We start from the raw sequence: 72,089 nt of genomic DNA on the forward strand, positions 1-72,089 counted from the left end.
TTGTTCTAGATATGGCTACTTATCTAGGGCATTAGTATTTATCCATAGATACCAAATTCTCCAAAACAAATTAGTGACTCCACTGGGGATCGAACCCAGAATTCACCTCGACCAACTTTCACTATTCCTCCTCCTCCACAATCAAGTAAGGACTCTCATGTCGGCAACGGTGTGATCGGTTCTTCGAGCACACAAATGGCAGGTAGACCATCTGGTCAAACACTTGTCATTTCCAATCAAACTACCAATGCATCAGAAAACACTCTTGCTTCCGAAGTCAATGTTGTGTCATTTGACAAAGGCAAAAATCAAAAGCAACCAGGAGGTAAGAAGAAGGGGAAAAATAAGAAGAAATAAGATAATCCCCCTCGTGAGAAATCATTTGATTCCTCTACTTCGGCAATGAAACCTCGTTATCCATGTCTAATCTGTAATGACGAGCATTTCTCAAGAGATTGTCCACACCGCTCAGAAGTCTCTAAGCTTCTAAAGACTTTTAACACATTTGCATTGTTGACTGATCCGTTTCCAAACCCGGAGACACATTTGGTTACGACAGACCATGCTTCCACATCTCAAGTACTTATGTTATCCATTACAAAGCCTCAAAACGAAGTTTTGGTGTCAATGAGAAATAAAGATTATGTAAATCCACCATTTTCATCGAATAATCAGGCCACTAATCAACCTAAACCTTCGACTTTGACTTCATCTAAAAATATTCCATGACCTATTGCACTGGAATTGACAATAAAACCACCAAAGGGAGTTGTGCATAAATCAACATTTAACCCTCGAGCTCGAGCAACTCAGAACTATAACATAGTAGAAGATCTTGCTCAATCACCTTCTGTTATGTCGACACTTGAGGTGTTACAAAATTCTCCCTCCCAGAAGCAGGCTTTACTGTCAGCAATTGGTGGAATAGACCCTACGGATTCCAATCTTGTGGTTTTCAACCATGTAGGATATACACCACCGACATAACTAGCTTTCCTAATTCAAGAAAAAGCTCTCAACAAGAATGTTCACCGAACTATTATTGACGATGGGGAATCTACTTGCACTATGTCAATGAGCTGCATGAAAGCACTTGGTTGACCATCGTTGTCACGATCACCAACCACGTTAAAAGCTTTCAACGAACGAACATATATGCCTTGTGGGATTTTGAGTAACCTGCAAATTGAACTAGGGGGCAAAATAGTTACTGTTGAAGTTGAGGTAGTTGATGGATCTCTCGACTACAACATTTTACTGGGAAGGCCATGGGTATATGTTATGGATGTTGTAGTTTCCACGTACTTTTGTATAATTTCATTCCCTCATAAGGGTGGAATCACAATTATCGATCAACTTGCCTTCTTTGCATCTAGTTCTTAGGCTACGGGAAGCATTCCATTGGTACACGGACCCCTGCTGTCACTTCAAAGTGTTGGTGTAGGTCTCTTTAAATATCCTTCCCTAATGGGTACTTTTACGCTACCGTCACCATCTGATTTGGCGGAAGTGGCAAGAGTAGAGACTTGCAACATGATTTCCTCCACCTCATCTGATTTAAGGAGGATTACCAACGATTCTGAAGTTGATAGTAATACTAAAGTTATGTCGCTAAGCCCCATTGAGCTTGCATAGCAATCAATTTTTTTGGCTTGTGCGGAAAACCCAAATCCACTTTCACCAATTGTATGGGTAGACCGTTCATTAGAATATGGTACTTCTTCAGATCCTTTTTCACATATATTTTCTACGGATGAAGGAATCGTCCAATCAATGATGATAGGAGAAGAACCTTGGGAAGACTATCATCATTGTTCCCATTTTCCAAATGACAGCGAAGATTATTCAAATGAACGTAACCACCCTTCAGTTGTTGATTTCCTTTCGAATTTTGTTTTCATAGACACAATAGATTCTGAGCGAAACCTGTCAAATATTGAAGAAACGATTTCTATTAATATTTCGACCAAACCTAATGTTGTAGAAAACATTCATGTCAGAAAATATTGTTCTCCATCAGAACTTGATAGTTACCATACTCTCTTTCGTGAATTTCGAGATATATTTGCATGGTCATACGAGGAGATGCCAGGCATTAACTCTAGTATTGTTGAACATGAAATCAAAATGTATCTTGATGTCAAACCAGTACGACAGCGGCTTCAACTTGTTCATCCAAAGAAAGCCGTTGCCATTAAATCAGAAGTTGAAAAGCTTTTGCGTGCTGGCTTCATTTACCCTATACCTCTTACTGAATGGGTTTCCAACATTGTTCTTGTCATGAAAAAACAAGGGACAATTTGAGTGTGCGTTGATTATAGGGATGTAAATCAGGCATGTCCAAAAGATAATTATCCTACTCCTTTTATAGACCATATTATCGATGAATGTGCCAGATGCGAAATATTCTCATTTATGGATGGATTTTCCAACTATAATCAAATCAATATCTGCCCACACGACCAATCTAAAACAACTTTTATTTGTCCATGCGGCACATTCGCGTATAGGAAACTCCCATTTGGTTTGAAAAGTGCAGGGGCCACATTTTAGAGGGCAATGAATTATGCCTTCCATGACATCAAGCACACTGTTCAACCTTACCTTGACAATTTACCTGCTCATTCACAAAATCGGATTGATCACCCGTAACATTTTAGAGCAATATTTTTACGGTGCCGACACTACAAGATACGACTCAATCCGCACAAATGTGTGTTTTTTGTTGGTTCTGGTCGATTGCTTGGATTTGACGTGTCTAGAGATGGAATTCGACTCGATCCATTAAAGGTTTAGGCAATTCTTGATTTTCCTCCACCTTCAAATCTTTTACAGTTACAGAGACTCCAAGGGAAGGCTAACTTTCCGAGGAGGTTCATTCCCAATTACGCTGAAATGGCTAAAGGTTTTACATGTATTTTGAAAAAGGGGATACCCTTCCATTGGGATCCGGTTGCGCAAGCTTCCTTCGATGCTCTTAAATATACCTTGATTATAAAATCATTAATGTATTCTTGGAATTTTCAAAACGACTATTACTTGTATCTCACCGCTGCAGATACTACCCTTGGCATGGTTTTAGTCCAAGAGGAAAGTGGGATTGAACATTCGATATATTATTTGAGTCACAATCTCAATGATACATAAAGTAAGTACTCTTATGTCGAGAAACTAACTTTGGCAGCTGTGCAAGCTGTTCAGAGATTTCGCCACTACATCCTGCTTCGGAAGACCACTGTCATTTCAGATTGCAACCCTATGACATACATTTTATCACGTCAATTGCTGCGGGGAAAATACTCAAAATGGATAGTAATTTTGTAGGAGTTTGATCTGGAATTCATCAAGTCCAAATCAAAGAAAACTCTTGTTTTCGCCGAGCTGCTTTGTGACCTTCCCTTGACCTCCATTGATTCAACATTTGAACCATCTTTTGGATGAATCTTTGTTTCTGATATCGTCATCTGACCCGCGGTATGGAGATATACTGATCTATCTCCAAACCCAAACTTTTCGACGTGATACCTCTCGCTCGCAACAACGACGTATACGATACCAAGCCAAATATTATCTGATCATTGGAGACACTCTTTACCGTCATGGTATCGATACGATTTTACGGAGGTGCCTCACACATGAGGAAGACGAAAACAAATTGAATGATTTCCATTCAGGTGCTTGTGGTGGACACTTATCTGGATATGCAACCGCACAAAGAATACTTTGTGCAGGTTACTTTTGGCCAACTATATTCAAAGATTGTATTATTTCCGTAAGAAGTTGTCACGCATGCTAGATCTATGACCACAAAACTAGATTACCACCTGCACCACTGCATCCAGTGGTTGTTGTTGGACCATTCGCCAAATGGGGCATTGACTTCATGACATGTAACCCCACCTCGGCTGGGGGGCATGGGTATATTAAAGTCACCGTTGACTATATTACCAAATGGGCCGAGCTGATGCCAACATTAAACAACAGTGGCGAAATGATTGCGCTTTTATTTTTTAACCATGTGGTTGCCCAGTTTGGTGTACCACAAGCCATAGTTACAGATCATGGGTCGCATTTTCGCAATCACATGATGGCTGAGTTGACTGCTAAGTTAGGACTGTCACATGATAATTCTACCCCTTATTACCCGCAAGCGAATGGACAAGTTGAGGCCATCAACAAAGTCCTAAAGCGAATGTTGCAAAGAATGATAGGGGTTCATAAACGAAACTAGCATTTAATCCTGTACTTTGCCTTGTGGGCATATTGAACCTTGGTGAGAAATGCAACTGGATTCACACCCTTTCAGTTGGTGTATGGTTTGGAAGCAATCTTACTGATACAATGTGAAATTTCATCTCTCAAACTCGCGATTGACCTGTTACCCAACACTTCTGAAGAAGAAGCACGTTTCTTGGAATTAATCCATCTCGATGAAACCTGTCGCGATGTTGCATTGGCTAACGCAACGCATAAGAAATGAATCACGGTGTAATATGATAGAAATGTCAAGCCTTGTATCTTCTCGCAAGGAGACCCGGTCTTGCTTTATGATCAAGAAGCTGATAAACTTGGAGCAGGGAAATTTGAACCGATGTGGATGGGTCCTTATATTGTCAAGTGTGTTTTAGCAAAAGGTGCCTACGAGTTAGTGGATTATGATGGGATTCCATTGTCGCAGCCCCGAAACGGGTTGTACCTCAAACGTTACTATGCTTAATTGAGTGTAGTAAAACTCATTGTATATATGCTTTCATTACATGTGTGTGTGTGTCGGTGTGTGTCTTTTAGAGTTTTTATTTGGTTAGTAATCCGCTTTGCATTTGTTGCAGATGTCAGAATCTTCGGAACCATTTGTTGGTTACGTCGATGGTGCTAGTCGTAGTACGCAGAACCTATCTTCTGTAGCATGGGCTATTTTTGCTCCAAGTGGTGAGTTAGTGAGTTTTAAAGGGATTTGTATCGATCAATCGACGAACAACACTACTGAGTATAGCACGTTGATCGAACTTGTCTCTGATGCCATTTCAATTGGCATTCGCCGAATCATCATTAGGCTGGATTCATAACTCGTTGTACTACAACTTACAAGTGTGTATACCATCTGAAACCCAACAATTCTTCGTATGTTCCTTAAAGTTCATATTTTGGGAAGGGATTTTGAATACATCCAATATCAACATATTTCCAGAAACTTTAACACATTAACTAATTCTCTAGCAAATTATGTGTTAAATAGACATTTGCGACACATGTAAAAGTAGCATTTTCAGTTCACATCATTAGTTGAATAGGATTGCACATAACCATAGAAAACTCTGAAAGTAAAATAGATAGGTGTTTTAAAAGTTTTTACAAAATTTGTGTCCAAGACACGTTTGGTCATCTGACCCAAAAACTCAAAATGCATGCAAAAAAATCCTAAGTAGACCTAGTGATGCTCATGATAACAGGTCATAACATGTGCTATCATGTGCAAAAGCCTCATCTAGCAGCTAGGAACACCAATAGTGTGGCGTTGCAGCCTCATAGGTAACTCCTTGATCCGAACATCCAAAATACCAAGGGTTAATCCCTCTATGTGATCCTGCAACTCTGCCAAGGTCTCGGCCAAATCCAAGTCCTGGAGAACTGCTCTCCCAATGTTTCTCCGCGCTGGCCCACCTACACCCTGTTGGTGTCCCACAAGTCGAATAGTACCCACATCTGCATGCATGAGAATGATTTTAGTTTAGTCTTGGAAACATTAAAAACACAAAAACATGTAGAAACTTGAAAAATCAAAAAACACTTTGGTCAAACAATTTACCTATAGCACCCCATTGTGCTCCAACTGGTAGAATCAAATCTAGATCTCCACGGAAATCCATCCCTGAGTATGGATGCTCCTCGATGACAAGATGTTGTCGATCGAGCCAACTGAAGAATGCAGTGGAAAAAATGATTGTTGACTGACCCGCATGTCGAGCCATCAATTCAACCCACCTCTGCATACGTGGATATTTAGGACCAGCTACACCCAATGACACGTGTTGTGGTTACATCAATGGGATTCTCTCTAAGGTAAAAGCGATTAAGATCGAACCATAACAGAAATTCTTCGTCTTACCACTTTTTACCTTGGTTAGTTGTTCTTTCAGTGAAAAAAGCATGGCCTCACACTAGTTGAATATTTTGGCTCTAGAGACTCAAGTGCATACTGCATATATGATTTGTTCGCCAAATGTAGTGTCACACTGCCAGCCAACTTTGCGATTGTGAAGAGGATCGTTCTCAAAGGCAAATCACCTACATCCTTAATGTTTATTTTCCCATCCTTGCTAGGCTGTGTACCTGGCCGACAAAACTGTCGAATGTAATCTCTCATCGATTCACCTCCACAAGCAAATCCAGAAAGTGAGATGGGGGCACCTTGCCTCGACAGTCCGGTAAGAAAGTAAATATCATTAATGGTAATAGGGACCATCTTGTCCCTTATGTGAAAAGTCTGATCTGTCGGATCCCATGCATGAACAAGGAACTGCAATAGTTCTATTTGTTGCCTCATTCTGGACAACTTGAAGTATTTGAGTAACCCACAGTTTTTGAGGGCCTCAACTGTATATTGTTTAGGGAAACCATGTCTTGTTCTTCATGCTCTCTTTCTCGCCATGTAATCGACATTCTGATCCGATGAAAGCCTGAAATATAATCATAAGCTTAGTTAGGATCCTTTCCATGCAAAAAATAGGACAAATTTTGGAGCAAACAACTAAAACAAATTGGGGAAACTCGCCCAGCGCAACCCAGGCACAGAGACAGTGCATTGCAGAGTAGGCAACCTTCTATCAGGGTGCTCTTCAACGTAGTTTTTGATGTGAAAGCTTGCACTGATCCTAGGGCGAAAAAATCAAACCCCAAAGGCCCCAAAAAACCCTAAAACTTGCATGAAATAGCAAAAGAATGACCTGAAAAGAAAGAGGAGGGGTAGATCTCCTACCTAGTCCGGACGGCACGAGAAATGGTCCACAGAATCTCTTGCAATCAGCTGATGAAGTTCGAGGTAAAAAACTAGCCCAGAGCACAAAACTAAATGGTAAGTCTCAAATGGTAAAAATGTCATGGTAAAAACTTGTTTTATGTTTATTTCATGTTCATTAATCGAGTAAACATTAGTATTTGCCTATTTTTACCTATGAAACAGGTATTTTTAATCCATTTGGTGGTGTTTTGAGCAGGTTTTACAACTGACTTACAGAATTTGACGTGCTCGATTGTAAATTGTACCTTTGACCACAGAGCATACTTTTATCTCTTTTTCGAGCTCTGTTAAAATAATGAAAAAAGAACCCCCTTGGAGTCCTCTTTAAGCTTTTTTCAGACTCTCTAAACATGAAAAGATTGCCTAGCGCTTGTCCTTTTTAGCTCGTTAATGGATTGGAAACGACATCTACTCAATATAAGTTTAACCCTTTTTTGTGCTGAGATAGATTAACTATGAAAAAGGAATACGTTGATCGAACATGGTCAATAGATTCTCTCTCGTATTATTTTACGTTTTTTCAGGCTTGAGAGACAAATCTACGAAAAAGAACTTGTGGAGTTTTCTTTTTGTCACTTTTCAAACTCTCTAAACATGAAAAGGACCGAATTATCTTTGTCGTTAAACTTGTTAAAACATCAAATAGTGACAAACTTGTCCATCTAGACAAGACCAAGTTTCACCTTTGGCAGACTCGTTAAAACATCACATAGCGATGGAGTAAATATAAAAAAAGTTTTATCTATTTATCATACCTCTAGTTTATTTATATTTTTATTTATTTACCATACATATTTTTTTGAGTGTACGTAAACCTCTTTATATTTTAAATTTATATTGTGTTTATACATACTAATAATTAGATTGATTTTTAAATAGGGCCAATATTAAATTAAAAATGCACATTTATGTTTTTATGTAAGATCTACCCAATCCTGAGTTATAGAGCCCCTCTTGAGGCAACAACTAAAAATGTGGAAATCTTACATCCTTTAAGTTCATATAATAATACAACCCATATTCCATCTTCTATGACTTCGAAATAACTATGGACCAAAAAAACACATTTGAATCTAAATCCCCTTCCAATTTTTTTTTATACATTTACCTTTTTTTTATCAAAAACATCATAAAATTTCACACCTACAACCTAGAATAACATTCTCTTTCCTTTTATAAATATATGATATCGTCCCTATCAAATTTCCTCATAAATCTATGCTATTATCTGCATGAATACATAAAAATAATTATCAATTTATTGTTATGTATAGAGATTAGAAACAAAGTAAATTTTGAAATCACATTAAATATTAATAAGTACCAAAAATTATCAACTTAACCATGGACAGAAAGAAACATATTTGAATCTAAATCCTCTTTCCCAAAAAAATAAAAAAATATGCATTTACCTTTTTTTATCAAAATTATCGCAAAATTTCACACCTACTAAAGTAACATTGTCTTTCCTTTTATAAATATATGATATCCTCCATGTCTACCTTCCTCTCATAAATCTATGGTATTATCTATATAAATATATAAAAATAAATTTCAATTATGGTAAAAACTAAAAACAAAATAAATTTTGAAATGACATTAAATATTAATAATTACCAAAAATTATCAACTTAATCACAAACAAAGAAAAGAAAATATAACACAAAATTTTACACCTACAAATTAGCACACGCACACACTAGAGTAACATTTTTTTTCTTTTTATAAATCTCTGGTCCAACATTCTTTTTCCTTTTATAAATCTCACATTAAAATAACATTCTTTTCCGTTTTATAAATTTCTTGTCCACTTTCCTCTCATAAATCTATGATATCATCTACACGAATAAATCATAAAAAAATAAATTCTCAAAATCATCACTTTCCTCTCATAAATCTATGATAGCATCTACATGAATACATAAAAATAATTCCCAATTTGAGGTACAAAAAAATCATCACCTTGGTCACACGCAAGTGAGAGATGATATAACGTTAGGAGGGCCTTGTGGCTCTTCTATGCTACAGTGTAACCAAGTGAGCTAATGCAGCTCCAATGCTTTGGCAGTAACGTGAAAATTGATACTCAAATTGTGCGGCCGCCATGCGAGTCTCCCATTTCCCTTACGCAACTTACCGTTACTATTGATACACCCTTTTCAAAATATGAATCTGCTTCGAGGAAAGCTATTTTCCGTTGCCGGGATTTGAACCCGGGTCGCCTGGGTGAAAACCAGGTATCCTAAAAGCTTATCTTCATCATTTATTCCTGCAATGGTTCAGACGAATTTCAACCCAGCCTGGCGGGCGCATGAACCATTAAACCCAAAATGGGAATCGCCAATGATATTCCTTAGATCAGATGTGAAGTCAATAAATCTATGTCATGTTTGCAAACAGAGAATGAGAGTTTATATTCTATGGCGGGAAAGATATTTGATGCAATGATTTCTTTTGGGTGGGAAGTCTTTACATTAATTTGTGGCGAAAATTTGGGAGGGGGCGGACAGAAAACGAGTATTCAACTATAATAGGTTAGTTTTTTTTTTTTCATGAATATAATATATATGTCTATATATAATTGATATTTAATTAGCAATTGCACTAAATGTTTATTTAATTATAATAGGTTTTTTGCGAGTTTTATTGCCGGTATCTCGCAAAACCTCAACGCAACACTGTTATGCCAACGCCTTTCTCCATAATGATGGCGGTCTAGAATCTTCACCCACTACATGAAGCCGGCAGAAATATCCCCAAATTTGTTGCAAATTCCTGTAATCCCTGAACAAAACGTTACCCACTTCCATGCCTGGTTGAGATGGATGGTGCAATCTTCTTGGGAATAAAACTCCATGAGAATCTCCAGATTGAAATGACGAAGACAAGGGTCATCATTGTGCAGCAGCCAAAGAATGTGGCCAAATAAGATTGCATCACAGTCCAAGAAAATGAATTCGTTCCATGATTTTTTTCTGCCATTGCCCTTCCTGAAAATCCTACCAACAGTGGCTTTCTCCATTAATGGTTGAAACAATCCACAGTCCAGAATATGAGGCTCCACCTTGAAGATCTCCCTCTCTTTTCCCACCAGAACGGTCACTGCATTTCTTCTTCTTTTCAGTTTCTTCGCTGAAGAAGAAGGGGCGCGGTTGAACTCCTCGTACCCCATCGACCGCTTTCTCCATTTCCTGAGGATTTTTAGGAGACAGACTCTGTACATTGTGATCGCTCCTGATCTCCAACAGAGCTTCAAAGGATGAAAATTATGCAGAAAGGGGACAGGCGGAAGAGCTGCTTATTCAGTGACGAATTTTGCAGAGGAATGGCGGACTATGAACAACGGCCGGTTTGATATTCAAGCTGCAGAGCCAATTCCGTTAAGTTGCAGAGGCAAATACTGAAAATGATCTCATGGGTAACATTGGTAAAGTAAGAAAATTGAACCACCCGACCCGAGGAGCCCAAGCAAAGAATAACCTAGATAGATAAATTATATTTTCCAACATGTAATAAAAGAATAAAAGTCTCTGATATATTTTCCCATAAAATCATTTTTGCCATATTTGACTATAGAGTAACGTATCTGATTTTGAAGCAAATGTTTTCTTAATTTTAAAGCAATGTTTCCTTCAAATTGGTTGCCAATCCCATTGTTTTGGAAGCTTTTTCTGGGACAGGGATTGAGGTGGCTGTGAGTATGAAGTATGAGCAAACGAAGGACATTGGAAAATCGAAGTCACGAGCAGCATTATGGCTGAAGAAAAACGTCATGGGTTTCATGCCTGATACCCTCATAACCAGTATCATTGTTAACCATCAAGGGATATCAGAAGAAGCAGTATCGACATTGGTATCTACTATGAAAGCCATTTATTCTGCTCTTGTGGATGCAAATCTAGATAAGCGTATCAAGGTCACAACCATACTTTCATCCACTTTGATTCAAGATGCATCTAGTGTGCCTCCATCCTCTTCCACCAAGGATTTGAGGTGGGTTCTTCACCCTCTGCTGGCGTTTGTCTCAAAGACAGGTTCTTTTCTGATACTGAACACTGACTTTAACAGAGATTTTGCACATAGTGAAGAAGACCTCATTAACTCTGTAGTCGTTGCTGCCAGAAATGCTATGGCATTTCTTCACTATCCTGATATTCCCATAGTTATTAATGATCAAGGTCTGCTTTCCGAAACAATGAAGACCTTTTTAATGACCAAAAATCTCAGGGATCAAGTTCTTGCCCAAAGCATGAATAGGGCTCGGATATGGACAATAATAGTGAAAATGAGTTCTTTGGACGTTTCTATGCTGAAGGAGTTGAGCAGAGAAGGGGAAGAACTGTTCCGCTCAAACTCTAGGGAGCTTTTGGACAATAAAGCTAACTCTAGGGAGCTTTTGGACTAAGGAACCGCATTCCTCCTCCTATCTTTTGTTCATTTTTCTGTTCTACAATAAGTACTTTTTCAAGTTTTCAGTCCGGCATCTATTTGTTTCTTGAACAGACATGTCATGCTTTCAAGGGTTGTTCTTCTTCCCTGAGGCTGCTTCGTTATTCTTTCACAATTTCTGTATCTATCATATTGATGCACCTGGACATGAGGTTCGTATTGGTATTTTATTTGTTTTTCAGGTCAACGAATGTACTTTTTTCTCTGTTTATGGTTGCAGTCTATCCAAATGTATGATGTTTTTCTGATATTTGAACTAGATTTAGTAATTGCACTCTTAAAAGGCAATAGTATGCTCACATCATGTTATTTTTCTGCCTTGTTTTAAGAGTTCTTGCAGTTAGGAGCTGCTGCAATTTCGTCTGATATTGCTATACCTACTGTGGACGATCTTGCGGAGCAGGTTGCTGAAGTGCTTGATTACTTTGGGTAATCTTGGAATTCAGCCATATCTATTTTATTCCATGTATTTGTATCAGTAAGTTATAGCAAAATTGTGTTGTTTTGTTTTTCTAATTGTTTTGTCTTGACAGTCTTGGAGGAGTTATATGCATGGGTGTGACTGCAGGGGCCTACATTCTCACTCTTTTTGCGGTGAGTGAAACCCTTGAAGCTAACTTGTCTCTAGCTCATGCTTTTATTTATGGACTATGCAATTGGGCTATATCGACTGCCATTTCTTTAATTTTTTATTCCCTTGCTGTTTCTTCTTATGCTTTCTATCTGTTAGTGGTTTGAGGTCACTTACGTTTTGTGTGGTTCCTGATTCCCTATAATGCAGTTGAAATACAGAGAACGAGTTCTTGGTCTCATTCTCATCTCTCCTCTTTGTCAAGCACCTTCTTGGACTGAGTGGTTCTATAACAAGGTTTGCTTCCTACAAATCTTTTATTTTGTGCAGATTCTACTGTACTGGATTCTGTTTTCGAATGTTTGTTCTAATAGATATTAGCCTCATGCTGATCGTGTTTTTGCAGGTGATGATGAATTTGCTTTACTTTTATGGCATGTGTGGAATTGTCAAAGAAAGTTTACTTCAACGGTATTTTAGCCAGGTAATTTAAATAATCCACTGCTTTTGTTTCTTTTTCCATGGGGTTTCCAACCCTGTTTTCATTCTGATTATTCTGTTTACACTGTTGGAACCATTGTGGGTATGGCAGGAAGTGCGCTGCAATATACAAGGCTTGGAGTCTGATATTGTGCAGGCTTGCAGAAGGGTAAGCATCCTTTGCACTGAAATATGTACTTTATGGAATTGGGGTTCAAGGTCTCTGACGGTGTGGATTTCATCTTATTTACCCTTTGTTGTGGAATACTTTCTAAATTCCGATGGTGTTGTGTACACAGCTGCTGGATGAGAGGCAGAGCAGTAATGTTATGCGCTTTATGCAAGTGATGAGTCGATAAGTTTCAAATTTGTGAAATAATTTCTTATGTTTTGAGAAGCAGTTTTAGGTTTGAAATTCCTGATCGAATTCCCATTAGAGATTTCTCCATATTCTACCAACTTCCTGTAGAAGAGGCTTGAGAATTTTCTGTCAATTCATTGATGGTTTGCCTTCAGTGAAGTCTAGGTGTCCCTGTGAATAACGTGTGTTTTGTTTTTTCATTTCTCTTCTAAGAAAACTGATACTTTTTTTGCCTTAGAAGAAAATCATCTACTTTTTCATATTGAAAATAAAAAAATATACATTACTTATATTTCACCTGAAGTTTATAACAAAACAACATCATATAAGCTGTCCATTTGACTGAATAAGACTAGTAAAAGATATGTCTCCAAGGTAGCACCTTCCATCAAAAAGTTGATACCATGAGCTCCCTTGCCCATCACACCTCTTTTTTGATAGACAATCTGCAACTTGGTTCTAATCCCTCATCGCAAACTGGGAGGAGCAAGACTGAAAGTGAGTCTCGAGGCCCAAAACTTACTGAAACACGTCCTACAAACCTAGTCTTCCATGCTCCATTTTGCCCTCAAGGCTCATATGACTAAATTTGAATCACCAAATATGTAAAGGCTCCTTGTATCCATCTCCAAAACCGAAGACATAAGAATTAATGGTGCCTTCGGTTTAACATCATTTTTAGAGCTTCTACCAACCCAAATTGTGATTCAAAGATGGGGAGTGTTCCTCCAGTCCCAAGTAAGATACTTTTACAAGCATGTAGGGCAACGGCATGAGATCAAGCTTCTGCATTCAACGTATTACATTCTTTTTAAAGGATTACTATATTGTTTTATTTCCTTTTCTTGCATCCTAATCTTTTACTCTAACAATTATGGTAGGATACCAAAGGGGAATAAATTACATGTGTTCCATTAGTTACCCTGTTGTGCTGGAGGGGAAGGATGGTATTATACCTAACCTAGAGTGTCATGTTCTGAATAATTCAATGGTGTCTGCTACTGGTAAAATACAATGTGAGATCAGATATTACTTAGTGAAGGTTAACACAAGAGAGATAAAACAAAGTGGTGGTTTGTTACTCATTTCAATTTGTGTGAAATGATGATAAGCAATGTATGCATCTCCAATTGCTTTTCGGAAATGGGGGAGATTTTGACACGGGGCTGCATCTAGATTAATGTTGCCTGTAGGAGATATGATCTGACAGAAGGGTTGAAGAAATTGCAGTGTAGGACACTCATATCTGTAGGAGAAAACTCTCCATTTCATTCAGAAGCTCTTCACATGTGTGCCAAAATGGACAAAAAATTCAATGCATTGGTTGAGGTGATAACATTTCACTTTCTCAAAGTTGATCTTTAAGATACTAAAACTTTCCTGTAGAGGCAAACTGACATCAACATGGCTGACATAATTGTTATTAATGCATGACAGGTCCAAGCTTGTGGATCACTTGTGACAGAGGAACAACCCCATGCAATGTTAATCCCAATTGAATACTTTCTGATGGGATATGGCTTTTACAGGCCTCCTCCCCAGTTATTTTGCAGCTATGGGACTAGCCCCAGTCCAACCAGTCCTTTAAGTCCGTCTTGCATCTCAGCTGAATTGCTGTCTCCTGAAAGTTTAGGTCTGAAGTTAAAACCGATCAAAACACGTGTTGCAGCTATGGATGATTAAGGTGGACACTTCTTGCCGTAGCAACAAAGGCCAACATTACCTGCATGGTTTCCAGTTGTGTCATGCACACTTCCTAACAAATCCAACAGCTTTTCTTTGGAATCTGCAGAATCAGACCAGATGCTTTCAATTGGGACAATATGCGTTTGCTCTCCTGGATTTGCTTTACCAGAAACAGTGACTCGTGATCCTTATTCAATCACCACACTCTCCTAGGAGATCAAAAGCACTAATATTCATGCTTCTAAGTTCTAACACAAGATAAAATAAAACTGACATCTCCTACAATATGAGCCAACTTCAAGGTTCATCTTTGTTGAAGTGGGTTTTGGAAGCGAATCCAAATGCCCTTAATGTATGTAGGATATTATTAAGAAAACCTTGGTACTATTTGCCTTGCAGACATGTAAAGGACAGACTCAGTATTGCATTTCTAAATTTGCACCTTCTGTTCTATTTAGGTTTGAAGCTATTTTGCGTAGACACTGCCTTCTTAAATGAAATTCAAGGAGGAGCACTCTCACACATGTAGTGGCAATTTAACTAAGTACCTTGAAACATTTTGCATGTAATGCTCTGTATCGGTGAGGGTATGTTTTCACTTGTGCAATAAGTAATGTGTGGAGCTGATTTGGAGGACTCTGTGTCTCACTAGGACCAACAAAACAATACCCATGGTGCCTTGACTGCCAATGTATATGCCTGCAGCCATGCTATAACTTTTACTTTGACATCGAGTTGATGTAATTCCATGTTTATTAGGCACCGATATGTTCTCACCATGGCTTGGGAGGTCTGTACTAGCTGCTTAAATTTTTTTGAAATTTGTTCAGAGGCATATTTTTCTGTTTTTCCAGGACACAATTGGGGCTAGAATTTGGGCACCTAATAAATATGATGTATATGCTTTTGAAACCTAAAAGTCTCCAAATCAAAAGCCTACAAGCATGAGTAAGATATATATTCATAATCCTTTCTGATACATTTTTTATTTTCACTTTTTTATTTTCACAGCTTCAACTGAGTAAATTATTAACCAAGTTGACCTGTATGACATTTTCTTTTCAGTCCACTAATGCCTTTACTGCTCTGCAATTTATGCCATACGAAGCTTCTTGGCAGTGTTATCAGACTCTTCGCAGTCCAAGTGGAGTCGGGAGTTTGACTATGTTTTAAGAGGAAACAGAGTCTAATCAGCAGAATCTGAATCAATCCCGATACTCCACCAACTATCCATTACTAGGACCCTACATCCACTAGAAAAACATCAACTCAAGAAGATGAACAAACTTCCCTGCAACCTATCACTGATCTTCTTGACATTGAAATACATGTCAACATACATTGAATATTAGTTTGATATATATGTTAAACATGGTAATAAAAGGATGCACACCTTCAATTAGTTGGTTGAACTGTGCTTTAACTTTAAACCTAGATGAATCTATTTCGGTATGAACTAAATCCATATTCAATTGACTCTCAAACTAATTGTGTATAAACTTTACTTGAGATTGTTGAACCTGCCATATGACATTCATGTGCATAGTAAACCATCAAATGACACACCAGTGGGTAGCACAAGAGGATTAAGTACATTGAATGGAAATGGATAACTAGGTTTCATATTTATGTAATTATCTGCCCTTATCATTCATCAGCATCATGTCACCTCACTGTTTGTCATATGACATTCATATGAATAGTAAACCAACTGGTTGCCATATGACATTCATATGAATAGTAAACCACACCAGTGAGTGGCATGAGGATTAAGTACATTAAATAGAACTGGATAACAAGGTTTGATATTTTTTCCAGGATTTATACTCACTGCAGACTACTTTTAATTTCATATCATTGAATGACTGCCCATAAGGATTTGTCTATTAAACTGAGAGACCTTCATCCGTTAGGAACCTTGCAAGCGTATATACATAGAAGTTATGCACATTACATAATGTACTTTTTCTTCTCCTTGTGAGGGATTTTTGTCTTGCTACCAATGTACCATTCTTCGTCTGTTTTTTCTTTGCTGTTCTATCATATCCAAGAATGTACTCTTTCTTAAAATTGCAAGTAATTTATATCTTACCAAGATTAAAATTGTACTCTATTATTCTCATCTACCAGTCGCGTCTGTTTATTGATTTTTTATTAGGAGTGATAAAAATTGTCATTGCCCATTGCTAAATCATAGAACAATCTTCTGCTCTTTCTTCTCTCTGTTGTTCGCTTCATGTATATCTTATATCTCACCTACTCTTTCTTATCATATTTACCCTACTTCCATTCAAGGGTTTGGACTTCAAAGAATACAATCTAAGGTCCGAATTCATCCTTCTACACAAAGATATCCATTTGCACAAGACTACTTTTTGGTTCATCTATAGACAAGGCGACAACGCAAAGTTTCCTTGCAAATTGTTGAGGTTGATATGAGGCTATCGTGGGTTTATATAAGGCTAAATAAGTAATAAATATATTAATTTTAAAATCAATTACTTATTAAAAAAAATATCTTATATACAAGTTGGTTATACTAGCAATTGCATTCCTTATTTTAAGAAGATTTCCCAAAATACTTTGAAAATTTAAAATCAGTTTCAAAATTTTAATAATCTTAATGTTTTAGTTGTAGTGTCAACCAGTAATGTAAGTGATTTGTTTTAATATTTGCAAATCACAAATTTCTCCGCTTTTCATTTACCATGTACAACGTTGTAATTTACTTTTTATTAAAAAAAAAAACGTGTTGCCAATAATCTATTGAATCTATTGAGCTTTAAGTATGAATGCATTCTACACTTACTATATTGATATGAATGGTTTGGTTTTGGTTTTGTTCTTTTAATATCAAATGTACTGGTACAGGATGGTCAACGTGGTTATTGCCTTCGTCACTACTGAGCTTTATATATGCTTGACTATCTATACAATTTTCTTCCTTTTACTAATCCTATCGGCCTCTCTTTGTACCTTTTGGGACAATTGCTAGTATATATGTCTATATATAATTGATATTTAATTAGCAATTGCACTAAATGTTTATTTAATTATAATAGGTTTTTTTTTTAAGTTTCATGAAAATATTATATATATATATATATTTAATTGGCAATTGCACTAAATGTTGTAAATGAAATAAGGCAGTAGCATATAGAAGAAGAACATAGATAAAGAGAGATGTGATATGTTATGCAATCTAGATGTTGTCTAGTTTGGAACTATTTCCTTTGCAACATAAATTACTACCTCTAATAACACGAAATAAATTAATTTAACCATAGAAATCTCTATTCTTCTCAACAGAAAAGCTTGATACAAGATGTTTTGGGGAAATGAATAATTGAGCTAGTAATGGAGCTAGTAAATCCAATGCCGAAACCAATTGTACTTAAAAATGTTTTGAATAGGTCCCATTGTTGCAATGACAACATCCTGTAGGTGCAAAAAAATAAAGTCATGAAATGCAAGTCCTGAAGTGCAAAAACTGTAAGTAAGCATATTTGAGCATGCAAACTCATAGGTTCACTTTGAAGAAAAGGAAACCACTAAGGCATCATGTAGTACAAGATGACTACTAATAAGTATATTGGACCCTACTTCTATGACATAAGTTTCATGCTTGGAGACCATTTTGAAAATGTATATGAGAAATGTGCGTAGTGATTGTTGGTTTCTATGCATTTTTTGGAGAGAAATTTGTGGGAGGGTTCAAGGAAAACATGTTATTTTTCTTGGGTAATGAGTGCAAAGATGACTTGGTTAGCACAGATTGCAGCATGAAAGATGTAGAGAACTTTGCAAGTGAAATTCCATCTCATGGAACTTAAGATGGTCATTTTATATTTGAAGAATGTGAACACAAGGTGGAGCACCAACCTGAATATCTATGTCCCGCCTTAGCTAATCAAATGGATATAAAATTAGGAGAGGATAAGGAGGAGAAAAATTGGAGAAGTAGCTGAGGGGAGAATATATTTACGGATGGAGACTTTAATCCCCTGGAGGTTTGAACCGATAGCACAGGATTACATCTAAGCACCAGTCTTGGTCTTTCAAATGAGACTCCATATTCAAGCAAGTATGAAAATAACAAATATTCGAGTTCATTTCAACATAAGACTAATATGGATCAGTTGAAGGATGATGTAAAATTGGGCACTATGACTCTGAGATAATTGCTTGCAAGACCAAAGAGGGTGGTGGATTGGTTGGAATGCCTGCACATATTTTTGAAAATTATAGAGACCATAGACCTTGCACATTCTGAAAGACTAGTTTTACAAAGTATAAGACCCTCGTTTGAGAATTTCATCAGTCACTCACATATCTTTTATAGATTGTACTAATACTTTTAGTAGTCTTGGTTCCAATTCATCAGATTGTTGTAATGGAAGGATCTTGTTGCACACGAATATACATAACAATATATGCAATATGAATTAAGAAACACAACTTGCGAGGACAAGACAAGAGGACCAAAGCATACCAACACATAATACAAGTCGTGATTGTCAAGAAAATAGGATTTCAACAAGATTGTGTCCTTGGAAGGGCACAATACCTAGAAATGCCATCAACAATAGGTTAGAGACACCAAAATGATGCACTCATTTTGGTGCCCCAAATACGACTGAAAGAAATGTTCACATAAGCATTTATCTTTTGTTGCATCAGCATATTCTTCCCATGAAATTTCTGTGGAAAAGATATTAAATGCAAGGAAAGAGATGAGAAATACTAAAATGAAGGCCAAAGTTGAGGAAGAGAGAAGACAAGAGAAGTTTTGGCAGAACCAGTTAAAGCAGATCTCTCATATGGAGAAAATGTGGTACACTAGTCCAGAGGAGCTTGTAGGAGGATCATTCTCATTTTCTTCAAATATTTACTCTCTAGGAATTCTCTTTTTTGAGGTGAGTGAAGCCGACGTAATCTGGATTGCATAATTTTAGGAGATATTTTTTTTGTATCAGAATAAGTAACGGACTTAATGCTTGAAATGCTAAAAGTAGTGTGGTTAATGTCATATGTCAAGAAGATGGCATATGAAATGTGGTTTTGGAGTTTAACATCCGGTATTGGGGTTTTCAAGGCTGCCACCACCAAAGCTCCAATGCTGAAAGCATACTTTAGCATTTTGGGCTTGAAACGTCATTGATCTCTCGAAGAAAGCCTCAAGCGGAAGATAAATTATGAAATATCAGTGAAAAGTCAAAGTAATAAAAATGCATAATAATATAATCAACAATGTATAAACAAGAATATATACACTATTTTATGTGTAGAATGCGCCTTACACATTACCTTATATATATACATTCAACCATGTATAATCCATTGAGAGGAGTGAAGATCAAATTACTTTTAGTTTTTTATTTATATTACAGAGCGAGGAATGCACGGACTCATGGAATGCAAAGAAGATCAAATCCTAGTAGAACAAACTCAGTGAGCAATTGCAATTGTTGTGTAAATTAGATTTTAACTTTTTATTTATATGATTATTATGCCATAAGGCATTTCCCTATGAAAAGAAATCCCTCTAATGCCACCTGTCCTTTAGTATGCCTTTGATTTAAGTGTTAGACGATAGAAATCGCCTATACCATCCGATTAAAAACTGGTATTGTTCAGTTATGGAGATTTTCTTATGGCATCCATAACCCAACGTTCCTCTAAATCCGGGCACTAAAGGCAACACTTCTACAGGTTCTTTCGAGCTATGCATTACAGGTGCTCCAATCGTTTGACAAAAATAGCCTTCGTGGGAGCTCGGGAAAGGCTTTCTTGCAGGGGTCTTGACTCATTCTCTTCTGCAGATGGGGTTTTCCGCTTCCTCGCCCGCGTTCCGCCCCGGAAGCAAGGAAAAGTTAAGATAATGTGGCACCTTCTGAAGTAGAGGAAGAGCCGCGACACCTTCTGAAGCAAAGGGGGAGCCATCGCCTGAAGTCTGGAGTGGTGATACCAATCCTCGGCCTCTCCCTTGGCTTACAAGAGTGAAACCTTGCTCACCTACTGTCTCAGCAATGCTCCTCTGTGTCATCGTTTGGCGGGTAATTGGCTCCGCGAGGGCTCTTCATCATCATCTTCCTCTTGCAGTTGCTCTCCTGGCTTCATGCCTCTTATGAAAGTCGTTCTTCTCCCCTTTTTGCTACAAGTTATCAACTCTTATGAGACCCCTCTTGTTTTCTTGTTTGCAGGTGAGTGAACAGTTCTCAATCCAAGTTTGAAGGTGGTTTGAAATTGTCTTCCCGTAAATAACCAAGCGCTCCCTTTCTTTTTCCAGGTGGACAAATTTTCCACCAAGTCTGCAGCGTATTTATTTTTCTGTTATTAATGCATGGACCCTATTTAATTTCTACCCAAGAGTTTCTCGAGGAGGGTTTCAGATTTATCTATGGCCGCTTTAACGACATTTAGGCAGTTTTAACTACTTATTGTTCTATGTAAAATTGATGTATTGTTATTGTTGTTATTCTACACTGTATTTAGCCATGTAATCACACTTAAGTTACCGGGTTTTAACAAATCGGGACCAACGGTTAGTCATTTGTTAGGTTGGAGTATATTTACATGGAGATAACGACTATATTCACCTAGATCAGAGTTCAATAGAGAAGTAATCCACGCGATCTGTGCAAAATCCTCCATATTTGTGCAAGAAGGAATTGTTCTCCGTTGTCCACATGTAAGTTCATTTTCTTTCCAGACTGTAATTGTTTCACCAATCAACCCATGAATTTGCTTTTATGGATCAGGAAAAGTAATTTTCTATGTAGGATTGCATCTGCAAATTTATAGAATTGATTGCGCCTGAAACTATTTTTTTGCTTTTATGCAAGTTTTTAATAAATCTAGAATAAGCTAGATTTTAATTAAGTAAATTTGTAGGTCGTTTCTTCTTCCCAGGCTGTTAGGTTTCTGTTAAACACAGTTTATGAAAAAATTCTATTCAAATTAACAAATATGACCATAACTGGCTTTTAGGATCATGAGGTTATGATTTTATTCCGGTTATTGTAATCAAATCTTAATTTTTGGAGCCTCTTTACTGTCTACTGAAATTGCATCGGTGAAGGGAGATAATTATCTCTGCTTGAAATTAATTTTGCTTTAGCTCTAACTTGACTGAAGGTTCTATTAGAATAAGCCTTAGTCTAATTAAAGTAACATATGGCTTGTCTTTGACCTTATTGAAATTTTCAGTAATTATATTCCATAGTTCTGTTTTCCCTAACAATTAGTGAGAATCCACACTCCGCAACAACTTCATGCAAGCCATGTGCCGAAATGCATGAAAAGTTTTCACGTAAGCTATCTGCTTTAATTCTCATGAGAAGAGGTTTTGTAATTTTGGCCAATGTGTACAATTATTTATTGGTATATTGTTTGGAGGTCGGTATCAGATGAGGGTAATTAATGACTGGCCTTGAAAGTTAAAAATTTCACAGTATAATCTTTCTGCAAAAACAACTATATATACAGGACCTTTAAATCAATGTCTATTTATAACTTCAACTTCCTATTTGCCACTCTATTTTAGTGTCCTAAATTCCAACGAGTCCATATTCTTTGGACTATTTTCACTTTATCAAGAGGGTATTTGTGTAGAAGATTGCTTTTAATCTACAGGAGAGTATTTGTGTAGAAGATTGTTTTTATTCTACATGAGGTTTCAAAGCTCAAAGTACATCAAAATGTGGGTCCGTTGCTGAAAATACAATGATGGCTGCTTACAGGCAAAAAGAGTGGCCTCGCCGTTATAAAAATGGTTCCCACTTATGGCCACTAGCATTGCACAAACGAAAATAGTGTCACTGTCCACTTGAACCAAGGGAAGTTACAGTTATCTGTTAAGCTCCCTCTCCCAATGGCTTTTTGAAAACCAACTGCAGTAATTTATGGAAACCAACTGCAGTCATTTCCTTAAATTACGGAAATCAACTACAATTAATTAATTTCTTGTTGGGAGCTTTTGGAGTGGTCCATTACTCCCTCTGTAGTTCTCTACCATGATCTGTGGAACACTTTACACATAACCAATAGAAGCTTGATGGAAGGTTGGCTATATATACTTCTATTTGGTCCTCAAGCTCACTAACTTAATCCCCTTCAGTCTTACACCATCAAGTTAGAGTGAGCAGAGCTTGGAAGTGCCAAATGGTCTGCTTAGTTCCTCTTTTATATTGTTTAGTTTGATGGCGACTGGTGAATGAGGTCGTGCAACAAAAGTAGCCAATTTTCTTGAATTGTCTATCGACGGCAACATTAAATCCATCAGAAAGACTGACATCGTTCTCGGAATTCTTCACATGGCTTATTTTAAGCTTCTTGGTGCGTCTCCCTTTAAAAGAAGCAGTTCTGGCCGAAGAAGCTGAAGCTTCAAAAGGATAATAGCCTCGAATACAAACATACAGATAAGTCAGAGAGCTCTACGAGATATCGGATGAAGTTGCAACAACGAACCGTTCTGATTTTGTTGAAGAGTTATTGAAGCAACAAATTGGGGTAAAAGAAATTTTTAACCGTGAAAGATCAAGTTACTGGCAATCTTGTTTTTCATTATAGATCAGAGTGTGAGCAAGCATCAATGGCCGGAGGTATGTTTTCTTGGGTATTACAGTTTTTTTCGATTCTTTTAAGTGTTTGTTTCGCATTAAGAATCGTTATTAAGCTTACATTTGGTATCAGAGCAAATTTTATCTTTGCCTTGGTGTAATTGTTGTTCAAATTTATAACCGTGCTCATATTTAATTTGCATGAAGCGGTGCTTTAATTTTATTTTATTTTGCGAGGAATTATTGCCGTCGTTTACAGTAATGCTGATATTTATGGCGCTTTTTACTCGTACTCTGTCACTTATAGTTCTGGTTCTATTCATGCTTACCTTTACACTTTACTTCCAGCGGAAGCCTTTTTTTTGTTTTTGCAAGAAACAAGCATATGGAATTTATTTAAGATGTCATTTTGACTTATTCCTTTCACGAAACATTGTTTTTTACTGTGGTTAAGATTTGTTTATAATCTTATAAGTGGATTTTAAGTGCTTCGTTAGTGCGGTGAAGTGTTTTCACTTTCCATATTTTTAATTGCTTCATATTAAATTGTGTATACGCCATTTCACGTAGCATGCAATGTGAAGTACTATGTATAGTTTTGTTTATGCAATTTATAATAAATAATGTCTGAGTGATCCATATAATTTTTAATTGATTAGAGAATAGCCACAACATCTCTAATTAAATAATATTATATATTATGATTGATGAGAATCATATTAATTGTAATTAATTATACTAAATATAATAAATTTTATCCCACAAGAATTTTTATTATATTTATATAATTAATTAGGATAAAATATTAAATTGTTCATAACTTACCCACAAGAATTATGAATGAATAGTTTTATCATAAAAGTTCAAATCTAAGATAAAATTTATATCGAATTATAATCATAATATACCCTTTAGAATTATGAATTAAGTGAATAATTAGATAAATTCTATCATAAAGAATAATTGAATCTGTTTGAATTGAAAATTTAGCCCACAAGCAATTTTTATGTCATTAGATTCAATTTTAAGCATGGTTTACATTGGTAAAGCATGAAATTTTATTTTTAGGCCTCAAATTTAACATAAGCATGTGATCTTTAATTTTATGCAGTTGTACAACCTGCAAATTTCTCTGAAATTCGTTGTGATATCCCTGAACTTAAGGGAGATAATTATAAGGTCTGGAAGGAGAGGGTTCTCCTTCATTTGGGGTGGATGGACATAGACTATGCTATTAGGAAAGATGAACCATCGACACTCACTAATACCAGCACTGCAGCGAACATCACGCTTTATGAACGATGGGAGAGATCTAATCACCTAAGCATGATGTTCATTAAGACTAAAATTTTAGCTGGTATTCGTGGTTCCGTTGATTAGCATGAAAAGGTCCGAGACTTGCTGAAATCCATTGATGATCAATTCGTCACTTCAGACAAGGCACTAGCAAGCACCCTAATCATGAAGTTCTCATCCCTAAGGCTCACTAGTGTGAAAGGTGTGCGCGAGCACATCATGCAAATGAGGGACACTGTGGCTCAATTGAAGAAACTCGAGGTTGAAATATCGGAGTCTTTCCTGGTGCACTACATTCTGAACACCCTTCCGCACCAATACGGACCCTTCAAAATCTCATACAACACACATAAGGATAAATGGTCAATTAATGAACTCATGACCATGTGTGTTCAAGAGGAAGAGAGACTGGTGATGGAACTGGGAGAAAGTGCAATGCTGGTAACGTGTGGAAAGGGAAAATCTCAAGCCAATAAGAAAGGGAAAGGTAAAGTACCTCCCCAAGCCGATATCAAGAAGGATTCCAAGTGTTTCTTTTGTAAAAAGAAGGGACACATGAAGAAGGAATGCGCCAAATTTCAGAAATGGCTTGCGGATAAAGGTAATTAAATCTCGTTTGTTTGTTATGAATTTAATATGGTTAATGTCAATATTAACACCTGGTGGATTGATTCTGGATCAAAAATTCAAATTTCGAATTCCTTGCAGGGTTTGCAAAACCTAAGAAAACTAGTGGGAAGTGAGCAAAGCATCTTATCAGGAAACAAGATGGGCTCGCATGTGGAAGCTATAGGAACACGCTATTTAAATTTAAGTAGTGGCTTTGTTTTAGAATTAGAAAAGACCTTTTATGTTCTAAGTTTTTCTAGAAACTTGATTTTAGTTTCAAGACTTGTACCTTTTGGATATTCCTTTAACTTTTTAGAAACATACTTCAGTTTATTTTATAAATCTGATTATGTTGGGAATGGTATTTTGTCTAATAGTCTTTACTGCATTGATTTACAAAATAATGTCACTTATGATTCAATGCATGTTCACACTAGCACTATAAGATGTGTTATTAATGAAGATTCCTCTAAATTATGGCACCAGAGACTAGGTCATATCTCCATAGAAGAATTAAAATATTGGTAAATGAAGGGGTACTTAATACTCTGGATTTTTCTGATTTCGAGACTTGTGTGGACTGCATAAAGGGAAAGCAGACCAACAAGTCAAAGAAAGGCGCCAATAGGAGTTCGGACATATTAGAGATCATACATACTGATATATGTAGTCTAGACATGGACTCACATGGTCAAAGATACTTCATCTCTTTTATAGATGATTACTCACGATATATGTATCTCTACATGCTTCACAAAAAGAGTGAAGCATTAGATGCCTTTAAGAGATTTAAGGTTGAAGTAGAGAAACAATGCGACAATCAAATTCAGATTGTGAGATCAAATAGAGGTGGAGAATATTATGGTAGATACACAGAAGATGGACAAGCACCTAGGCCATTCGCAAAATTTCTTCAAGAGCATGGGATTGTTGCCGAATACACCATGCCTGGTTCACCCGACCAGAATGGTGTAGCAGAAAAAAGAAATCGAACATTATTGGACATGGTGCGGAGTATGCTTAGCAGCTCCAATCATCCTAAATCCTTGTGGACTGAAGCACTTAAGACAACAATGCATATATTAAACCGAGTTCCAACCAAGGCTGTTTCTAAAATTCCATTTGAATTATGGAAAGGTTGGAAACCGAGTTTGTGACATATGCGCATCTGGGGATGCCCGTCTGAAGTAAGAATATATAATCCACAAGAGAAGAAGCTGGACCCAAGGAACATTAGTGGGTATTTCATTGGATATGCTAAAAGGTCTAAAGGTTACATATTTTATTGTCCATCTCACAACACTAGGATTGTGGAATCAAGAAATGCAAAGTTTCTTGAAAATGACTTGATCAGTGGGAGCGAGCAAACCAGGAACCAAAAACTACATGCTTATGTATAGACGGACGAACAATTTGGAAGTAATTGGCTACTCAGATTCTGACTTTGTTGGATGTGTTGATTCACGCAAATCAACATCAGGATACATTTTTATGATGGACGGTGGAGCTGTATCATGGAGGAGTGCCAAGCAGACCTTGATTGCCACTTCCATTATGGAAGCCGAGTTTTTCTCCTGTTTTGAGGCTACTTTACATGGTGTATGGCTTAGAAGTTTCATTTCTGGGCTTAGAATTATGGATTCTATCTCTAAGCCATTGAGAATATATTTCGACAATTCAGCTGCTGTTTTTATGGCTAAAAACAACAAAAGTGGGAGTCGAAATAAACACATTGACATTAAGTATTTAGCTATAAGGGAACGTGTTAAAGAAAAGAAAGTGGTCATTGAGCACGTCAACACTGAGTTGATGATCGCTGATCCTTTGACTAAGGGCATGCCACCGTTTAAATTCAAAGATCATGTAATGAATATGGGACTTGGTTCCATTATGTAGTTTCTCATTGTATGGACAATGTTATTTTAATGAAATTCTTAATTATTGTGATGTTTTTTTCATATTTATGTGTGCCTTAATTTTATTTGAGAGAATTCATCTGTGTAGGACCAAGAATAAACATAGGGTTTATTCATAAGAAATTGTTACCACATAAATTATAATAGAAATAAATACATAGTAATACATGGAAGATAATACTCGTCATTAGAGGACCTATCGCCATGATTCATGTATCTATTACTTAATACAGATTATCAATGGGTTTTAAGATGAGACATTATGTTTGGAAGTATGGACCAAGTGGGAGAATGTTAAGCTCCCTCTCCCAACGGCTTTCTGGAAACCAACTGCAGTAATTTCTGGAAACCAAGTGCAGTCATTTCCTTAAATTACGGAAATCAACTGCAATTAATTAATTTCTTGTTGGGAGCTTCTGGAATTGTGCATTACTCCCTCTGCAGTTCTCTACCATGATCTGTGGAACACTTGACACATAGCCAACAGAAGCTTGATGGAAGCTTGGCTATATATACCTCTGTTTGGTCCCCAAGCTCACTAACTCAATCCCCTTCAGTCTTACACCATCAAGTTGAGTGAGCAGAGCTTGGAAGTGCCAAACGGTCTGCTTAGTTCCTCTTTTATATTATTTAGTTTGATGGCGACTCGTGAATGAGGTCGTGCAACAAAAGTAGCCAATTTTCTTGAATTGTCTATCGATGGCAACAATAAATCCATTAGAAAGACTGACATCGTTCTCAAAATTCTTCACATGGCTTATTTTAAGCTTTTTGGTGTGTCTCCTTTAAAAGAAGCAGTTCTGGCTGAAGATGCTTAAGCTACAAAAGGATAATAGCCTTGAATACAAACATACAGATAGTTGGAGAGCTCTACGAGATATCGGATGAAGTTGCAACAACGAACCGTTCCGATTTTGTTGAAGAGTTGTTGAAGCAGCAACAAATTGGGGTAAAAGAAATCTTTAACCATGAAAGATCAAGTTACTGACAATCTTGTTTTTTCATTATAGATCAGACTGTGAGGAAGCATCAATGGCCGGAGGTATGTTTTCTTGGGTATTAAAGTTTTTTTCGATTCTTTAAATTGTTTGTTCCTTACATTATCTTGAAGGCAATGGGGTATCCTAAGGAGACACAAATTTATGTTACATTTGGCTCCACAAATCAACTACAGTCACGATGTGAGAGATGAATTATTCTTGGGTTATAAAATACAAGAAACACAAAGTTACGAGGATGTTTCCAAACAAAATATTATGAGTTACATTTTCCGCATAAATGAGAATATGCCACATCTTCGAGTTATCAACAGTTTCAACTCATCACGAAAGGAAATCATTAGTGTTACAATGGACCAAGAAACCCTCCACATACCTCACCTCACCCAACTTCCACTACATTGCTGCACTTAAACTGCCAAGAATTTCAAACGAAATATATCATTGATATCATTACAATTAAATGAGCAATAAATCCGATCATCAAGCAGCAAAAATATTGGAAAAGTTAAACGCACGGTTATGAATTCTGTTTTTTTTTTTTTAATTCATTGCAAATGTATTAAATTTTGAATGTCGTCGAGCCAGGTGTTGATGATATTGCTAGTTGTTTCATTAAATTTATTGATGAATATTTCAACAAATTAAATGAATGTCTTAATATGATTTGTTCTATTAATGCACGTGTGAGATGAAATACGACCCTTAGATTTTATGTAAGTTAAGTCGTAAATATGGGAACACACGTTAACACATCATGGTCAAATTATGCAATAATTTGTAATCCTGGAATGGTTCAAACTTAGCGAGTTATATATCCACCGTCCATGTATACTCCACAAAACAGAAAATTTGGTGAGAGTTATGCCCACCAAACCGTTTCACCGCACGGATCATTCTAGTTATGACAAAAGGAGCGCGCTACAAATTTCCTTAGCACTCGCATCATCCTGAAACACATCGACAATCCCACAAAGCGTTCTAAATTTTGTTTGGGTTTCTGTTCGAATTTAATAATTCTTATAATAACTTGGTGGGTGTCGTAGATTGAACATGGAGTCTGTAGAAGATACACTTAAAATCTCGATGGATCTATCGTAACCAATGAAAGAGCGCACTATAAAGGATAAATTGCTTTCAGCCTCCAAGGATGTCATACTCGATGAAAGGCCATTTGATATATGGTGGTTTCCTTTTGACACATTTTTCTGGAGCAAAACCATGTTGCAAATGTTCTATCCAAAAGAGGTGTGACAAGAACTTCAGTGGTCATCTCATATACTTCATACATTCATCATATATGTCATACATTCATGACAACAGGATTGATTCGAAAATTTTAATATCTTCTAATCTTACTAATTTTGGTTTTGAATACTTAATATGATTTTTTGAAAAGACTATTCATGCCTCTAAAATATTATAATCTCTTAAAAGTCTATTTTGGCAGATGGTAAGTAATAAACATTACATGAGAAAAACAAAATTTCATTAGATGAAAAAATTATATATATGAATTCCCTCTTTATATATAAAAGACAACATATTTTTTGTTCCGAAAAAACCATTGCATTTTGTATATATTTTTAAAAGTAAATTAAATGTATATATCTTTATTAGTATTTTTTTAAATATATATATTTTTAAAATAATTATTAATTTTAATTTTTTAAATATCTTACCATTTTCATCTCGATTATTATTTAATTCCTATATTTGAAATTTTGAAATAAACTAAATATGCATGTATGAATTTTGTTTCATTAAATGCTATGACATTTGATGTCTATCTAATTCGATATGAAGCTACGACTAAAGGAAAGCAATTTGTATTTTGGATGTATTCCCCTGGAATCTCATAGTGCAATTCTATGAATAGCAGAGTAACCTAATGCAACATTGGGAATTGATTCTTGATTTGGAACCATGGGCAATCGTGGCCAAAAGGTGTTCCGCTTTATTCGTTCACGGGTTAATGAAACATAGAGCCATGGCAGTCGGTCCCAAGCAAACTCTGAGCAACGAAACGAGAGTGTTGTTGTTTTTTTGGGGAGATAATAAGCTTCATTACCCAGGAAAATGTAATAGGTAAGCTGCGTAAACAACGATTCTTCATATGCGGAATTAAATACTTTAAAGAATAAAAAAAAATGAAACTTTAATGCCCAAGATAAATACCTCCAGCCATTGATGCTAAACATGCTTCAAAAATAAACTTTCTGCTAAACTTGAAGCAGTCCCTTCTTGTATTTTCCACAAAGCCCACCAACTGCAATTCAATCCAGCTCTTGTGCTTGCTAGTCTTTCCACAAGCGCCAGCCTTTCTATTTTCCATGTATCATTATTCACAGCAAAGGTGTGAAAAATACGATCGTTTCTCACAAAAGCCGTCCACGCCAAATGTATAAAAAGAATCAACGATAACAGTTGAAAGGAACAAGAAAAATATGCATAAAAGGGAGCCAAAGAATTTTGTAATTATACAGTAAATAAAATCTTTTTACAGATGTAGTAAAAAGGAGACTCGAATGTCCAAGATTGTTCTTTAAATAACTTAAATGATCTCTTCTTTAACACCTGGCTACTGTTTAAATGAGGCGCACTCCACCAGCAGGCACGTTATGGCTGGGTATCGAAATGACAGTGAGTGGAGGCAATATGCAGCAGGAGCAGTCAAGAACAGGCGGCGCAAAAACCAGAAGCAATCATGTGCGTGGGACAGCGCCTCTTAGATTTACAAAATTCACCTGAAATCCCTTAACCGTATGGCACTTCCAAGCTCTGCCTTCTCTGACTTGATGGTGTGAAGCTGAAGGGGATTGAGATGCAAGCTTGGGGACCAAACAGAAAAATATATAGCCAAGCTTCCATCAAGCTTCTGTTGGCTATGTGTCAGGTGTTCCACAGATCATGGTAGACAACTCCAGATGGAGTAATGAACCACTTCAGAAGCTCCAACAAGGAATTAATTAACTGTAGTTGATTTCCGTAATTTAAGGAAATTACTGTAGTTAGTTTCCAGAAATTAAGGAAATGACTGCAGTTCACTTCCATAATTGTAGGCAGCAGTGGGGAAAAAATTAATGGAGCTTAATATTCTCCCACTTGATCCATACTTCCAAACTTAATGTCTCATCTTAAAACCCATTGATAATCTGTATTAAGTAATAGATACATGAATCATGGCGATAAGTCCTCTAATGATGAGTATTATCTTCCATGTATTACAATGTATTTATTCTTATTATAGTTTATGTGGCAACAATTTCTTAATGAATAAACCTTATGTTTATTCCTGGTCCTACACAAATGAGTTTTCTCAAATCAAATAAAGGTGCACATAAATATAAGAAAAACATCACAATAATTAAGAATTTCATTAAAATAACATTGTCCATACAATGAGAAACTACATAATGGAACAAAGTCTCATATTCATTACATGATCCTTGAATTTAAACGGTGGCATGCCCTTAGTCAAAGGATCAGCGATCATCAACTCAGTGCTGATGTGCTCAATGACCACTTTCTTTTCTTTAACACGTTCCCTTATAGCCAAACACTTAATGTCGATGTCTTTATTTCGACTCCCACTTTTGTTGTTTTTAGCCATAAAAATAGTAGCTGAATTGTCACAATATATTTTCAATGGCTTAGAGATAGAATCCATAATTCTAAGCCCATAAATGAAACTCTTAAGCCATACACCATGTAAAGTAGCCTCAAAACAGGAGACGAACTCGGCTTCCATAGTGGAAGTCGCAATCAAGGTCTGCTTGGCACTCCTCCATGACACAACTCCACCGGCCATCATAAAATGTATCATGATGTTGATTTGCGTAAATCAACACATTCAGCAAAGTCAGAATCTGAGTAGCCAATTACTTCCAAAGTGTCCGTCTCTTTATACATAAGCATGTAGTCTTTGTTTCCTTGAAGGTACCTCATTACTTTCTTTGCAGCTCTCCAGTGGTCTAAACCTGGATCACTCTGATATCGTCCCAACATTCCCACAACAAATGCAATGTCAGGTCTTGTGCAGACTTGAGCATACATTAGGCTTCCGATAGCAGAAGCATATGGAATGTTCTTTATTTGTTCCCTTTCAAAGTCGTTTTTCAGGCATTGGTTCAAATTGAACCTATCACCCTTCACAATGGGAGCTACACTTGGTGAACAATCCTTCATCCGAAATCTCTCTAAAATTTTATTAATATAGGTTTCCTGTGACAGACCCAAGATGCCTTGAAATCTATCTCTATGGATCTTAAAGCCAATGACATAAGATGCCTCACCCATATCCTTCATATCAAAATTTTTAGAGAGGAATTGTTTCACCTCATATAGCAAACCCTTATCATTGGTTGCTAGCAAAATGTCATCCACATATAAAACAAGAAAACAAATTTTACTCCCACTAACTTTCAGGTATATACATTGATCCATAATGTTTTCTACAAAACCGAAAGAAGAAATTACATTATGGAATTTCAAATACCATTGGCGGGATGCTTGTTTTAAACCGTATAATGACTTATTGAGCTTGCAAACCAATTGCTCACCATCATTAGAGGGGAATCCTTCAAGTTGTTTCATGTAAACCTCCTCCTCTAGATCTCCATTAAGAAATGTCATTTTCACATCCATTTGTTGCAATTCCAAGTCGAAATGGGCTACTAATGCCATAATAACGCGCAAGGGATCTTTATTAGATACAGGAGAGAAAGTCTCCGTGTAGTCGATTCCCTCTTTCTGAGTGAATCCCTTAGCAACAAGTCTTGCCTTGTATCTCTCAATGTTGCCCAATGAGTCTTTCTTTGTCTTAAAGACCCATTTACATCTAATGGCTTTTGCACCATTAGGAAACTCAACAAGATCCCAGACTTCGTTACTCTTTATGGAATTCATCTCTTCCTTCATGGCATTGTACCATAATTCTGATTCTTTGCAACTCATGGCTTGTGAAAAGGATTCGGGATCATTTTCGGCTCCAATGTTATAGTCAGATACTTGCATATACACAACATAATCATCAGGAATTGCTGATCTCTTTGGTCTAATAGATCTTCTTAATGTTGTACCATCATCTTCCTAAGAAGTATGTGGTTCAACTTGTTGTTCAAAAGTTCTTGGCAACTCTTGAACCACCTGATCTACAGAAATGTCGTCAGTAGCTTGTGGAACTTCAACAATTGGTTGTTCAACACCAGTTTGTACTTGAGGGGTGCTATGAACAATAACCAATTTATCACTTGAGATGGAAGGTTGAAAATCTAAATGATCCTTCTCAGAAACTATGTTCCTGGTTTGATCGCTCCCACTGATCAAGTTATTTTCAAGAAACTTTGCATTTCTTGATTCCACAATCCTAGTGCTGTGAGATGGACAATAAAATCTGTAACCTTTAGACCTTTCAGCATATCCAATGAAATACCCACTAATGGTCCTTGGGTCCAGCTTCTTCTCTTGTGGATTATATATTCTTACTTTAGACGGGCATCCCCAAACGCGCATATGTCACAAACTCGGTTTCCAACCTTTCCATAATTCAAATGGCATTTTAGGAACAACCTTGGTTGGAACTCGGTTTAATATATACACTGTCGTCTTAAGTGCTTCAGTCCACAAGGATTTAGGAAGATTGGAGCTGCTAAGCATACTCCGCACCATGTCCAATAATGTTCGGTTTCTTCTTTCTGCTACACCATTCTGGTCGGGTGAACCATGCATGGTGTATTGGGCAACAATCCCATGCTCTTGAAAAAATTTTGCAAATGGCCCAGGTGCTTGTCCATCTTCTGTGTATCTACCATAATATTCTCCACCTCTATCTGATCTCACGATCTTAATTTGCTTGCCGCATTGTTTCTCTACTTCAGCCTTAAAGATCTTAAAGGCATCTAATGCTTCGCTCTGCTTACGAAGCATGTAGAGATACATATATCGTGAGTAATCATCTATAAAGGAGATGAAGTATCTCTGACCATGTGAGTCCATGTCTGGACTACATATATTAGTATGTATGATCTCTAATATGTTTGAACTCCTATTTGCACCTTTCTTTGACTTGTTGGTCTGCTTTCCCTTTATGCAGTCCACACAAGTCTTGAAATCAGTAGAATCCAGAGTTAAGTACCCCTTCATTTACCAATCTTTTAATTCTTTCTATGGAGATATGACCTAGTCTCCGGTGCCATAATTTAGAGGAATCTTCATTAATAACACATTTTTTAGTGCCAGTGTGAACATGCATTGAATCATAAGTGACATTGTTTTTTAAATTAATGCAATAAAGACCATTAGACAAAATACTATTCCCAACATAATCAGATTTATAAAATAGACTGAAGGATGTTTCTAAAAAGTTAAAGGAATATCCAAAAGGTACAAGCCTTGAGACTGAAATCAAGTTTCTAGAAAAACTTGGAACATAAAAGGTCTTTTCTAATTCTAAAACAAAGCCACTACTTAAAGTTAAATAACATGTTCCTATAGCTTCCACATGCGAGCCCATCTTGTTTCTTGATAAGATGCTTTGCTCACTTCCCACCGACTTCCTTAGGTTTTGCAAACCCTGCAAGGAATTCGAAATTTGAATTGTTGATCCAGAATCAATCCACCATGTGTTAATATTGACGTTAACCATATTAGATTCATAAAAAATAAACAAGATTAAATTACCTTTATCCGCAAGCCATTTCTGAAATTTGGCGCATTCCTTCTTCATGTGTCCCTTCTTTTTACAGAAGAAACACTTGGAATCCTTCTTGATATTGGCTTGGGGAGGTACTTTACCTTTCCCTTTCCGATTGGCTTGAGATTTGCCCTTTCCACGCATTGCCAGCATTGCACTTTCTCCTAATTCCATCACCAGTCTCTCTTCCTCTTGAACACACATGGTCATGAGTTCATTAATTGACCATTTATCCTTATGTGTGTTGTATGAGATTTTGAAAGGTCTGTATTGGTGCGGAAGGGTGTTCAGGATGTAGTGCACCAGGAAGGACTCCAATATTTCAACCTCGAGTTTCTTCAATTGAGCCACATTGACCCTCATCTGCATGATGTGCTCGCGCACACCTTTCACACTGGTGAGTCTTAGGGATGAGAACTTCATGATTAGGGTGCTTGCTAGTGCCTTGTTTGAAGTGACGAATTGATCATCAATGGCTTTCAGCAAGTCTCGGACCTTTTCATGCTGATCAACGAAACCACGAATACCAGCTAAAATTTTAGTCTTAATGAACATCATGCTTAGGCGATTAGATCTTTCCCATCGTTCATAAAGCGTGATGTCCGCTACAATGCTGGTATCAGTGAGTGCCGGTGGTTCATCTTTTCTAATAGCATAGTTTATGTCCATCCACACCAAATGAAGGAGAACCCTATCCTTCCAAACCTTATAGTTATCTCCCTTAAGTTTAGGGATATCACAACGAATTTCAGAGAAATTTGCAGGTTGTACAACTGCATCAAAATTAAAAATCACATGGTTATGTTAAAATTGAGGCTTAAATAAAATTTCATGTTGTACCAATGTAAATCATGCTCAAAATTGAATCTAATGACATAAAAATTGCCTGTGGGCTAAATTTTCAATTCAAGCAGATTCAATTATTCATAGTTTTGAACTTTATGATAAAACTATTAATTCATAACTCCTGTGGGTAAGTTATGAAATTTTATCCTAATTAATTACATAAATATAATAAAAATTCATGTGGGATAAAATTTATTATATTTAGTATAATTAATTATAATTAATGTCCGAATAATCTTTATGTGATCCTAATCTATCAATATATAATATTATTTAATTATAGATGCAATGGCTATTCTCTAATCAATTAAAATTATATGGATCACTAGACATTATTTCTTATAAATTGCATAAACAAAATATACACAGTACTTCACATTTCATGCTACGTGAAATGGCGTATACACAGTTTAACATGAAACATTTAAAAAATATGGAAAGCGGAAACAATTACCGCATCGACCAAACACTTCAAAATTTACTTATAAAATTATAAACATTTTTTTTTTTAACCATAGTAAAAAACCATGTTTGGTGAAAAGAATAAGTCAAAATGAGATTTTAAATAAACTCCATATGGCTCCGTACTAATATAACCAAAACTATAAGTGACATAGTATAAGTAAAAACTCCAATAAATATCAGTATTACTGTAAATTACGGCAATAATTCGTCACAAGATAAAATAAAATTAAAGCACTGCTGTAAATTTGCACACATCAAGGCAGAGATAAATTAATGCTCTGATATCAAATGATAGCGTAAACAACGATTCTTCATATGCAGAATTAAATACTTTAACGAATAAAAAAAAAATGAAACTTTAATGCCCAAGATAAATACCTCTAGCCATTGATGCTAAACGCGCTTCAAAAATAAACTTTCTGCTAAACTTGAAGTAGTCCCTTCTTGTATTTTCCACAAAGCCCACCAACTGCAATTCAGTCCAGCTCTTGTGCTTGCTAGTCTTTCCACAAGTGTCAACCTTTCTATTTTCCATGTATCATTATTCACAGCAAAGGTGTGAAAAATACGATCATTTCTCACAAAAATCGTCCACGCCAAATGTATAAACGGAATCAACGATAACAGTTGAAAGGAACAAGAAAAATATGCATAAAAGGGAGCCAAAGAATGCTGTAATTATACAGTGAATAAAATCTTTTTACAGATGTAGTAAAAAGGAGACTCGAATGTCCAAGACTTTTCTTTAAACAACTTAAAGGCTCTCTTCTTTAACACCTGGCTACTGTTTAAATAAGGCGCACTCCACCATCAGGCACGTTATGGTTGGATATCGAAATGACAGTGAGTGGAGGCAATATGCAGCAGGAGCAGTCAAGAACAGGTGGCGCAAAAACCAGAAGCAATCATGTGCGTGGGACCGCGCCTCTTAGATTTACAAAATTCACCTGAAATTCCTTAACCGTATGGAACTTCCAAGCTCTGCCTTCTCTGACTTGATGGTGTGAAGCTGAAGGGGATTGAGATGCAAGCTTGGGGACCAAACAGAAAAATATATAGCCAAGCTTCCATCAAGCTTCTGTTGGCCATGTGTCAGGTGTTCCACAGATCATGGTAGACAACTCTAGATGGAGTAATGAACCACTTCAGAAGTTCCAACAAGAAATTAATTAACTGCAGTTGATTTCTGTAATTTAAGAAAATTACTGCAGTTGGTTTCCAGAAATTAAGGAAATGACTGCAGTTCACTTCCATAATTGTAGGCAACAGCGAGGAAAAACTTAATGGAGCTTAACACTCAAAGGTAGTGATAGGTAATATGAAATGTTGGCGAGGCCATTGACTATTAATTTGACTGACTATTAGCCAATTTTCTGACATTAAATCTAGATGTGCAGACTGCTGCAAGGCAACACGTTATTTAATTGGGTTTATTTTGAGAGGAATGATTTTTAAGCTATTTATTAAAATAAAGTAATGAAACATATATATTGTGATGGTTATATTTTTTTTTGTTTCGTAAATAAGTATGAATATTGAATTTTAATAATCTATTAAAATGGTAGATTTTATTTAAACACCCGAAATTTACGCTAACAAAAAAAACTTTTAAAATCTATATATCTTATACGTGTAATTTTATTTATCAAATTTTTATCCAAAATCGTCGATCGTCGATTTAACTTTTTATTGTTTTAATTTAAAAAAACAATATTAATTTTAATTTTTTATTATTTTAATTTCTAACAAACAATGTTGAATTATTATTCTAGTTCATTTTATTTTTCCAATTTTTTCCAAAATCTTTTATAGATAGTGGGATTATCAAATATAAGACCCCATTTTCCATGGAAACTCGTAGTTGTCTCTAAAAGCTTCCGTGTAAATCATATAGCCAATTCCTCTTTCGTGTTAGATAAAGACATTGCCCTATAGATTTTATTACCTCAACCCGAGTTCTTAAAATTGATTTAGTATAGATCGTCTAATAAGAGAAACATTTTCGTGCTAATGTGTGATTTTCATGTTCAATAGAAATCACATATTCAATAGTAGTTGTTTTTGTTTTTGTTTTTTCCGTAAGAAAAAAGCTATATTATATTCATAATAATTTTTTATAATACAACATCTGCCAGATATATTTATCAGATAGTGAAACTAGTAATGGCCTGAAGGCCCATGATGTGAGATATCATGATAAATATCACAGAAAATATACCCAGATTTTGGCATGTAAGCCAACAGATTGATAGATATCCGCTACAAATCACCAAAAAAAAAACAAAATCCATCTCTAGATTATACAAAAATATATAGAGGCCTTCTGTATAAAGCAACTGTGATGAGAATGACTGATGAAAAAAAGAGGAAAATTAAAAGGGTTCATGCTACATACCAGAGATGTGGAGAAAAAGATAATATGTTATGTACCCGACAGATAGAAGTCCTGTATATTGTGCCAAACATCTCCCACTGTTATGGACACCTTCCATAATTCATTTGGTGAAGAAAGGCCTTCTTTAGAGAGAGCATCTGCCTCTTTGTTAAAAGTTCTTTCGATATGTTGAATAGAATAGTCCTTACGTGATTTCCAGATAGAGGCTATTCTGTCCAACCACCCCGAAAGATTGATATTTTTGATGAAATGGACAGATTTTACATGATCAATTACCACCTTGGAGTCTCCATAAATATGCAGACCCTGGATGTTTAAAAAGTCACTAAGGCTCAAGAGTCCCGCCAAAGCCATAGCCTCTGCTTTATTGTTCGTCCCTTTCCCACCGTGCCAAGAGATGTCAATATGCTGGTCCTCGCATGGAATAATAAGAACCCCACAAGCACAGAATCCATTCATTGCCGCCCCATCAAAGTAAGCACGCGGAACATCTGTGGGTTCCATCTTATTCCCAAAATGCGTCCTATAACTATGAAGAATATTTGGGGACCTGCAGACGGAAAGATGTGATAAGATAGAATCAAGTACATTGGAATAGCTTTCCTTGCTGTTTTGGAATAGTGCTCTATTCCTCCATTTCCAAATAGCCCAAATGGAAATCAGCGGAATTGGTCTCCAGTCTGTTTTCATCTTACTCCACCATTGAAAAGCATCCTTTATAGATGGGAAAGAAATCCTATTAAAACCAAAATGATCAGCAAGACACTTCCATATCTTCATAGAATAGGGGCAGACGAGGAAAATGTGATAATTGTTTTCTTCATTCGATTTGCAGATAGGACAGATTGCTGGCCCGCACCAATTCCTTTTTTGTAAATTATCCCACGTAAGATTCTTGTTGTAGAAAACCAGCCAAGCGAATAAAATAATCTTGATAGGGCAATTCAATTTCCAAAAGGCTAAGGGGAAAATGATATCAGGGGGGTTTGATTTGTCCAGCTGAAGTTGGTTATAAATATCTTTTACATAAACTGAAGACCGCCCCTTGTAACCTTTCCAAATTAGTTGATCCACCTCCACTGTTTTGAAAATACCCCTGTTTCTCATAGACCAAATGACCTTATCCCATTGAGGAGTCAGATCAGCATTGAGATCCAACATCTCGACCGATTTCCATATAGGAATGGAACCCATCCATGTGTCAATGACCTGTTCCTTACACATTCAATAGTTTATGGTGCTCTTGAAGAAGATTTATACATGATATACTTGACGGGAGGGGTTTTAATGGAGAAATTAATTTACATTTATTAATATGTACAAAGTTTTTTAATTTTAGAGATTAATTTTTAATTAAACAAAATTTTGTTTTTAATAAATTAATATTGATGATGATGGTGGTGGTGGTGGTTAACGTCCATTGAGACCAAACTTTGGTCTATCAGACCTAAAGAAATGAATTATTTAGTTTGATTTAAGATTTTATTCCTATGCTAAAAAATCTTGGAGAGAAGCCTTTTGATTATTTTTATTTTTGTTAATTATATTTTTGGATTATTTCCATTAAAAAAAATTAATAATATTTGATTTTAATAAATTAATTTAAATATTATTTTTCAAAACTCGTTGTTAATAAATTAATATCATAATTTAAATATTATTTTTTATTCTTGTTAGTTATATTTTTATATTATTTCTCATTAATAGAAATTTTTAATAATGGAGATCTGACATGAAAAGAATGGAAAGTGGTCTTACGGTTTCATGGTAAGGAGAAGACGATGACGGGTCCTGGGGTTCGATGCCGCGACTGATGGCAACCCTCCTTTGATGCCCGCCTGCACCTGCCCTCATAACCTGTGAACAAACCCCTGCTCCCCTCTACGTTACTAGCACCGGTTAACCGTTTGACCAACCCCAGCTGTTGCGGTATACTTCTACCTCTCAGGGTTTCATCCCTTCCCGTTTACTAACCTTCACAGTTTTCTGTTGTGTTTCTGTCCTCTTCTGGCAGCTGTCATAAACAATTCTCGACAGTTATGGATGAGCTGGGCGACTTTCCGGATCCTTCGGAGGATGTGCCCATATGGACACCCACCAGGACCACCACTGCCAGTTTTTTCCCTTTCATGTCCGACCTTACCGACGAGATAGAAGCTCTCCCACCGTTTTCTCACCCTCGCATTCCACCGGTTTCTCTCCCTGAAGATGTGCCCTCTCCCCCTGAGTTCATCTCTCAACCCCTCTCGCCGCGCTCTCTGGCCCTTATCGACCCTCCGCTTAAGCCTATCTGCCCGACTCTCGGAGGCGTTTCTGCCCATAACCCTCCTCCGGCGGTGACTAGCCCTATTCCCTCTGAAATTCCCCAGGTTCTGTGGTCCTTGGTCCAGTTCCATCTGCTCCGCTGTTCTCTTCGGCTCCCTCTAGGGGGCATTATACTGGCATTGGACCAATTTCTGGCATTTTTGCTTCTATTCTGCAAGCGGTGACTGAAAACCCTAGGGTTTCTCCTTCGCCGGGACCTTCTCAACCCTCCTCGACTCAGGAAGCGTCGGCTGCAGGGGGTTCTGGGCTTTCAAGAAAGAAAAGGGGTCTAAAGCTTTGGGCCTGTGCGGTGCCCCTCAATTTTGCAGAGGACATTAAATTACTGGACGCCATGGACATAGCTGAGAAGGTGTTAGTCGGTCGGGTTTGTGGCAAAATTACAACAATGGGTCTCGGAGGTCTGGGGCGAAAACCTGAAGGATATCCTGAAGGTTCAAACCCTAGTCAAAGGATGGTTTGCTTTGCATTTCAGCTGTTTGGAGCACACTAACTGGGTGCTCTCCACGATCTGGCACATTGACCTTGCTCCCGTTCTTCTCAGAAGATGGACTCCCCTTTTCGACCTGGAGCGGGAGAGGGTCGATGCAGGCCATATATGGGTTCGCCTGCTAATTCTACCCTTGTATTTCTGGACGAAAGATGTCTTCAATCGCATTCGAAATTCCCTCTGTGTTTACCTCACATTTGACGATTCATACCAAACTTCGGGGAAATTGGCTTATGCTAGGATACTGGTTCATTTGGACCTCTCGGAGGGCTTGCTCGAATACATAGACATCCATTGGAGGAACAACAACAGAAGACAACTACTTGACTATGAGGGCGTCCCATTTCGATGCCGGAGGTGCCATAAGGTTGGGCATCTCTATAAAGACTGCCCCCTGCTGGGCAAAAAGAAAAATCAGGCCTCGACACTGGAAAACGCCTCCCACCTGCATTCTCATCAGGACACTCAGCCTAGGAGACAGGCTCCTATGGCTCCACAGAACCCGGCTGCTTCAGAGATCTCAGCCAGCCAGCAGAAGAACCCAGCAGAAGAGACAACGGCTCCCCCACAGCCGAAGAAGTGAGGGCGGCCTCCCAACCGCTCTCAGCCACCTCCACCGTCTCGACCTCAATGGCCATCCGAGGGCTTGCCCTAGTCAGTAATGATTCGTCCCTCCATCCCTGTTTCCTCTTGCTGCTCATCTCATATTGATTGCATTTTATCTAGCTCTTTTTCTGAACTACATGTCATGAACCCATCTTCTGAACATCTGGGTCTGGGTTTGGATTCTGACCCCCCTTTCATCGCACCGCTCACCTGCCTGATTTCATCCAACCCCATTTTCTCACCTGCACCCTCCTCGACTTCTCCCTCTCACCTCCCATCTACTACTCCTTCCCTCCAGGTCCCCCCACCTGGGAGATACTTGACTCGCTCGAAAACAAAGAGACAAGCCCAGGATCATGTTGGGCTTGAGATACTCCACTCTCCCCCTCCCCCTAAACTTCACAGGGGTCGACCTTCCAATCTTTCTAAAGCCCAAGGCACAGCTAAAGATGAGATTGCTTTGAGGGTTCATTCTACCATCTCAGGGACGCTTAGAGCCAGAGAATCCCAACCTGCCCCCCCATGAAGAACTTCTCTTTCAATTGTAGAGGGCTGGCTAGGCCGGATAAAAAACTAGCTCTTCAACCTCTGTTAAAAATTGTTCCGCTTGATATTATTTTTCTACAAGAAACCCTGGGACCTGTATTAGACATCTCACAGTCCCTCCAAAACATGCTTCCTGGTTGGATTTTTATTGGACTTGATGCTCATGGGAGGTCGGGAGGTTTAGCTTTGGGCTATAACTCCCATACCATAAAGATGCTCAATTGCTGGGGTGGTCTGGGCCATCTTGGAGCAGATATCAGATCTGCTGACCTGGGGATGAATTTTCGGATATATAATGTCTATGGGCTGTGCCAGAATAGACCAGCATTTTGGCAGAACCTTCTGAGTTCTGATTTATTTTTGACTGACCACCTGATCCTGGGTGGGGACCTTAATTTTTCCATCGGACATTCTGAATCCTGGGGACACAGGGCACAACGAGACTCCCTTTCGGATTACTTTCTATCTGAATTGGATGCTCACCATCTGATTGACATCCCCTCTGCAAAGCCCCAAGCGACTTGGAGGAATAACAGGACTGGGGAAGACAACCTGGCCCGCAGACTTGACCACTTCCTTGTCAAAGAAAAGGTTATGGACTTGGGTTTACATATCAGACACTGGGTAGGTATAGGTGGGATCTCTGATCACCTACCCATTTACCTGGAAATTGAAGGAGGGCAAGCAAAACCTAAAGGACCCTTTAAGTTCTGTTCTGTCTGGCTCAAGGATGACTCCTATAAAAGAATGGTCACTGATTTATAGAAAGCAAACCCCCCTGGGAGGAGAGAAGACAGTACTAGAAGATCTATACAAAATCTTACAATCCTTAAGAGGATGTCCAAACTTTGGGCACATAACAAAAGAATACAGGAGGAACAAACTCTCTGTAGGATTGAATCTGAAATTGCTGCTTTTGAAAATGATCTTGGAGGAATATACACCTCAGACGATCATAAGGAAAGGATGGTTTCTCATTATGTTGAAAGGGAAAAAATACTCAAGGATAAGGAAGAAACTTGGCACCTAAGAAGCAGAGCCATCTGGATGCTTGAAGGGGACGAAAACACAAAATTCTATCACAAATTCTCCAATGGAAGAAAGGCGATCAACACCATTTGGCAGCTACAGAATGAGCAGGGGCAGATTGTTAATACATTCCCGCAACTTGCTGAACTTGCCTCCTCTCACTTCAAAAGTACATACCGTGCCCCTCGGGATATCAACTTGGCTGAGATTATCAGGGTTGCACAACTCTTTCCCATATTTGTGGATCTTGTGGAAGGAGATGAATTAATAAAGGCAGTCTCTCTGGAGGAATTGGAATACACCTTAAAGTGGTTCAAAATGGATAAAAGTTCGGGCCCCGATGGCTGGTTGATTGAATTCTACTTGGCCTTCTTCAACATCATTGGGGAAGACCTGCTCAGAATTGTTGAGGACTCGAGAATCAGAGGATTTCTTGAAACCTCAATCACCTCTACTTTCATTGCACTCATACCGAAGAAAGACAACCCAGACTCATTTGAGGACTTTCGTCCCATATCTCTCTGCAAGATCATAGCTAAGATCATTGCAAACAGGATGAAACCTATTCTTTCTAATCATATCTCTCCAGAGCATTTCGCTTTCCTACAGGAAAGACATATCCATGAAGCTGTAGGTATCGCTCAGGAAGTAATTCATACTCTACACTCAAGGCGCGGAAAAGGTATGATTATGAAGGTTGATTTATCAAAAGCTTTCGACAAGGTAAATTGGCTTTATATGAGAATGTTGTTAACCCATTTAGGTTTTCCTTACTTATTCATCAAATGGATCATGAGTTGCATTACTAATATCCCTTTCAATGTTCTGGTGAATGGAAGTGCCTCTCCTTTCTTTACCTTTGAAATGGGGCTGAGATAGGGATGTCCACTCTCGCCTTTGCTCTTCTTGCTTGTTATGGAAGGTCTCAGAAATCTCATCAAAGAAGAGCATCGAAGGGGCAGATTAAAGGGTATAAAGATAACAGAAGGTTGCATCCTGACTCATCTTCTCTTTGTAGATGATATCCTGGTTTTCATCAATGGCAGTATTGGGGACATTAGTATCATCAAAGAAAATTTCTCCCTTTTCCAAGAGGCAACAGGTATGATCATAAATGACAGCAAGTCCACATTAACAGTAGCTCAATGTACTCCACATGAGATCTATTTTGCTCTGCAACGTGTCCATTTCACTCAGCTACATTTAGCTGATGGTATAAAATATATGGGTTACAAGTTGAACCCACTTGGATACAAAATTGCTGACTGGACTTGGCTCATCTCCAAGATGGAGAAAAGACTTAACACCTGGTACCTCAAATATCTCTCGCATGCAGGACGGCTCACTCTAATCAAAAGTGTCCTGGAGGCCACTCCTATATATTGGATGTCCCTGGCTTGGATACCCAGAGGCATTCTCACTAGAATACAAGCCCTCTGTTGCAGATTTCTTTGGCAAGGAAACAAACAGGGCAGAATTTTTGCTTGGGTTAGGTGGGAGGCTCTAAACCTACCAAAAAAATGGGGGGGTTGGGGCCTAAAAAAGTTATAGGATTTCTCACTAGAACTTGCTGCAAAACTCGATTGGAAATTAGTATCAGCAGACAGCCTTTGGACAAGGGTTACATATGCCAAATATATTGCTCCAATGCACATCATGGACTGGATTAGAAGAACTCACCTAAGTACCTCGGGCATCTCTATTATCTGGAAGGCATTACAAAAGGCTTTGAACCCTATCAGAGAGGGCCTCACTTGGAGAATTCGATCTGGGCGCACTGTTCGTATTGGCCTCGATCCGTGGGTGGGATGTGGGGACATGCACCGCCTACCTATGGATCTCACACAGTATCTCTAGCAACATAACATCTCTTATATAGCACAAATTTCAGACCTGGAGAATACCTCCTTCCTTCAACAAGCCTGGAAATCTGCACATCATTTAAACATTCCTCCTATTTGGACACAGCACTAGGAGGAATACACTCAAGCCCTCATTGATGCCCACATCTGTATCCTTGAAGGTGACGATGATATTATATGGGCTCTTTCAAAAAATGGAAGGTACTCGCCAAAAGAAGGATATCTGACATTGTCGGCACCAAGGAAGCCTCTGTTGCTTGTTGACTGGTGGAGACATCTCTGGAAACTTAAGGCTCCTCCTAGAACAAGACTCTTAATGTGGACCATCCTCCGGAACAAAATCCCAACTGGTGAAAACCTCCTCAAACGAGCACATTATGGTCCCCATTGGTGCAACTTTTGCAAGCAGGAAAATGAATCCACTTCTCACCTTTTTTTGGAATGTACGGCTATTTGTAACCTGTGGAAGCTTATCCTACAGCCCATTGCACCTTCTGCAAACTAGGCTGGAAATTCTATTCTTGCGGCCTGGCAGTCCTGGTATAACACTTCCTCATCTCAAAAGCTTCGGAACCTTCCCCTTCTTATCTGCTGGACAATCTGGATTGCCAGAAACCGTATTATTTTTCAGGATACAACGTCGAACTAGGCTGTGCTGGTGACTAAAGTCAAGGTTGATTTCTCCCTCATTCTGGATGATCCTCCCCCTTGTAATCCCCGCATTCCCACTCCTATTCAAATAAACTACAACAAACCTTGGGCTTTCTTCGACGGTGCAGCACAAGAGCAAGGCTGTGGAGGGGGGGCTATACTTCACATAACCCATCATCATTCTTATAGCATGCTCATAGGTTTCCGCAGATGCACTAACAATTCAGTTGAGCTCCTTGCTGCAAAACATCTCATACATTTCGCCTTGGAGAAAAACTGCAGAGATCTACAATTATTTGGGGACTCAAAAATTATTTGTGACTGGCTGAACAAGAAATCTAGATGTTCTACATATGCATTAAATCACATCTTGGAAGAGAGTTTGAGATTAATCTCATCTTTTGACACATTTACTTGCTCACATATTTACAGGGAGTAGAACAGAGCTGCCGACAACCTATCCAAAGAGGTTGCGATCGGGGAGCCAGGCATCTGGTTGATTAGAGAACAGCATGGGGAAGCTTTCTACCAATATTATCATCGACCTTTTATGGATCTACAAGTTTAATTCATGATCTTGTTTTAGTTATTTTTTGATCAGGCACATGCCTTTTTTGTTTGTATATATTGACACTGAACATGGTAACAGTCTGTTTATCATATGGCTTATAGTTTTTTGTTTATTATTGTTGCCCCCTGCGTGGATCAAAGGCAACAATACTGTTTATACATGACATGATCATGCACTGCATATGCACCAGCATCTACAGAATGTAATTTCCTCTTTTTTAATGAAATTACGATTTTTCCTTATGGGAAAAAAGAAGAAGAAGAAATTTTTAATAATATTTGATTTTAATAAATTAATTTAAATATTATTTTTCAAAAACTACCTAATAATATTTGTTTTTAATAAATTAATAAACTAATATCATAATTTAAATATTAATTTTCAAAAATTGTGGTTACTTGGAATTATGGTCTCTACATTGCTCTCTATTTAAGCCTTTTCCATGGTCTGCCTCTTCATCTCTTAAAGTTCAAGTTATTAGCCAAGGGTCTTGGTTTTTAAATAGACTTAGATTATTTATGACATAATAACATAAAATAGCTAAAATATAAACAATTTTTAAGATAGTAGTAGTACTCTTTTTATCCTAGTTAAAATTTTAAAAACCATATTCCAAAATAAAAACATCCATCAACTTCATTTCTATTTAAAAATATATACAAATTGGATCATTTGTTTGTACTTGATCCCAGACTCATCATATGAATCTTAGAGTGAAAATTTGTTGCCAACTAATAAAACAATATTTTAATTTGAATGGTTCACATAGTGTAATAAAGTTTCTGTTGTTGGTGTCTACTTCCATAACCACACTACCTTATCATTCTACTAATCACAAACACTGAAGCAACTATGCATTAAAATATTGCAAGGTTGTATGAAGAATCAATGAATTGGGACAACTTGATAAGCTATTATATTAATAATTTCTACGATTTGTGAATCAAAAATTTCATATTCTTATTTTATTCAATATTAATTAGGAAAAATATAAATCTCAAGTCTACCTTCAACTAAAGTTTATGATTACCATATAACATATCTTGTATAATTAATGTATAAAAATTTAACTATAAGAAAAATTATAAATCCCAAGGCTACCTTAAATTAGGATTTATAATTACTATGTAACATATTTTATAAGTAGATGGTTTTGGAGGGTTTTATCTCTATGACAATTTAAATTAATATGAAGTCTCAGTCAATGAATAAAAAACTTCATAATTTTATCTTATTCAACATTAACTAAAAGGAAAGTTATGAATTCCAATGCAAGTCTTTACCCCTTAGTAGGCAAATAATTTTTTCTTGTGGTTAATATATATATTAAAAGAAATAGGTATTCATTTCATCATAAAAGCCTAGTTTGCAGGCCAAGACCTTGTACAACATATTCTAGGAAGTCTGCTACGGTTATCCAAACACTCCATATCATACTATCATAATTTACCCTTGAGTCATATATTACAAGTTTGAACTGATTACTTCCCTAGATTCTCCAAAACACACAAACAAAGACTGCATGTCTACATAACATAACAAGAAACTATAAACTTAATGAAACTTTATTTATTCCATGTCAAGAGCAACCTGGACTCCAGTTGCTTCCACTTCAAGCTTATCTGGGATGACTTCCTGGTCTTCTGCACCATCACTATTGTCCTCCTCCATTTGTTTTGCAAGCTCGAGCTACACTAGGTGATCTTTGTTCGCTTGAATGTGTGCCTCAACGCCATGCCCTTCTTCATCCTTCACCAAATTTTCATCTCGAAATTCAATCATTTCATTCGCCAGCTAAAGGTGATCCATCTTAAGCTCCAGCAGACCCAGACGTTGGGAGAGTAATTCATTTTGTGCCCTAGATTCTACCATTATCATCTCAACATGACAGGATATCAAAGTGATTACAAACTCCAGGGCCCCTTCCATCAAAATAATCGATAATCCAACCTCCTCCTCTGTATCCCCCAAAATGCACTCTATGGCATTGATATTGCACCCGAAATGACTACAAATTTGACAAATTATTTTTCTTATGGAAATTTTGCTACCTCCAGACTTGCCCCAACATTCCATAAATACTTTGGAGTTATCCCTCCTTGTAACATTCTTGCACCATGCACCACTAATGCCTACTCTAATCACCAATACCGAATGTGCACACACCATTATGGAAAGATTTCAAACACAACAAATTTCCATGCAATGTACATCGACGAATTGAAGTTCAATTGCAGAAAATGAAACTTCACACATTCAAACTGCTCTAAGAATCAAATCATTCCTTCTCCAACTGTTTGGTTCCCATCTCAATGTGGTGTCAACGATCCAAGTGTCCATGATTGCATGACTCTCCAAATCGACCAGACGCCATCACAATCTCACCTTTAATAAGGTTCGGATGTAATGCCAGATCAGATTAAATGAAATGACCCATCTTGTTGTCCTATGCTTAATTCACCCTAGTAACAAATTTATATTCAATTGATTTATGATCATTAAGGAATTACTTTGGTTATTATATCATTGGCGGCGATCATTAGCACTCCTTGTTCCAACTGCACACCTTGATTAGCCAAGGAGTCAGCCTCCATGTTAAGATTTCTCTTAATATGATAAAATTCAATCAAGTCAAATTTGTCCATTATTAACTTGATTCGGTGCAGAATAGAGGGAAGGAATTGCACATCGTTTCCTTGACATTTAATAATCTTGTAGATCACAATCATAGAGTCTCTGAAGACCACCAATTGGCGAAGACCTCTGGAGTGAGCCAATTCCAAACTTTGCCATAGCGCTAGATACTCAACCTGATTATTAGTTGAAATTCCTAGTCCCTAGGAAAATTGGATCTCTCTTTCTTCATTGGGCTGAAAAACAAACCCTCCCGCTCTTGCCTCCCCACTTTTGGTTAATATATTTGATAAATAAAACACAATCCTTTAAAACTAAATATATTAACAAAATTTAATATTTCAATCAATATTTTTGAAATCATAAATAAAACCATTTCACTCTACCTCAGAATAAATACAATAAAATGGAAATCAATAATTCAAATAACAAATGTTGAAAACTTAAAAATATATATAAATTAATCACAATATTACTCCATCCAAAAATGGAAAACTTAAATCTTATCATGATTCGAATCCAACTTTAATTCTTTGAGATAGTTTCAATTACTGGAATTATGATATTTGAATAATAATTTTAATAGAGAAAACATTTCCATCTTATTGTTTTTATTTTAATTTAGCTATCAATTACTTTTTGCATAAGAGTTAGGCACCAAACAACAACTCTTGCATATTACACTTGCTATGAAATGTATTTAAATTTGGAGACATTAACATAACCAACCTCTAACTAATTAGTGACAATTTTGGATCAAATTTGGTCAATTATTAATATCATAAAAAAGAACCAAGAAAAAGTCATATAGTATCCAGAAGTACCCAACCTTTACCTTCATATATAAGTTTTAGATATTAAAACAATTATTATTCCATATTTAACTATAAAATAAATTTATTTAATTTATTTTTAATAAAAATATTATTTTTTTAATAAATATAAAATTTGATTAAACATTAGTGGAGTAACAAGGTGAGCCCGGTGCCACCGTGCCCCTAAGTGTCTCAATCTGACATAATGACGGGAGAGAGAGGTGATGAGTTCCCTTGAGGAAGATCAACTCGATGAGGAACGTGAAGTGGAAGCTCATTAATGACACCTAGATTATCATTGACCTCAACCGATTATGGATATATACACTTGCATACCAAGTCTATACAAACACTATCTTGAGTGCAAATATTAAACTTTGACCAATGATAGTCGAAAAGGCATAATTTGGAAGTTGTCCATATTTGAGCATGAGAGCTTATAAGTAAAGTCAATTGTATAGATGATCCATGTGGTCTAGTTGAATGAGTCATGTCCGTGTTGGGTCAATTGATAAGTGAGTTGAATGAGTCATGTCCGTGTTGGGTCAATTGATAAGTGAGTCCATAGGCAACATGATGGGTAATTTGTCATATTCATATATGTTTCATGATTATTGTTTGCAACACATTGATAGGTGAATTTTCATGTCCATTTATTTTTCATAACTTATAAGTACCCATTATAGTTTGTGACACAAATTTAAAATAACATGATAGTACCGATTATAGTAGTTTGTGGCACATATTTAAAATGATAATGTTAAGATTTAAAAATTGTTATTTTATGCTCATGTCACAAAATGAAGAGGTACGTAAAAGCATTAAAAAAACACATGATTTCTTTGTACACCACCTTTATACACTTAGCGATTTGTTACATCATATGGAGGCAATTCTTAGTCCAAGAAGATTTTTACACTACTTCTTAGTCCGAGAAGCTTTTTACACTACTTAAGGAAGCACTTAAAAAGTATTCAACTACTTGGTCAATTATTGATAATCCCCCTAACGGTTACATCCTTCGAATATAAATAAGTAACCTCATCATCTGTCTATAAAAATTAGAAGATTTAGTTTCTTAGTTGATGGTAAATAATTATTATTTCTTGTGTATATAAGTTGGCCCAATGACTCAAAGATTCATTCTCACTACCTTTGTTACCAAATACATTTTTTTAGTTATGTTAGCAGTATATAAAATTGTTGTTTGTGCCTATGAGTCAAAAGGAAACACTTAAAATATATTTAGTAGATCAATTCACAATCACAATCTTAGTGTTATTCACGTGATCATAATGACTCATGAACAACCTCCCATGAGAAGTTCATGGAGAAAAAAAACTTATCAGATGAGACCATGGATTCTTGTCAATATAAGGTCGTCACCATGAGGATTCAACATTAGAAATCCTCCAAACTAGAACACTAAGCATATGAAACCAGGTAAGGCTTTGTCAGCACCACTTCTTAATTGAATCATTTTTATAGTTTGAAGAATCTAGATTGCACTTATAAAGTTTACAACAAATTCAAGAATGAGATTCTAATTACTAACCATGAAATCCTCCACAATACCTCATAGATACAAATCATAACAAGAGTCATGTGGTGGCATGACACAACATTTTTGGTATACATGAATTATGTGCATGTACTTTTATTTGAATTCCTATGTCAATTTGCAGGCTATTGGAATAGCAAAGATTCATAACTGGGTCTTTTCCAATGGATGGTATTTTTATATCATTGATTTTGCTGCTTTCATTGCTTTGCCAAATCAGCCTAGAAGTGGTTCTACAAATTTTGGGGTTAGCTCCTCCTTGCCCCCATTTCGCAAAAGTTTGTCCTACTAGTGTGTTTCTTCCTTCGAGCAGTTCATTTTAGTTATAGTGCACAGGTTTGTTAAAGGTTGTTGTATATATGGTCGTTGAACTCTTCAGAGTCTTCATGTGAAAATCAATTACTTTTATACCGAAATCCCAAGGAGGTCGTGATTCAAGTGTAGTCTCTTTTGATGCCTACGCGAGGAGCTGAGAAGTATGGCTCACAGAGTTTTAAAATCGTGTCAATAAAATCCATGCGAAGGAGTCCGTGAAATCATAGTTGTTGAAACAAAGCATCATTAGCATCGTCTTGCTGGTGTCGTGTTGCTGGACTGGCATATGTGTTGGTGAGTTTTGAATCAAGATTGAGAACAAATTAACACAAGATCGAAGTATTATATTTCCTCAGGGATGAGAGCTCATTTCCTTTGGTGATTAAGTGCGTATAATTAGCGATCAAGTTCGTCTATTCATTAAGGATGAAATTCTTTTATTGAAGGTTGAACGCTTTGAGGCAAGATGAATTCATAATTTCCTTGGCAATTAAACGAACCTATTGTGGAGGCCAAGTTTATGCCTATTTCTGGAGATTGAGATTGATCCTTGAAGTGGGTTGAATTTTCCCACTTTGAAGATCGAATATCTTTGGAGCCTGCTTGAATTCTTCAACCGATATCCTCTGTATTCCTTGCGACTCTGCTTCACAACCATACACACCTACCGAAGGGAAAGGTCTATACGAAATTTCGTGAACTTGGGTTGTGGGTTGGAATTTGGTGAATTTTCCAAGTAAACCGAATTTTTGTGACACTCCATGGTATTGTAATTTGGTGACATTTACATGCTTTGAGAAGGGAGATGAGTTGGAGAGTTGGGGCTACCCATTTATTGTAAACTTGAATTTTATAAAAGAATTGAAGGATGGGGATTTTTAATTATGGGTGTAACCAATCATTGAACGAGAGCCTTCTTATTTTAAGGACTGATCTCTGTCATCATTAGGAGGTCTAGAGTTTCTTGTTATCATTATCTTGGAGCCATCTCTTTGGAGGTCGAACAAAATATTATTTGGGGAAGACGAGATCAATATCGATGAAGGAAAAAACTCTCCTTATCTTAGGTTGTGAAGCATAAAAAATTGAAGTAGTAGGTCATATTACTATAACAGAGGTTCTAAAGTTGAAGAACACGATGTGATCTCTCTTGTGAATTGACTTATTGATCTCTCTTGTGAATAAAAAAAAGATTAGAATTGTTAAAAGTCGCAAAGTTTATCTCACAACCATTCATACCTGTCTGCAGTATTAACACGATGTGATCTCTCTTGTTATACATGTCTGCAGTATTAACACGATGTGATCTCTCTTGTTATACATGTCTGCAGTATTAACACGATGTGATCTCTCTCCATTGGTAATACTAGCAGTCTTTATATATAAGTATAACAATTCTAATCTTTTTCTCTCATGATACGTTAAAAGTCAGCAAAGTTTATCTCACAACCATTCATACCTGTCTGCAAAATGCACAAGACAAAATTTAATTTTTGCAGCTTGCATCACAATCACAACAAAATGAGTCACAACGGTGTAAGCATCATTTTGAAATTATTTTGGTTTAGAACAATCCACTCTTTGAGATTGAGATAGACTCCCATCAGCTACCAGGAACTAATCAAGTCATTGAAAGGGCATAGCTGCATGCAGAAGCAGAAATTCATCTTGTACTTTCCAAGTCCAACATAAGACCTTAGGAAGAGCTTATCAATAACGAAAACAAAACAAGTCTTGGATATGATAAGGAGGAATCCTTTCATATTCCAAATTACTCAAAGCCTATCAAATTTCAGAGTGTAGGATTTATTCAAGATATTTCATCTTCACCTATTCCTCCTCCTCCTCCACAACAACAGATTGTGAAATGTCAACATTGTGACCGAGCTTGTCATGTGAAATATCATTGTTTTGATCTTCACCCGTGCAAGCATTGTGGTCAACACACTCATTCTTCAAACAAATGATTCAAAAACAAGCCTCCTACAAGAACAAATATTCATCTTGGATGGATCACTTCTTGGCAATGGGCTTCAACAGCCAAGAATTTATTTCAGTCCTATGTCAAAATTTCTTTTGGAGTATTAAAAAGTCCTGCAGATGAGTTTTCTCCATCATCTCAACTTGTATCTGATAGGGGCGAATTGGTGGTCATCTACAAGTTTCAAATATAAATCAAGCGAACCTAAGTAGCAACCTAAACCTACTTCCTGAGCCTACAACCAGAGACAACCATACCCAGATTCAGAGTTGTAGCCAGAGACAACGAAGCCCCTAAACATGCCTATGGTTGGTGGCCTTCCTTAAACCACCACAGGTTGCAGACCTTCCTTTTCCAGGTTGAAGGTCTCCCTCTTCAAAGCATTAAGGAGCACTTCCTCTAGCAGAAGACTTCAGATTCTTGCCATATTTGGAAGAGTTATGGGAATCACATTAAGCGTTCCTTTGGTTGGTGGCCTTCCTTAAACCACTACAGATTGTAGACCTCCATTTTTCTAGGTTGAAGGTTTCCCTCTTCCAAGCATTGAGGAGCACTTCCTCTAGTAGAAGACTTCAACTTCTTGCCAAATTTGGAAGAGTTTCAAGAACCACACTAAGTGTTCCAGTGTTGGTAGTCATCCTTAAACCATCACCAGTTGAGACCTCGATTTCTCCCACCTTATACCTTTTTTCATAGAGCACATTTATCCATTGGTTGCGACTATTGTATTATAGCTCTGTTCTTGGGCTCAGGTATACCCCTTCGGATTAAGGGGGGGAATGTTGGACATCTAATCCACTAAGGGTTATGGTGTGGAAGTCGAACAGTCAAAGGGAGTCCAAGATACCTTGGAAGATGAATCCAAGAGTCACGCCAATGTATTATAAATGTAATCATGTGAATACTAAAGTATCTCACGATTATCTTTCATACTTGTCCATTAAGTTTATGTTGCTTAACAATATTTAACTGCAGATCACAACACAAGTCTAGAGGATGGTGTTGAATGACACCTATGCTAACTCTTGGAGTACTAGAAGGGGAGCCATGCACCATGGGTAGGGAGCCTCAGGTTGAGTCTCCAATGCTTTTTGCTCACCCCCAACAGTGTTATTGCAATGAGAGGAAGCCAAGACATAGAGCTAGCTAGGCTATGAAGGAGGAGAGAGTGTTTCCATAGTTGGCCATGCAACCCTCCAACACAACCAAGGAATGATGCATTTTTTACACTTACACTAGCAATATCAAAGAATGAAAAGCAACCAGAAAATGATGGCTAGGATGCTTCTATTCCTAATGTAGATCTAAGTAATTATGGGTGGGGACCCACCAAGAATGAGGAGGACAAATCTCCTCCTTATGTAGGATGGATCTCAACAATAGCCTAAATGATTTTCTGAATTAGTTTTGTCATTTTTTTGTGCGAGAAAGGATATCTTTTGTGGGACTTTATTACTTGCTACATGACCAAGTGACTATAGGAGGACATTTTATGTAATTGATGTGTGGCCAAGCGACTGGGAGACGATGAAGGACATTTTTTGTAGTTTTAACTGTTTTATTAGCATTCTTTCTTCTGATTTGTAGATGACTTCCTCATATTGCATACTCGTGATTGGGAGGCCTAGAAGTGTTGGGAAAAACTGTTGAGAAACCTAATATATTTCATTAATTCTTGATTAAATGGTGACTAGATTTGATATATGATTTTGGGAGAATAAGTCTTATTAACCAAGTTATCTCTCAAAGGGCTTCTGGGTCACAAAATTGAAACTACATTTGATTTCTAATTTTGGAAGAATAGGTCCTCTCGACCAAGTTAAGTCTCAAAGGACTTTAGAGTCACAACATCCGTGTTGTAATGAGATAAGAAGTTTTTTCATATACTTAAAAGGGGCATGAAAGGGAATTTAGTACCTGGTGATTCTTAATGCGAGTGGTTGTGTTATTCCATGTCAAAACTATGTCCTCTGCACAAAATCCCTGTAATGTGATCATATTCTTTGTCTTGGGCACATAAATTGGTTGCTTACAAACCCTGGGCAAGACATCAATGGTAATTCTCTCGTTATTGCATAGAGGAATCGTGTCTATCATGGCTTACACATTACTGAAATTCCCTCTCCCATCCTGTTCCACAATTAGCACCTTACCACCCCCGATCTGCGCCATAGAAAACGTAAAACGGTTTATAGTTCAAAGAACTTTTCTAGCGTATGTTTATCTGGGGAGGATGTGGTAAAGCTTGTAGCTACAGAAATATCCCGCAATATTCAGGATGCCATTGTGGAACTGAGTAAATTGGGTCATGCACTATTTTTAACCATTTTTTAATCAGATAATTTGGCGGGGGCTCAGCAATTCCATTCGGTAGATGAAATGACCCATTTTTGGTGCTCCCGATTAGACTGTCAGAATCTGTGTCCTAAAAAACATAGATTGGTACTGGGTTGGCACAACACGAGGAAATAATGTTGCAACTTACCTGGCATGTTATCACCAATGCCACGGTATACATGTCGACACAATTTATTTTTCAATTTGAATCTTATCTGTCCATGGCCGTGTAGAATGATCTATGATCTCTTGAGGGTCAAACCATCTTTTAAAAAATTAAAAGGTCATACGAGTATTCGGTTTTGATAAAAGCATGGTTAAGGCTTCGACAGAGCGCGGGAATTGATTACTTGGAGCCATTTGTGAGCATTGATTAAGAACATTGAGTAGCAACGAAGACGAAATCATGAGGAATAGGTGGGTACAATCTGCGTTGAATTGTTTTCGTGAATGAGAATAAATTGCACTGGATGCCAATATAGACTTCAGTGGGGATGTGTTGTTGCATCTAGTTTTATAGGCTTAATGTGACAGTGCCACTGACATCACTGTCAAAGAACAAGAAAAATAAAAAAAATAAGTTATGGAAAATACAGGAATTTGTTGCAATTTTTTTGTACAAGCCAAACTAATGCTAGTGTTGATCTTATATGTCATTGTTATGTGATGACATAATAATAGATAGAGGGATAAGAAATCGTACACTAAGTCTTAGAATTGATATTCAATCATTAGATATTTTTCAACAATTCTACTTTTTAAATCCATTGTATTTATATATAACTTTTTTTTATCATACAAGAGTCTAAAAAATAGAATAATTAGATGACACATTAGTCATATCTAAATAATTTTGAAATACATGTTCAACATTTCAACTTGTCTTGTTATTGTAACCATGAAAAATCACTTAGTAAACAAAGTGCAACCATGTATATTCATGAGCATATCAAACTTCTCCATAAATTTGGATTGTTGTAGTTTCTTTTTTGTTTTCTAAGTACTTAATGGTAAACCTCTTTATAAATATCAATAGTTTCTATAAATTTATTGGGTGAACATCAAGGGCAACATGAGAAACCCACCCCACGCTTCGGTCAGACATATATATTTCATTGTTCTGTTGGGTAAACATCAGGAGCAACATGAGAAACCCACCCCACGCTCGCTCAGACATATCTATTTCATTCTACCTTCCATGGAAAGGAAACGAAAATGTATGGCGCCCGTGGCCTAATGGATAAGGCGTCTGCCTTCTAATCAGGCGATTGTGGGTTCGAGTCCCACCGGGCGTGCTGTTTTTGGTCCTCGACTGAGAGGCTTTTTTTTCATAGAGAAGACGATCAAACCGGCCATTGGCCATTTGATTCAAAGCTTCGACGAGTGTAACTAGGCAAATCTAGCACTTAGGAGGTGGCCCTTTATGCATTTTCACGAGGACGTTCTTCAAAATTAGTAAATTTATCCAAGTTAATATATTATTTGTTTATATTTTATTATGGTGAAGGTGGATAGATAATTTGTTGAGGCTCAATATAACATTTTATTGTGCTTATAAAATACTTTATGACACAATAATTACCAATTAAACAACACTCCTTAAATAGTACTTAATTTATATAATTAACAATAAATGTTGACAAATAATAAAATATAATATATATAATTTAGTGGATTAAATTAAAAATAAAAGGTTATTGAGTTAAGCTTATCAATGAGCAGCGGACAAAATTTATTTAACTGGATCTTAATAAATATATATCGACCATATAATTATTTATTTAACTGGATCTTAATAAATATATATCGACCATATAATTATAATTAGATAACTTAGGATATACATTTTGAATCAATTTCAACCTATTTAATCATTGTAGTGTTTATTATTTATTCGATAAAAAAGACTAAACCATACAAATTTAAAAATGTATAAGGTTATAGGATGATTCTTTTTCCTTTTTTGTTTCCTCAAAAATGCTCCTATTTGAAAGGACATAAACACACCCTTAAAGTATGTTTCACATGTTGAAATGGCATGAAAAAATTGCTATTTCTAATTGTCATTTTAGGCCATTTCTCATTTCAAAGGACAACTCTCATTTCTAATTTCTCAATAACGTATCTTTTTTCTGTGTTATTTTTTAATTGTTAGAGACCTTTTTTCTCTCCAATGTTACTCAGAGTGCTATCAAAATTACTTAGGGCTTGCATTTAATGTCATATGAGGGATTGAGAACTTGGATCTTCACATTAATATATAACTGGTCACCTTATTGCTTATTACTAAACCACACACGTGTGAGCACATTAATATATGATTGAACACTTTATTGCTTATTACTAAATTATACATGTGTGAGCATATCAAGTGAAATTTGTGATAAAACTATTTCTAATTTTTTGTGACAACAAGCACGTGGCAACAAGAAGTCCAGAGGAAAAGTCATTGATGATTCTGCCTTATATAGTCCCACATCCACACCTCTCACCTGGTCATCTGATCTTTATGTGAAAGAATTGTTAAATGCAAAATAAAGGTTGGAGGTTTTAGAAGTTAAAGAGGAGGAAAGAGATCATAAAATTCATATAATAACAACTGAGAACAAGGCTTTAACAAAAAGCAATAAAGTTTTAAAATAACAAGTGGAATTGCTACAGGGAGCTCTCCTAATAGGGAAAACAGAATGGCAACGCATGAAGGCAGATGTGCAAAACCTAAAGAAAGAAATCTGTAGTGGAAAGTACAGAGGTGGTGAATGTGAAATCATCTTAGGATAAAGGGAAAATGATTGCCCAAATAGACAACCATGAAGAGAAAGCAAGAGAACAAAGGAAAGGAGATTCCACCCAAGTTTCCAAAACTTGGGCTCAAGCTATTAACAATTCTGCTAATAAGGAAGGAGAAACAAACATTTAGGTTGACAACATGCAAGATAGAGAAGGAAAGGAAAGACAAAATAGGGCAGCAAACATAATTATTAAAGGGGTGAAAGACTATGGAAAAAATGAATGTACTCTTGACCTTGCAAGAGACTTCTTGAAAGACAAGGTGCTATGGCAAGGAAAAATATGCCAAGCATGGAGGGTGGGTAAGCTTAACGGGGAGAGAGCTAGGCCCATAAAAGTCATCATACCTAGATTGCGTGATAAATATATCATTCTAAGCAAGAAACATCTCTTGAGGGGTTCTTGTTTTTTCCTAGAAGAAGATTTAACTGTAAAACAACAGGAGGAAAGAAGGGAAGAAATGTTAAAGGTTAGGGAAACAAGAGATGAAGGCAAGAGAGCGGGGATTTATAAATGCAAAGTTGTGATAACACGATTTGGATCTCCTTCCAAAGCAGAGCAGCAAGATGGTAATAAAGAAGATGCAACAAACTCTTCAACAGGAAATCAGGAAGCAAGGTCAGTATGGGAAAGCAGGGACAAAGACTCAAATGTGAGTCTTGCATGTCAAAATAAATAGCAATCCAGTCATACCCAGGTTTCCTTAAGATTAGTTTGTTGGAACTACAGAGGTTACCCATGGAGATGAGGACCTGGGTTAGGGCCTATTGCGGAAGATAGAAACATAATTTGCTCATAGAAACATATGAGCATGAAGGGTGCAAGACACCTTTGTTTGAAGGATACTGGAAGATGGCAGCGTGGAACAAGGAAACAGGGAATGACAAAGGGAACGAGGGTATCATGGTTTTAGTAAGGGAGAAAGAAGGTCTTCTCATTCAGTTAGAAAAAGCAGACTCAAATAAGAAATTCCTTTGGTTTAAAATATCAGAAAATGGAAACCACATCAGAATTACAACATGATATTTTGCGCCACAAGTTTAAAAAATCTATAAAGGTAGAGGGCTTGACCACAAAGATCGATTTGCAGCCTTAAAAGTGGATATTGTAACTTATTCGCAGCTAGGTGAAGTCCTTATAGTGGGTGATTTCAATGCTAAGACTACAAGTGAGCAAGTTAGCATTCTTTGTTGTAAAGATGATTGCGACCCTATTTGGCTTACAGAAGAGAGTAATCATCAGTGGGAAAGAATCTCAGAGGACAATGCCTATAATCTCTTTGGTGAACAATTGCTTACTCTATGTGGGGCCTTTGATTTAGTCATTTGCAATGGCTTGAATAGATGGGCAAAGTTCAGTAATTTCACTTACAATACTTGCAATGGAGCAAGTGTAGTAGATTATGTAATTTGCTCGCATGGTTTGTGTGAGAAAATGGAGGAAGTCTTGATTGGAGATCCACTGTGGAACTTAAAATCAGATCACAAGCCAATTTATTTATGTTTCTCTTGGACTGGAAGAAACAATTAGAGTAAAAAATTCAGCATGTCCAGCAAAACTGATGCAGGAGCATCAAGGGTATTTTTTGATTTGTAAATATGTTAGAAAAGGGGGTGTGACAATTTTTAATATTTTATTTAATTAATTTGTTATTTTAAATAAAATAGGAGGAAGTGGGGATTTTTGTAAATATCCTTTTATTAATTAAAAGGATATGTGAGAATTTAGTTAGTTAAGGATATGAAGGGATAAGATTCTAGATAATAGAGTTTGTTGAGATATTCTAGTGGTGTTGAGATATTAAGGGGATTGAGCATTTAATTAGATCATTTTTAAAATTGTATAAATTAGAAGGCCTCAAAGGCAAATGGGACACTTGAATAGTGAGAGTGAGAGTGTGAGCAGTGAAGGGGTTTCTATTTGGCAGCCTTCAGCAATTGTAAAGGGCCAAATAATTGGAAATCAGGCCTAGGAAAGGATTGTATTACAAGTGTTTTGTGTGTCAATACAACCTTTGATTTTTTACTGTATGTCCAGTATTGAGTTTGCGTGAGATTGGATTTATGTGTTCAATGAATAAAATGAAATTAGGTTGTAATGAATTGTATGTATCTGTGGAATAGAGATTCGATTTTATATCTCACTCTCAAGTTTTATATTACAAATTCAATTCAGAAAGTGATGAAGGTCGAATGCATTAATGAAAAGCCGACTAATGTTATTGACTGCGCTGGTGATGCGAATGATGGAATTAAAAATAATTATTAATGGAAATGTCCAACATGAAATTAAGCCTGCATTCTCTGTGGGAAGGATTGTATTTCGTTTCATTGAAGTTGAAAGCGTTGTTCTATGTCAATTAGTGGATCCATATTATAATTGCTATCTTCAGAAATCGATTAGGTATGTTGGGTAAATCGATCTTTACATACATCGATTTGAGCATTTGCTGTGATATGTAGCGCTGGAATTGTGTGGGTAAATCGATTGCTGTGATATGTAGCGCTGGATGTGTGTTCATTGCAATCATTTCAAGTCCACATGCTGTTTGGCACTAACAATGCAAGTGTCAAAGATACAGATTGAATGGAAGCGCACAGGTGTGTTTCCGCAAATCATACAAGGAGAGAAGCGTTGTTTCAGCTGAGTAGAAGAATGTTGACATTTAACTTCAGAAATTGTGTTTCAAGTAAATCGATCGCATGGTGTAACTCTGGGTGTAAAGGCATAGCTAAAGGTAAAAGGCGCTACTGTGTAATTGTTCTGCGTGATGAAGATTGGAACAGAATGGTGTCTAAATGAATGCAGGGTCAAATTTATGACTGTTCGTGTGAGATTTCATATCGTGGTATTATTATGAGTTCGTGGGCGAAAAAAGCCACGGTTTTGTAGTCACGTGGAGCTGGAGCATACACTGGTTAGTTTTTGCGTTAAGTTGAAGCACCTGCAAAGCAGAACTGTGCGTGAATTCGATCCATATGTTATCCATAAAGAACAGAAGCCGTGGGTTATCTGAAGATTGTGTTAGTAAGGTTGTATCAATATTGAATGGCATTAAACCCAGCGTGAAGCAGTGGCTAATCTGTCAGAAGCTGCGTGCTTGAAGGTAAATCTTGTGCAAAGTCTGTGACCGATATTGTTTACATTATATGCTGAGTAGAAAAGTCGATTTGAATGTTGAACACCGATCTATTGTGTGATGGTTAATACGATTAATTCTGTGGAAATCGAGTGAAGTTTGTCATCGATGTTTGCTGTGTTAGCAATGGAAAAATCGATATATATATATATATATATATATATATATATATATATATATATATATATATATATATAGATATATATATATAGCCATTGAATTATTTGCTGGATCGGTCGATATGAACATTTGGATGTTGGCAGTGATGATCAGTTATATGTAATGCTGAAACTATGAGTGATGCCATCGATACCTCATTGCCATCAACATTTCAATCATGACTGTGTTTTTTTTACTGTGCGCTGCATAATTTTTTAATCAAATTGATTCACACGTTGTTTGGATACATTGTGGGCATGGTTGTATTGAGTTATATGAATGGGAGTTCAAAGTGTTTGATGGGGCGTTTGTTCTTGAACAGAATTGAGCTTTAAGTTGTTAATACATCTTGATTGAGGCATATATGTTAGTTGTATACATCCAAACAGTCAAGACAGTGATTCTGGGATTATGAAAAGAGGAAAATTTTGTTAAGAGTAGGAAAGTTCTAATTTTCCTACATCATTTTTGGTATCAGAGCCTGGCTCTGTTGAGATTGAAGAATGTTTGTTTTCTGAATGAAGACAGAAGGTTTTGTTGAAGAGCTGGAATAGCTCTGGGAGAGGATTCAAGTTTTTTTTTAATTTAGTTAATTGCATGTGGTGAATGAATGTCGGATTGTGAAACTGATGAAGATGGCAGCACAGGTATGCAAGTGCAGTTGAGGAAGGAAGCAAGATCAACAGGATCTTGAAAGGTGAGATTGTGTAGTTGATATTTAACTCTGGTTTGAAGACTATTTACAGAACTTGGTTGCAGGCATAGTGGAGAAATCTTAGCAGGAAGAAGCAAATCACAGCTTGAGAGCAGTGATGGAATCCAACAGAGGATTCTAGGTGTGTGGCAGAACCTAAAGATTCAACGGAGGTTGAATGAAAAGGACAAGTGTGTTCTTAAGAGTTGCAGATGAGAAAAGCCTGAAGGAGCAGTGGAGAATGCTCGAAAGGTTCCAGCAGAGGACCGGGTGATTACCAAAAGACCAGATCCGGAGGAAGGGATTGGTGAGGTAAGTGGCAGCAGGAGAGGTTACTGTTGCAGAGGCTTGATGCAACTCATGAGTGAGAAACTCATGGCGAAGGAAATGACTACTGAAAGTCATAAAGGAGAAAGCAGAGGTTCAGAGGGAAACCACATTAGAATGAGGGAGAAAGATGCTAAGGCAAATGGCATATTGAAGCAGTGGACTAATGAAGAGTACGAGAAAGAGAAAGCTGAGATCGCAATTCATCTTGAGTTATTGATGGAGTTGTTGCAGGAGAATATGAAAGGCCAGAGACATGGTTGGCTGATGAGGAAGAGAGTGAAGTGGCAGAGGCTACAGCAGAAAAGGGATCGACAGATAAACATGCAGTTAACAGAAGAGTTGAAGAAGCTCGAGCAGATGATGGATGTACAGTTGAGATGAGAAGAACTCAGAGCAGCTGAGTTGGAAGAGGAGGTTTCCATTGATGAAACAGAGGAGGAGATCATTGATGATTTCTTGAGTTATTGGGTAGATCCAGACCAGCTGGATAATGTGAACTCTTGTATTTTTGTAGCTGATAATTTTGATGTGGTTACAGGGGCTGAGGAGGATGCGCAATCTTGTGAAGTTGTCGCAAGTGTGGAAAGGAGTCTTTCAGGAGATAAGTACTCTGAAGAAGAAAGTAGTGATGCTTTTACTGTTACAGTACAGGAGGAAGTTCATATGAATGAAAAGGAGATTCAGCTGGAAGAGTTGGTATATGAACCGACGGTTAAAGTTGTTGAAACTTGTAGTTTTCAAACTGACAAGTTGTGTATGAATGCAGGGATGATACATGATGATGATCAATTGTTTTTATTAAGTGATGGACAGATAACTGAGTTTATTGCAGGAGTTGAGAATCAGAATTATGTTCTGATAACAGATGATGAGATGGTGACAACAGAAAGCTTGGCTTGTGAAAGTATTGAAGATTGCACAGAAAGTTTCTCAAAGGAGATGACAGGTTTATGGCATGAGTTAAGGGTTCTGGAGCAGAGACTAGAAGCACAGAGGATAAGTGTTCAGAGTATAAAAACAGAGATGAATGGAAATAAAGAGGTTCCAGAACACAGAGGTATTCTCGAAGAAGATGATGTCGAGGAGAGACTAACTGATAGTCTCAAGAATGATTGGGATCAACATACTGAAGTGCTGGCAGTGGGAAGTAAGGCACTAAGGCCTTATGATTTTTATTCTAACAAGTGTTTTGTGAATGCAGGTATTGTTGCAGGTACTAGTGAATATTTGACTCAGTCGAGCAGTCAAATGAAGGGAGAAGAGGTTTTCTGTTCCAGAAGACAAGAGGGAATGGATGATCGGGTGGCAGTCAGAACAGAAACAAGCATAGAAGCAAGAAGTCAGCAAGTGACAGTACAAATAGAGAAAGTAAAAACTGAGCAAGCCGTCTTAGCTCAGCAGACAGTTAGAAATCAGCAGCCGGGAGATTTATTGGACCGAGAGATTGAAAGCATCAAAAAATTGATGATGAAAGTATCCCGGAAGAGGTCAGCAGCAAGAAAGAAAAGGAAAGACAATAAGAGAAAGACAGCGAAAGATAGCAAGAGCAGAGCAAGTGGAGCATTACAGCACAAAATATGGAAACCTGGAGGACAACAACAGATAACAACAACAATAAAGCAATTGACAAGCACGGAAAGATTACAAAATAAAATTTGGGATCCAGGAGGAAATAATTATCCAGACTTATGACCAGGTGGTCATGAATTTTCTTACATGGGGAGTCTGATGCAGGAGCATCAAGGGTATTTTTTTATTTGTAAATATGTTAGAAAAGGGGGTGTGACAATTTTTAATATTTTATTTAATTAATTTGTTATTTTAAATAAAATAGGAGGAAGTGAGGATTTTTGTAAATATCCTTTTATTAATTAAAAGGATATGTGAGAATTTAGTTAGTTAAGGATATGAAGGGATAAGATTCTAGATAATAGGATTTGTTGAGATATTCTAGTGGTGTTGAGATATTAAGGGGATTGAGCATTTAATTAGATCATTTTTAAAATTGTATAAATTAGAAGGCCTCAAAGGCAAATGGGACACTTGAATAGTGAGAGTGAGAGTGTGAGCAGTGAAGGGGTTTCTGTTTGGCAGCCTTCAGCAATTGTAAAGGGCCAAATAATTGGAAATCAGGCCTAGGAAAGGATTGTATTGTAAGTGTTTTGTGTGTCAATACAGCCTTTGATTTTTTACTGTATGTCCAGTATTGAGTTTGCGTGAGATTGGATTTATGTGTTCAATGAATAAAACGAAATTTGGTTGTAATGAATTGTACATATCTGTGGAATAGAGATTCGATTTTATATCTCACTCTCAAGTTTTATATAATTTACAAATTTAATTCAAAAGTGATGAATGTCGAATGCATTAATGAAAAGCCGACTAATGTCATTGACTGCGTTGGTGATGCGAATGATGGAATTAAAAATAATTATTAATGGAAATGTCCAACATGAAATTAAGCCTGCATTCTCTGTGGGAAGGATTGTATTTCGTTTCATTGAAGTTGAAAGCGTTGTTCTATGTCAATTAGTGGATCCATATTATAATTGCTATCTTCAGAAATCGATTAGGTATGTTGGGTAAAACGATCTTTACATACATCGATTTGAGCATTTGCTATGATATGTAGCGCTGGAATTGTGTGGGTAAATCGATTGCTATGATATGTAGCGTTGGATGTGTGTTCATTGCAATCATTTCAAGTCCACATGTTGTTTGGCACTAACAATGCAAGTGTCAAAGATACAGATTGAATGGAAGTGCATAGGTGTGTTTCCGCAAATCATACAAGGAGAGAAGCATTGTTTCAGTTGAGTAGACGAATGTTGACATTTAACTTCAGAAATTGTGTTTCAAGTAAATCGATCGCATGGTGTAACTCTGGGTGTAAAGGCACAACTAAAGGTAAAAGGCGCTACTGTGTAATTGTTCTGCGTGATGAAGATTGGAACAGAATGGTGTCTAAATGAATGCAGGGTCAAATTTATGACTGTTCCTGTGATTATGAGTTCGTGGGCGAAAAAAGCCACGGTTTTGTAGTCACGTGGAGCTGGAGCATACACTGGTTAGTTTTTGCGTTAAGTTGAAGCACCTGCAAAGCAGAACTGTGCGTGAATTCGATCCATATGTTATCCATAAAGAACAGAAGTTGTGGGTTATCTGAAGATTGTGTTAGTAAGGTTGTATCAATATTGAATGGTATTAAACCCAGCGTGAAGCAGTGGCTAATCTGTCAAAAGTTGTGTGCTTGAAGGTAAATCTTGTGCAAAGTCTGTGACTGATATTGCTTACATTATATGTTGAGTAGAAAAGTCGATTTGAATGTTGAACATTGATCTATTGTGTGATGGTTAATACGATTAATTCTGTGGAAATCGAGTGAAGTTTGTCATCGATGTTTGCTTTGTTAGCAATGGAAAAATCGATATATATATATATATATATATATATATATATATATATATATATATATATATATATATATGTATGTATGTATGTATGTATAGCCATTGAATTATTTGCTGGATCGGTCGATATGAACATTTGGATGTTGGCAGTGATGATCAGTTATATGTAATGCTGAAACTATGAGTGATGCCATCGATACCTCATTGTCATCAACATTTCAATCATGACTGTGTTTTTTTACTGTGCGCTGCATAATTTTTTAATCGAATTGATTCACACGTTGTTTGGATACATTGTGGGCATGGCTGTATTGAGTTATATGAATGGGAGTTCAAAGTGTTTTATGGGGCGTTTGTTCTTGAACAGAATTGAGCTTTAATTAGTTAAGCTACTAATACATCTTGATTGAGGCATATATGTTAGTTGTATACATCCAAACAGTCAAGACAGTGATTCTGGGATTATGAAAAGAGGAAAATTTTGTTAAGAGTAGGAAAGTTCTAATTTTCCTACATCAAAAACCTCCCACTGGGCAGAATTCTTTTGACCCCAGAAAATTGTAATACCTTCAAAATGACGTAGAGAGGCTCTTCGAGAAGGAGAAAATCACAATTCACAACCTTCGTAGTCATGAATTAACACATTTAATTCAATGCGCACTTGCAAAGTGCAAAAGAGAAAAAATTAAGAAGTATGAAACAAATTGCTTTCCGGTTAATGCTTGGTTTGATGAGGAATGCAAAAAGGCAAGGAGAATGTGGAAAGAGTCAAACAAGGATAACATAAAGCTCAAAGCTTACAAGAAGTTATTAAGCAAGAAAAAGACCGATTTCATGGTTTCAATGAGGGAAGAACTAATCTTCCTTGGGAAAAATAAACCCAAATTATTTTGGAAGGAGCTCCAACTGAAAAAGATACAAATTGGAAATAGTATTACAACTTCTAAATGGTTTGACTATGCAAGACAACTCTATGAGCAAGATCCCAAGGGTGACCCTCCCCCCTTGGTCAACACTGATACTGAACTCTTCATGGTGCAAGAGGTAGAGATGGGTATCAAGAAATTAGGTGTTGGAAAAGTAAAAGACTTAGTTGAACTACAAGAAAAATATCTAAAGTGGGGCTTAAAAATTCTTGCACCTCACATTACAACAATTTTCAACAACATCATACAACAAGGGCTCACCACATATTGAACAACTAGTATGGCACTACCTCTTTTCAAGAGCAGTGACATCAATAATCCCTCCAATTATAGGACCATCATGATAAACCCTTTGTTTGAAAAGCTATTTGGAAGCATGCTATAAAAAAAAATTAGCAAGTGGGCAGAAGAAAGAGATAAGCGTGCTAAAGGGCAAGCAGGTTTTAGACCTAAACATTCCACAGTCGATCATTGTATAACTTGGCACATCATTGAAAAAGTTTGGGATAAAAAGAAAGAAGTCTTTTGTTGCTTTGTTGATTTCAGAAAAATGTTTTCCTTGGTTCTTGGGGATAAAATTTGGCACAGAATGGAGGAACTTGGGGTTCCTAAACATTTGAGAGTAGTTGTGCATAGGCTGTATGAAGATGTAAAAGTCAAAATTAGAACTTCAACAAGCATTTCTAAAAGTTTCAGAAGCGATATCGGGGTCAAGCAAGGTTGCCCACTGTCTCCTACCCTTTTTGTTTATTTATCAACAAGCTTGAGGAGTGGTTAAATTCGCAAGGGGGTGATGGTATCTATTTGGGCAAGTTTGTTATAAGACATTTTTTGTATGTAGATGACCTTATTCTGCTTGCTAAATCATCTCTTGGTTTGCAAGAGAACTTACTATCCCTTTAGCATTTTTGTAGAAGTGTGGAGATGCAATTCAATATCAGCAAACCGAAAGTAGTGGTTTTCTCTAAGAAAAGAAAACATAACCAACATAAGTTCTACTTTGAAGGCAACATTTTGGAAGAAGTTGCGGATTACAAATATCTCAGAATTAACTTCAACAAAAATCTAAGTTGGAATGGTTGTAGAAAGAAAATAACTTTGGGGGGTTGGGAAGCATTTTATGCTTTTCAAAAGTAGAGAGGCAGAGTTATGGGATTGGAAAACCACTCAAACTCTTTTTGGGCTTCTAGTGATTCTGGTGATTCTCTATGCTTGTGAACTATGGGCCAACAGTACATCCGACATGCAATCGAGACAAATTGAGAAAATTCAGAAGCATTTGATTACAAACAAACTCAAGATTAAAAGTGCAATTCCTTATGCTAGATTGTTAAGTGAAACATGGACTGCTCCTATTGAAGCAATTGCTATGGTGCGAGTCATAAGGTATTTAAAAAAAATTGAGAAAATGAAAGAGGGTAGATGGCCTAAGGTTGTTTTTAATGACAGATTATGCAAGAGAAAAAATAATTGGATGCAGCAAAATAACAAATGGTTTAGTAAATGGGGTATTTTCTTGAACGCGTGTCCCATAAACAACAAAGAGATAAAAGCTTTTGCTATGGGAAAGTTCCACAAGCATACTTGGGATAAGGAGCTAGGAAGAAAGAAAAAGTACTATATTGAAGTGTTTAATCCCACTCATAGTCATCAACCAAAATCATACATAGAGGCCAACATCTCTTGGAGAGCCAAAATTCTTATTGCTCAGTTAAGGACTAATTCTCATCAACTCTATTGTGAAACAGGGCACTGAAAAAGACCAAAAGAAGTGTGGGAGGAAAGAGTGCATTTTTTGTTCTTCTGGAAAAGTGGAAACGGAAAAACATTTTATTTTAGAATGTGAGGCTTTCAAAGACAAAAGGGAAAATTATGCAGATATGCTAGCAGCTAGCGCTTGAGATAATCTATTTAGTGAGGGGTTTGTCGAGAAGCTGGGAGCATTTGTTTTGAAGCTTCACAAAAAAGGGGCTGAATACATCAAACGGATGAAGAAACAATCTGTCCCATAAACTATCTTTAACCTCGTAGACGTTCAAATAATTTCTTTTTCTATATAAATATTTATTTGGGCTTAATTTGTGAACAAAATCATTTTTTTAAAAGAAAGAAACTTTTTAACCCTCATTTATGGCATGGTTGCTATTTCTCATTTGATTTCTCAATTCTTATTTGTGATAGCCTATTTCTTTGGTTACTAAAATGAGTTTATCCCTTATTGGTTAGGGGATAAATGCCCTCCCCAAACAAAATATTTGATTAAGAAGCTTTGAACACATGATTATTAATAGGTAGGGATTTTAGTCTTTTATATATAACTTTTTACAATTTCTTTTAACGTCGTGTCAACACATCATTGGGAAATGTTTTTTAATGCCATTTATTATCATTTTTTTTTGTCATTGATTGTTTGCTTTTTACAAGAGGGTAAAAGATTTTAAAAAGTTGGTTTATGTTATTTTTCAAATGATTGCTTGCTTTTTAGGAGAAGGTATAAGATTTCAAATAAGGTTGATTTACATTATTGTTCAAATGTTTTGAGCTTATGGTAGATTTTGGAACCTAATAGGTAAGGAGCAAAGTCAATTGTTAACTTTACTCTATAACCATTAGAGAACGAGAAAAGTCAATTGTTAACTTTATTCTAGAACAATTAGATACATACGTGGGATCTTAAATGGATATTAGAATGGTCTTTCAAATGGATCGTTTTCACACCTTTTTAAGAGAGTCCGGTCAACTACATAAATATATTTGGAATAATTTTTATTATTTTTCAACAAAAGTTTCTCAAAAACATGTCTATAAATTTATTGTAGTTTATCATTTTTCTTTAAAAAAAATCAATTCATGATTATTGATTCTTTGTATGAGGTCATATGTGGTTGATATTATTTTCCTTTTATTTTTATTAGATTATAATTATAGTTTATTATAATTAATGAATCATAATATTGTAATATTTCTATGTGGAAGTTCCATATGATGTGATTAAACAATATTGTAATATTGTAATATTTCTAAGTGGAAGTTCCATCCCATGTGATTATGCTTAAGTGAAAATGATTTTTTTTAATATTTTAACTATAAAATTAATTGTTATGTAATTTTAAAAATGTTTATTGGTTATATATTTGACAAATTATATAACAATTGTTACATGCATATAGATGCATATTGAAATTATATGTAGCAGGTGGGAGCAATTCCCATTTGGGATTAAAGTATTAAGCCTAGTACGATGAACAATGAGCTTATAATTATAAGCATAATGAAGAATAGTCAGGCTGGATTATGGGCAATGAAATATGGCTTATGATAACTCAAAAAATGAAATTATTCATGGCTCTGTGTTGGGAATGTACAAGCAAGGGAAACCCTAGGAGGGGAAAATTAGTATAGTATCAATCAATGCACTTGAAAATTGGTTCTACTAGCAATAATAATGGAAGAGTGTTTAGTTCTAGTATCTTCAATTATCTTTCGAAAAGCTTTTTGCTTGAATTTATAGGACATTTTAGCTCATTTTCATCCAATTCCAAGAAAAAACTTGAGTCTCTTGCTACTATTGGCAGAGAAATATTTGGGGATATATTTCCTTATTGGATTCAGAGGACTAGTGTTCCAGACCACTATGAGCTTACAAAATGAAAATCAAAAGTGACAAAAGAGGCTCTGAAGTTCTGCATTCGAATTTCTTGTTAGTAGGTTCCATACTATTCTGATTTCTCTATCATTGTTTCTTTTATCTTGGATTTTCTAACATGTTTTTGCATCGATTAGAAAGTAGTTGGGTTTCATTTGGATTTCACTACCCCATGTCTCTCTATCCTCAATAATAGTTCCATTATGTTAGAGTTTTTATCTTTTTTTTTGCACATGTTTCCAGCTGGATTTCAAGCTATTTTACATTCCTTTTTCATAGGATTTTATTTATGCTAGCTCTAGGTTCTCTTGTACTCCTCAATATCTGGTTTCACCTTCTTTGTCTCTAAGATCCTGTTGTAGCGACTTCAACCACCCTCCAAAATTTTGCCTTAGCTTTGTTTTGGAGCCTCCCTACCAACCATCCTTTGCAACATGTCTTGCACTGTCAAGTACATAGGCTTCAACTAATTTTTAGTGGCTCGCCAGCCTGTGTGTGTCAATTTTCTTCACTCTCTTCACAGGATGCCATTTCGGACTTAGGTTACTCGTTGGTTGAGAATCTCTCCCAGAAAAGTGTGCAATTCTAGAGGGGAACCAGCCTTCCCTCCAGAAATTGCACAAATCTGTTGGGCTGCCTGCTAAACTCCAGAATTGCGTAGAATAGTCAGACAACCTTCCCATATAAAACTGCGCATTTTGGCCCAGCACCGGGCCTCAGCCCATAAATTGCGCAAATCTAGGAGACATTCACCTGCTGGCCCCAAAATTGTGCAATCCCTCAGGGACAACTAGGCCAGCTCAACCCAGAAACTGTGCAAATCTTCATCCCAGGCTTGCAGCCTATTGCATGTGCCTTCAGGTTGATCAGTTCCCTTAGGGAATGAGCAAAACTGATTTGCATGCATGGGCTTATTTTCCTGAAATAGAA

At 36.7% G+C, this 72,089-nt stretch overlaps 2 protein-coding genes and 1 non-coding gene across 3 annotated transcripts; 2 read left to right on the forward strand and 1 right to left on the reverse strand.

Moving 5' to 3' along the window:
• The first annotated feature begins 10,433 nt into the window (after window positions 1-10,433).
• On the forward strand, window positions 10,434-14,823 carry LOC149182289 (protein NDL1-like). The gene is made up of 10 exons (XM_089416806.1): window positions 10,434-11,619; window positions 11,808-11,896; window positions 12,001-12,061; window positions 12,249-12,335; window positions 12,445-12,522; window positions 12,631-12,687; window positions 12,818-12,869; window positions 13,593-13,599; window positions 14,076-14,208; window positions 14,317-14,823. Exons 1-10 carry the CDS (start codon window positions 11,524-11,526, stop codon window positions 14,560-14,562), a joined length of 906 nt encoding a protein of 301 aa, XP_089272932.1. The 5' UTR covers window positions 10,434-11,523; the 3' UTR covers window positions 14,563-14,823.
• A 23,549-nt stretch (window positions 14,824-38,372) lies between these two features.
• On the reverse strand, window positions 38,373-38,849 carry LOC149182290 (uncharacterized). Its single transcript, XM_089414514.1, has one exon. It carries the CDS (start codon window positions 38,847-38,849, stop codon window positions 38,373-38,375), a length of 477 nt encoding a protein of 158 aa, XP_089270640.1.
• Window positions 38,850-57,287: 18,438 nt separating this feature from the next.
• TRNAR-UCU (transfer RNA arginine (anticodon UCU)) lies at window positions 57,288-57,360 on the forward strand. The gene has a single exon. It is a non-coding gene; the product is annotated as a tRNA-Arg (tRNA).
• Window positions 57,361-72,089: the final 14,729 nt, after the last annotated feature.

Source organism: Pinus tabuliformis, chromosome 3_2, assembly GCF_031772625.1.
Source record: "Pinus tabuliformis cultivar Carrire ecotype Pingquan chromosome 3_2, CPIR1, whole genome shotgun sequence".
Classification (NCBI taxonomy): domain Eukaryota; kingdom Viridiplantae; phylum Streptophyta; class Pinopsida; order Pinales; family Pinaceae; genus Pinus; species Pinus tabuliformis.

Excerpts from the sequence above, each read along its gene's own strand:
- LOC149182290 (XM_089414514.1), bottom strand. The coding sequence starts at position 38,849 with ATGGAACCCACAGATGTTCCGCGTGCTTACTTTGATGGGGCGGCAATG.
- LOC149182289 (XM_089416806.1), top strand. The coding sequence starts at position 11,524 with ATGTCATGCTTTCAAGGGTTGTTCTTCTTCCCTGAGGCTGCTTCGTTA. Across the intron at positions 11,620-11,807 it reads TTGATGCACCTGGACATGAG|TTAGGAGCTGCTGCAATTTC; the intron begins GTTCGTATTGGT and ends GAGTTCTTGCAG. Across the intron at positions 12,523-12,630 it reads TTCAACGGTATTTTAGCCAG|GAAGTGCGCTGCAATATACA; the intron begins GTAATTTAAATA and ends TGGGTATGGCAG.